This window comes from Prosopis cineraria, unplaced genomic scaffold (genome assembly GCF_029017545.1).
Source record: "Prosopis cineraria cultivar Desert tree isolate PC_DT_omini unplaced genomic scaffold, ASM2901754v1 PC11, whole genome shotgun sequence".
In the NCBI taxonomy this organism is placed as follows: domain Eukaryota; kingdom Viridiplantae; phylum Streptophyta; class Magnoliopsida; order Fabales; family Fabaceae; genus Prosopis; species Prosopis cineraria.
In genome coordinates this window covers 5,645,463-5,715,972 of record NW_026555342.1, presented here as the reverse complement: position 1 = coordinate 5,715,972, position 70,510 = coordinate 5,645,463, and the positions used below count along the sequence as shown (strand labels likewise).

The following is a 70,510-nucleotide window of genomic DNA, read 5'->3' as shown; positions in this document are numbered from 1 at the left end:
AAACCTTCGTAAAGGTGATTTTTCCCTGTTGAATTCATGAGAGTTATAATGCATAAGGTTTTAGTTGACCTGTTAATACCACCATTTTTATTTTGGTATGCTTTTTACAGGTTCACAAGTCAGGGTCCTTTGGAAGATCATTGGATATCACTAAATTCAGCAGCTACCATGAGCTGCGCCGTGAGCTTGCTCGTATGTTTGGCCTTGAAGGTGAATTGGAGGACCCTGTAAGATCAGGCTGGCAGCTTGTATTTGTTGACCGAGAGAATGATGTTCTTCTCCTTGGTGATGGCCCTTGGCCGTAAGTATCCATCTTCCCATGCCCTTTAAACAAAGTTCAGCATAATTCAAGCTATTGACTATTGTGCTACCCTCCTTATTGTGGAGAAAATTATTTATGCATACAAGCATCCTATTTTTATGAAATCCAACCATCAAATTTCCTCTTTTCTGTACTTTACTTCCCTCGTTTAGTGCTGCTTTATTCTTTACATCTTCTATTAAAACTTGTTCTCTAATTCTGTTAAATTACAGGGAATTTGTCAACAGCGTATGGTGTATCAAGATACTATCCCCGCAAGAAGTGCAACAAATGGGCAATCCTGGCCTCGAGCTTCTGAGTTCAGTTCCGATTCAAAGGCTTTTCAATGGAGCATGCGAAGACTATGTGAACCGACAGGACCCAAGAAGTTCAAGCTCTGGGATCACAACTGTGGGGTCTCTTGACTACTGAACTATGTGACAGTCTAGATTCTGCATTTTCATCTGTCTCCTGTAATATTATTCGCTAATGGCGAGAATTTGTGCTTAGTTGTAGTTTATAGTCTTGCTCATAAGCCTTTTGTTTTTTGTTTTTTGTTTCTCCCAGCTAGGTCTATTCATAAGGACATATACTGTAATTATGTTACATTTCACCCTGTGCTTACAGTATATGAAATATATAACTTGTTAGGAAATGGCTTGTGTGGATACCTAAAGTTTTATTGAACCTGAGTATTTTTGGCAAATCTTTGAATTCATGAAGTGTTCTACAGGACAGTGAATGTGAAGTTAGACAGACTTGGTGATCATTAACTTGATTCCTGACCGAACTTTCTGATAAGCAGGTGGAAGGTGAAGATTAACTGTTTATTTTACTATTTCTTGACACACAAACTGCACGTGATGCTATATTCTGCTGATCGTTATGGCCAATTCTGTTGGCAGGTAGGAAAATTGTTTCTTTTGGTTCTCTATTATGTTTTACTGAAGGGTCCCAAAGTAGGTTTTTAATTTGGAAATGTTTTGAAGAGGATATGATCCTTTGAATAAAAATAATCTTCAACAGGGGTTACCAGTGATACATCTAGTTGTTTTATTTTGGTTGGCTTTATCCTTGCGAGTTTGATTGTCAAACATTTTAGCTGATTGAATCTGCCAAACATCAGGCCGCTAAGATCATGTGCTCTGTCTCACTCAATATCGAAGGATGAAAGTGGCCTGGTCCCTGGCTTTCTTGTGAGAGGTTCATTCTTGCCATGTCATGTTAGCTAGTTCTCTTAGACAACACAATTAAATACTATAAAGCCTATTAATAACCCACCAATTGTCAATAAATTTTGTAGTATTTAATTATCTTGTGAGGGATCTAAACATGATTTCCTTAAAAAATGTGGTTCGTTGGGTCCAAAAAGTTATTCGAGGTCAAAGCAAGCCTAACTGATATATTTATAGATTACCCGATTTTCGTTGACAGATTTCCGAGCGTCCCTCTTGAGAGATGAGATTGGTTCATAGCAACTAGTGCAATCTATATTTGCATGACACATCTATTACTTTGAACATGAACATGAGGGTACAATGGGCATGTGATGTGCTTGTCTCTGAAACATCCAAGCATGGAGAAACAGTCATACGGTGGCTTCCATTAGTTTGATAGTGCCTTTGCTCTGTTTTCTCCTTGATTTTAGCCATGCATCCTTTCTTCAAGAGAAAAAGCTGTTCATTTAACAAATATATACTCCATGTATGTTAATAATGAGATGAGAGAGAAAAATGGAAGCAAATGAAAAATAGAGAAATTAAGTCTCAAACTAAATTTGCACTTTTTGTTAATACTTTGTGAGGATGTTCGTAATGGCTCTATTATGTTTAGAAAGAGGCTAAGGCATATGAAGACCTCTAATCTTTTCCCACATTTTACTCATGGAAGCTAACGACACTTCCAGCCCATAATGATTGTTAATAACATATATATATATATATATGTATATTTGTTTATTTATTTTGGTTATGAAATATCAAGTTAATAGCTAACATATGGAGATGTTGAAAAGTAGGAAAAGTAGAAAAGGGCATGTAATGCATATCCTTGTCATCCACCAAACATGTGCCTTTTGACTACTTGCCATGTGATAGAGGAGGATCTTTAGGTATTATTCAAGAGACACAATTCTTATATAAATTTTCAAAATGTTTCTCTTAAAAAATTAATTATGGTTTAATGTGTTTCCATATTCAATTTAATTTTTTTTATCTCCGTCCACTACATTTGAACTTTCAACCCCTTTTTAAAGTGAATTTAGTTCTTTTTATTCAACCTAACTATGTTGCTCATTAATAGAGTCCAAAACCAAAGTAGCATGATTACAACAACAATAATAACAATTCATGTTCCGCTAGAAGGGATTAGTTACATAAGTTGCATGTTGTAATTGTGCTCTACCAACAACCAACCGTGTTATGCAATTAAGAAGTCAAACAACCACACAAACACAATTAAATCATGAAATTTAAAGAAGTGCCTCTAAGTATAGCCCTTGCAAGTGCACGCAGTGAAAAGAATCCAAGTAAATTGAGGGAGGGTGATTGGAAAAAGTGCAACTTAGGAATAGCATATAGGACAAGATTGTCGGCATAATGGACAAGTTAGAAGGAGTCGAATGGCATTAAACGTTGGAGGAGAGGGCAGAGAATGGACACATGGTGTGGGGCTATCCTATTAGTTGGAGGCACTCTGTTTCTGCGGAATAATGACAAGCCAGGCCACTATCTCTCCCTCTCCTCCATTATTTCCTTGGTGCTCGCTTCCCTACTTTTCATTTCCTTTTCTCCCAACAGATATCTAACTTTTCAATATTACATCAAATAAATGACCTCGCAATTATTAGGTCAAATGAATGCGTTTGATGCTCCTGCTCTAAGATCATGGGTGTTAAAACTTTGTTAAGAAAGTTACCCTTATTTAGATTGGATCATGCTCATATTGATTAGTTGGTGGTTTGGCCCCTTTGGTTTTGTCATCTTCAATATTAGAAAATTTTTTTCTCACTTTCAAAAAATCAAGATATTGTTTGGATATTAAATTTTAGCTAAACCATCTTTTGAAAAAGCACATCTCAAATGCTATAAAAGTGAATTTTAACATATACACATGTTAAAAATTGAATCTTAAACGGATGACAAAACAGTGTGAGTGCCCAACACTCAAATCCATCAATTTTAACATATAAGATTCAATTTTATCGACCATAAGCTGTGAATTTTAACATAGAATTTTAACATATATGTATGGTAGAGGCAAGCTTTATTAAAAATAAATTTGTTTACATATATACTAAAATGGAGAAAAATTTGCATCTATGACCCACATGGCCACACATGACCGAAAAGTTTGAATGAAGGAAGTTGAACACTTGCAAGCACCAAGTTTCCACTGTAGAAATCGACGCTCCCTTTTTTTTTTTTATAATATGAACATACTATACTCATTCAATAGAATGTGAAAATGTTACAAGAGACTGAACAACAGTGAATAAAAGCAGACCAGCCATTTCTAATCAACTAATGGGTAAGGGATTAAAACCATTAAAGTTCTTAGATAAGTTATGGGTTAACTTAATATGATAGTTAGCCATCTTGTTATCGTCCTTATACAAAAAGTTAAAGTTTAAAGTTCAATTTCTATAAAGAATCAAATTTACTTGATGATGCTTTGAAAGGGTTGGTAACTATAGTTATCCCTTGTGATTGTTAAGATAACTTGTGCACAATCATAAAAAATTTCATAGTTTTGTACCTTTTTTGCCATCATAATTCAAGACCCTTGAAAATACCAAACAATTCAACAATGATGAGGGGACATGTCCTAATTTTTTATTAAAATCCTGAATCCAAGCATTGTTTCTATCCTTCAAAACTTCACCACACCAACCACCATCATTAGTAAGAGTAAACCTGTCAATTTCAAGTCAAATTCTGTCTATCAAATACTGATGTAGAGCGCCATGACAACCACTCACAGAGAGTGTGGGCAAGTTAGTTCTAAAATCTTGATTAGTGATGGCTCCAAAGAAAGATGTAAATGGTTTTTCCGATATCCAATCCTCTCGAGCTTGGAAAGCTACAACTTCAAATTGACACCTTTTTTACTCTCAAAAAGTATGCACCATATAAAAAAAATACACTAGACATTAGGATCAATTGTTTAGAGATTGATCCAATTTAATTAAAGATCTTGAGTTTGAGCTATAAATATGTAATAGCAATTAAATGTTTGGTAGGAGATATACCCTTCAAGGAGATGTCCGTAAGCTACTAACTAAATTAGTTTGGGTCAAAAACCTACAATACTAGAGGAAAATAAATAAATAAATAAATATATATATATACATACATATAAAGTAAGACATGCTTGCTTCCTTGACCATTCTACACCTCCATGTATCTAAACTATTAATTAATATTAATTAATTAAGGAACAGGAGTTCAAGTCATTTTTTAGTTCACACGCTTTCAAACATCATTGTTGAATATTTTTCTGTCATCAATTTGTTACACTATTGCCTTTTGCTAGAAATATTAATTAAAAACAATGATATTAATCCTCTAGTTTTATTTATAAGATAGAGAGAAGATTAATTTTGGTTTTATTATTTTTTATATTTATCTTTACTTTTTTACCCTTATTAAATGTTAGAAAAATTTATTAAAAATAATTTTTTTATCCTTATTAAAAAATAAAGGTAAAAAATTATTAAATTTTATAATAAAATTAATAAAATTTAAAATTTTTCTTGGTTCGGACTAAAGAAAGTGACTCAAATAAAAATCAAAGAAAGTAGAAAGTCCATCACAATGTATGATAATTCGATATGTTGAAAAATCTCATCTCTAACCGTGGCCCGTAGGAATGCTATTGAGTTACATTTGGCATTGTCTTTTTTTATTGGCAATTCCAAGCCCAATCCAATCCATTAATCGGCCCAACAGATCCTTCAAATGTCAAATGGCCTAAAGGAGTCAACTAAATTGGATTGGGCCAATAGAGTGTATTTAGGTATGGGCCGCAGGGTCATTTTGGGTATATGGGCTTCAGGGCTAAATTAGGGAATTCAGATATTAGATATTAGGGTTTATGAGTTGCCGCATTCGGCTTCTATTTTTCGAACCCTGTGGTGATTCGGTGTAGCTGAGTCCTGAGTCTCTGGGAGATCGTGGAAGCGGTCATCGAGGCTCATCACAATGGTACGCTATTGTTTTCCCTCTAGTCGATTCTTCTTCATTTATGTCTCGATTAAGGATCTCTTATCAACTTCCATCATCCTTTTTGTGATAGAGCATGAGTAAGAACAGTGAGAAGGGATTCAAATCTTCTTTTCGAGGGGATGTTTGTGTTCTTGGATAATCTATAGCATGTGTAATTTTATCTTTGGGGTTTTATTGCTGTGCCAAACATTTTTGGGTTGGAATTTTTCTACGGGAATATAGATGACTGGATCTCTTATTCTACATTGGTTTATTGCTAGAAAGAAAAAGTTTAGTGAAGCGATGTTTTATGAACAGGTTTGTGGAATTGCAGAGCATAAAAGAACCGATTTGCAAAACTGGATGAAAAGGAGAAAATTTTGAATCATAGTATAGTTGTATATGAGAAATAAGGATTCATGAGCGACCTGTCTTTGCTCAAATATCGGATTGGGGATTGTGGGTATTGGGCTATGCCTAGTATTAGAAAATTGAATATGGAAATGGTCAGTACCTGCATACAATCTTTGCTGGTTTATTCAAGCTACATAGACCTTACTGCCATGTTTTTCTTCTTTTACCTGCTCTTTCTCTCTGCTTGAAATTCATGACCATTTCGCTAATCGAATGAATAGCTTCAACTGAGACAATGATAACTTCCCTTATTTGAGGGTAAATTATTTATGATTCTGAGTTCTGACTTTGATGGATACATGTATCATATGACAATTTTTTTAAAAAAATAAATTCTTGGTTTCAAGTTCCACGATACCAATTGTCTAAATCCCATATTGTTTGCTTCCGTTGTATGTAGTATTACTTATTTTTCTCAATATGTTCTACACAGCCTAAACAAATCCACGAGATTAAGGATTTCCTTCTCACTGCAAGAAGGAAGGATGCAAGATCTGTGAAAATCATGAGGAGCAGGGATGTTGTGAAGTTCAAGGTCCGATGCTCCAAGTACTTGTACACACTTTGTGTGTCTGACCCAGAGAAGGCTGATAAGTTGAAGCAATCACTTCCTCCAGGTCAGTAAAAACAAACCAACCACCCTGCCCTTTGTTTGATGCATTTAAGTTGGATCCTGTGTATATATATAGCGATACTAAAGATTGTGACTATATATAGAGATTATACTCTCTGTGTGTGCACACCTATATTCTCTTTTCAAATTTTCATCTCTCTAGCTTGTGTGCGATGTACAAGACGTGACATGTTAAATATGAAGTAACGTGGCTCTAAGCATGCGTTGCTACGCTCGAATTTATTGCAGGGAGACTTCGGCTTTTATCATATATCAGTGCTGGCTTAAATGTTCATGCTTCTTAGGGTGCTATGTCATATTGGCCACTACTCTATAACTTATATTCCTCTCTTTGTTTGCAGGTTTGAGCGTTCAAGATCTGTAAAGGAACTGCGGAAGAACGAAGGGTCTCTTTTCGTGTATTTTATTGGTGCTGGTTTCGTAGTTATTCTGTAGTGCCTCATCAAGAGATGTGGTTTTTTGGCATGTTTGGATAATTTTATTGTTGTTTTTCATTTTAAGGAACATGATTTTTAGTCTATATATTTTGAAAATGAGTGAAATTTAGTTTACATGGATATATAGTCAATTGGATTCACTTAAATTGTCTTTCATGTTTCACGTATGCTTTCCTCCCGTAGTTAAAAATCGAACTCAGAAAATTTTTAAACATTGAAGAAATCGATAGGACGTTAGGAATCTATCCTAGTCATCGGTTTGCAGTTCAATGTTAATATCGGTCATTCTTTATTTTGTTAAACGTTCAGAAGGTTCTTTATATATGTAGCTGTTTTCTTTAATTTTACAGCCATTTTTAACTCTTGCATCACCGAATCATGTAGTTGTATAATTTCATTTAACAAGCTTAAATGTAGTTAAAATTTAATTGGGTTAAATGGTATCAAGGCAAAGGTTAGATGTTTAAAAATGTAAGGTATTTTTATTTTTTTAATGTATAATTAGTTTTTTTTTTTAGAAGTGTTTGTATTGATGAATGATTTTATATTTATTGTAAGGTATTTAATAAAGGGAAGTATGAAAAGATAGAGTTAGTTTGAAAGTAGAGAATTATTTTATTGGAATGTGAGATTGAGTTAAAAATGTTTTATATTTTTTAATAAAAAGAGTAATTTTTTTTAAATTATAAATGCAGTAACATTTAAAATTTGAATTTCATTTCTGGTGTAATGGTTTTTTTTTTTTTTTAACTTTTGAATTAATGTAACTTGACTTTCGTTTTTACTGTTGTCTAGAAAACAATAAAATTTAAGAATTACAATAAATGATTAAAAAATTACAAAAAATAAATAAATAATTATAGAAAAGGATGACGAAAATTATAGAGTTATTTTAACAAAATTTATACATTTTATATGAATATATATGCATCTGAATATATTGTATTGAATATTTTTCAAAAGTAAATATATCAACGTATCATAGTGTTGTTCATGTATTGTATCTATGCATCATAGTTTATTCATTGTGTCATTTAATTTTTATCTGTCACAAGTTGTTTCTTTTATTCTCATTAAATAATGGTGAGAAAAAAATACATAAATACATAAGTAAAATATGCATATTTAATAAAAATAGTCAAAACTTATTAATTTTTTAAATAGTTTATGAGTTTTAAATTTTTTCTTAATTTCAGTTAAACATTAAAATGATTATAAATAAGAATGAAGTGTATATATTTGATTTCAAGTCTGTAGTTTGAAAAAAAAAAAAGAAAAGCTCGGTTTTAGTATGAGCAAATGAATGCCTGTTCCTCTTAAAATCATGTTTTGTATTATTATTATTATTATTATTATTATGGTTTTCAATATGAAACCAATTGTGTACCTATAGGTCCTGTTTGGTACGCAAACTTCAATTTAAAAAGATTGGTATTGAAATTGGCATTAGAATTGATATTAGTATTAGTATTGAGAATGAGTCTTTAAAATCATGTTTGATATGAAGTAATACTTATAAAGAATAATTATTTTTATTTTATTTTACAATTAAATATAAAGTATGAAAAGACTATACTACCCTTGAAATTAAACAAAAAAATTGGAACACCTTCTCGAAAATTGTGGCAGCACAGGCTCATCTTCTCCATTTTGTGACTATGCATCTTTTGAGAGAGGGAGATCGAGTTTGGACTTGTGAGAGAAGGAGACAAAAGTAATTTCAAGATCTAAATGATGGTGGCTGCGAGATCGGCGACGGAGAAGGCAACGATGGTTGCAAGATCCAGAGGTCGTGGTTGTGAGATCCAAAGGTTGATAGTTGCGAGATCGGAGAAGGTCGCAACGACAGTTGTGAGATCTAAAGGCTGTGGTTGCGAGATCGGAGAAGGAGAAGGTGTTCACGTTGGTCGGTGGCTGTGAGATCAAAGAAGATGAAGGTGGAAGGCCAGATGTGTAAAAAATGAAGGGTATTTTGGTCTAAAAAAATTAAATCCCAAGTTTAAATTTTTAATATTACCTCTCTCATGAGTTTCATTAATCCCATCTACATGAGTTTCATTAAATCTAAGGATTAAAGAATCCATCATACCAAACATTATATCTATGAGTTTTTTCAATACCAGTCCCAATCCCAACCTCTCAATACCTCATACCAAACATAGCCATAGTGTATACTCTGGTGGACGCCATGGATTCATCGCATAATTTTCTGACTTGAATTGTTCTATTTTGATAGTCATTTGTCTCTCGAAATGCTGACCCGTATTCTTTGAAGAATTGGCTCTAGCAAGTGTTTCAGAGATAATGATATACTCCGTCTAATATTATTTATAAATTATTTTTAATATATTTTATTAGAATCAAAAAAATTTTTAAACTTTATTAACTTTATCTTAAAATTTAATAAATTTTCACCTTTACCTCTAATAAATATTATTAAATTTCATTATTGATATTTTTATTTTAAACATTTAATGAAGATAAAAATATAAATAGGAGCATTAAAAATTGATAAATGCTTATAAATAAAATTAAATTTTTTCTTCTCATCAGTCAACCAGAGGAATATGAGCAAGTAAGAAATTCCAGTGGATAGAATGTCAAACTGAACAAAAAGAAATGTTCACACCTTATGATTACAGGCTGATCTTTACAAATTTTTGTGAACCGTAAACATCATAGCTTTCTCTCTCTCTTTTCCCTCTATTAATCTCACTTCACGCACGAACTTCCACTCGGTTGTTTGGGAACTTACAAGATTTGAGTGACCTATAACACAAAATGCAATGTGTAAAAATAAAGACCGTCATCTACTGCATTCAAAGAGAAGCATCATCTTTTCTTCCAGTTGCAGTGCTTTAGTTACATCACAGCCAACCACAACAAGTGTAATTTGAAGATGGCATTCGACCGGTTTGACGTATATATTCTACTTGAGCCGCAGTTCTTTCCGCTTCTCGATTTTTTCGAGCCTCAGCAGCAATACGCTTTTCTTCAGATCTTTGCCGTGCCAAAGCAATCTTTTTCACTATCTTTGCATGAGCTTGGGCTCTCATTTGCTCAACTTTGGACTAAAATATGTATAAAGTTTCCATCAGTGACAGTGTAGAAGTCATTCAATCGTAACTCCTAAGGATTTACATCTTATCCGATCATACTGTAACTGTAATTAAAGAAAGGGCTAAATCTCAAGTTGATCACTCGTTAGTGTGTTCATTCTCATTTTAGCCTTTCACATTTTCAAAGTTCATCAAATACAGTCCCTCACAAAGTAAAACTGTCAACTTTGCAAACAGATCTAGCGATATGGCACATTTTGGTAGGCCTTTAAACATGCGCCATCACTGTCATGTCACAAAATCCATTAGAAGAGCTGCTAGTTGACTGTCAGAAGGACTAAATTAGAGGAGTGTTGAAATGCAAGGGACGAAGTTGAAGATTGGTTTAACTGTGAAGAACCAAAATAGGATTTGAATCTGTTATATATCCAAACAGATATATATTTAAGTAGGTTTCAGAATTAATCAGAACAAAGTTGATATATACCCCATTTTTATACAAAATTGAAAATACTTTTTGATCTTGTCAACCAGGATAATAACATAGACACAGCATCAGAAAGAACACTAAATTTCCAAGCTTTTTTTGTTTCCAATCTGCATGTAGAATGAAAAAGAGTGACTACCTCAATTCTCCTCATTTCTGCTTCTAATTTTGCCTTCTGTTGACTTTCCCATGCCTGAATTTTAATTTCTTCTCGCTTATATCTGCAATATTGACATCTATTATCAGATTATAATGGCCTGATGCACTAAAAATATGTTTATATTATTCAAAATTAGAGGACAAAAAACAGAGTTTATTCTAGTTCTTGGATAATGAGTCATGAATCAACAAACCTTGCAGTGTGTTTAGATTTTTCAGCTTCCATCCACAAAGCAGCACGTTTTTCAAATTCAATTCTCTCAAGTTCTTCTTCATTTATGTTATGAACTGAAGATTTGTTCTTGTCCTGCTCTTCTTTACTAGCCCATGCAGCGATATTCGTCTTACCAAGCTGCATTCCTAGAGCTGCAATCTCTCTTCTTGTCTTGAGCTTAATCTCTTCTTCTGACAACTGTTTCTTGTTGCTTCCAACTGGAAAGTGTGAATCCTCATCAGATTTGCTCTCAAAAGGTGTAGGAGCAGGGGCTTCCCTCCTAGGAGTAGAAGGTATTGAGGAAGATGGGCTACGCAGTGGACTTATGGACCCAACCGGTGTAGCAGTTCGTGAAGGTTCTTGACTGGTCACAGGGGTCATCTCTGTTCCCATGTCTCTCATAGCAACTGATCTGATCCCAGGAATAGCTGCATCAGATGAACAAGACAATGTTCTTACCTATATACTGAATATTTCATCCATGGAAGAGAAAATTCATTCATAACAGAAAGCATACATTCATTATGATATCCAAATGGCACCTGCTACTGTCACCAAGATGCTTCATCCACTAATTGCAGAACATGGTCTAATAAACATAGATTATGAAACAGCCAGCACATAACCATATTTACACTCAAAGGCAAATGGCCAATGCTGGTTGCATAAATTTCAGCACTGATAATCTGCTCAAATTTGGGATTCTCCAGCAATCCAAGGAACTAAGTTTATGGAGCATGATTTAGTTACAAAAGCAAATTAACTAATGGACTAAATCCTGTCCTCCTATCATTAATAACTCTTCCACATTTTATCACCTCTCTCATGTTACTCCCTCTTTCCTCTTTCATAAATCAACTTATTCTCTTCTTTCAGTTTATCACATGCTTTCTTTTCCCCTACTCATAGCATGCGTGAGGTTATAAAATTATATATTAATTGATGCTTTCTGTACCTTTTTGATCATCTGTACTTGAGCAGGATATAATTAATTCATTTACATCCTTCAAATCTTTGCTTTGGGGAAGGGAGTCCACTGTTGGAACCCTTCCATGAGCTTGACCTGAAACTGAACGAGCCTCAGATGGAACAAAAGAGAATTTCTCGAACCCAGCATGTGAAGTTGTTGGTTGACAGAAATCAACTCCCTTTGTTTCAGTTACTCTGCTAATTGCTAGCTTATGATGATCATAATTAGCGGACTCTGGAGCAACCCTCACCATGCTTGTTGCTGGCATGCGATTGGCTTGGCTTTGTACAACATTCTTTTTCAAGTAGTTAAATTGTATATTTTGCCTATTCATTATCCATTTCTCAGCATCATTCCACTTAGACGGGATAGGTCTCAACAGGGATCTTGTTGCAGGATTGCTCATTGATCTTTCTCCTTTATGAAACTCAAAACTTGATGAGCTAGCATTACTGTCATAATCAAGATTTTCATCTTCAGTTGTCCTCACCGGGTGAATTGCACTGGAATTGCCACTATCATGCTTCAAAACATGCTGCATCGTCACACGACTCGAGTCACCATTTTCCCTAGGCATTGTCTCCTTTGGCTCATAAGAATTATGAACACAGTGTCTTTGGTCCAGTAGTACATCACTGGATGGCTTTGATGACAGTATCTCTAAGCTGGGAGATATAGCTGAAAGGAAATATGTTTGAATTAGTTCTAAAATTCAATCTTTTCAATGAACATTGCGTTTTAATCCCCAACAACTGAAAAGGAAGAAGAAAACAGTGAGCTTAAACTCTTTTAAGAGGTTCAATGCATAATAGAAGACTAACTGTAAGAAATGAAGTAAAATACATATTGAGATTGCAGATCTCTATCATCAAGGTTGTTGATTTCTGAAACTAGACGAAATGTGTTTAAAACAGCAATGAAATGCCAAACCCTATTCTTTCAACAAGCTTGAAGTTTTGGTCCCCTAAACCACCAAAAAGGGAGGGGGAAGCAGTTAGGAGCTCCATTACATATCAGAGATACAATGAAAATAAAGTCATGCTAGAATTGAAGAACCCCATCAGAAAAGTTGTAACTTTTGGAGCCTGAAGACATGTTTTAATCATTGCCAAAATAAAATAAAAAGAAATCCTATTTCTTTTCAAAGAGCATGAAGTTTTGATGGTCTAAAGCTGAAAAAGGAAAAATAATAAGAAAAAAAAATGCACAGTGAAACAGCTAGCATAAACTGGTGCTAGTGCTCCGATGTACGTAAATGTAAAAATAATATAGAAATATATCAAGATTGTGGACCCTCATCATGAAGGTTGTGGCTTCTTAAAACTGGTGGAAATATGTTCAGTTAGTTCTGAAATACAAATCCAATTCTTAAAAATGAATATGAAGTTTTGATCCCCTAAAATCATGATAATATATATATATATAAGGACCAAAAAGTTCAAAGGAAGGAAGGAAGAAAAGGAGAGACGTCTAGCTTAAGCGGGTACAATATAAGTGTTGTGAATGCAAGTGTAAGCAAAGTTAAACACATTTGCCATTGCAGACCTTCATCGTTAAGGCTGTCAGTTTTTGAGGCAAGCAAGCTGTCCACAAATTCAGCATCCTCAAGCCTTGAAGGTGAAGTTCTAGATGAGTTACAGTTGGATCCATCCTTCTTCTTGTGATGGTGAGCCCCCATAAGCTTCATCCTGAGTTTACTAGGAGAAATTATTCCATTCTGCAGGTGTGGAAAGAACAAATGGGTCAAATCCATTCTCATCTAAACCCTGAAACACATACAAAAATTCAAAAAGTGCCCATCTTTCAACAAAGCTTGAACAAATAAACCCAAAAATTGACCAGTTTCTTCCATCCAAATATACCCCCAAGAAGAACACTAGGGGCAATTCAAACTTTGCTCTGTCTTTTTCATTCTTCTTTTTGGGTCTCAGCTTTCACCCAAACAAACAATCATGACAAATCCAACTGTTTTGGTCACCATAAAAGTAGAAGAAGGAAAAGGCACAGGTTTTAAAATTAGTCTAATCTAATAAAGTTCTTTTGGAGGGAAGTGATTAGATTCGGCCCATGAAAACCAAAGAGAATTGGCAGTTTCTGGAGTCCTTAAGAACATAAAACTTGACAGAAATTCTCAGACACAAGAAAACACCAACCATTTTCCACGAAACCCAGTTTTGAAAACAGTATAAAAGATTGAATTTTTCATGAACCCACAAGGCACAAGAGCAGACAGCCCTATTAACAAAGAAAAGCTCAAAAGAAACAGAGAATGAAAGACTGGGTTTCGTTTCTAGATGCTGCAAGAAAATGCCATACCTGAGCTTTGTCAATCCTTTCGTACTCCATTGGATCTCTCTCTCTATCTCTCGCAAATATAAGATAATAGCAGTGAAAGCAAGAGATTAATCACAGCTTGAGGATGATGAACATATCAGAGAGTGAGTAATGGAGGATGGTTTTATTGTATTTTATTTGGTAGATGCACTGATGCAGAGAAGTGTGTTGGGCGCTCTCTCTCTCTCTCTCTCTCTCTCTCTCGTAAGGTTCTTCTCTGCTGCAGTACGGGGATACTCTCCATAGTCTTTCCGACTTTTAACATCGCCACGCAATCAGAAGCGTGGGGACCACGGTGGGCCCCATGACGTGGAGAGGAGAGATCTAAATCCGGGAAGGCAGTGCTTTCTGAATTGAGTTTCCCTGCGTCCACCATTGACATGCCACAATCATCGTGTGCCGAGGAATTGCCCATTTTGGCTATTTTTTCTTCAGGAAAAAGAAAAGGATAAAGTTATAAAACAGGTAAGTTTTATTATCTCTGATATTTCTTTAGCAAATTGCTTCTAACATATATGAAGAGGGTAACTTTAGTTGAAACTTAAAAGAGATCTATTATGTGCATTATGAGAGTAATTAATATCTATCATAACTTTAGCAGAATGAAATCTGTTAGGTGCATTATAAGAGTAATTAATATCTATCATGTCATTAATAGAGAGTACTTATAATTTATCAACAAAAGAATTACTTCTCCTCATTCTAGGTATAAAAGATAGATAACAAATTCGCTTACATTTAAAAAAATTAGTTAAGTTAATTATTTATAAAACATATATTTGTTGATTTCCTCACAGTACCCTTCATTCTGATTAGTTACATTAGAAACTATCTTTATGAATTGTACATATTTATTTTATTATATACTCTAATTGAGCTAAATTTAAACATTCTTAGACTAGCAGTGTTTTCACAAAAAAAAAAATACATCTATATGACTCAAAACTTCATACTTAAATAATCATAAAATTCGTTTGAATTTCAATTGAATATAATTAATTATAAAAATAATTAATTAATATTATTGATTTTGATTATAATTAATTATGTTATAATACAGTCTATTTCGATATTGTTTTTTTGAAATTAATTTGAACTGTACAAATTATCATAAAGAACATTATTTTTCAAAATTAAATTATTCATAAAGTTATATCTAATATTATAAGATTTGCTAAACTTTATTTAAAAAGTAAAAAATATTATTTATCAGTAAAATTAAATCTATAAGCAATCTTTCAAAATTTATTTCGATACGTGATTTTGGTTTAATGATCAATTATCTAATTTTTTGAATGTTTGGATAACTTTTACTAAAATCAATTATTTTGCCCCAAAAATTGATTATATGATCTATCCAAACAGGCTGATAATACTTCTCACCAAGACTAATGACTGTTAGTTATGGATTGCACAAATTCACGTCTTCAATTAATAGGAATAGTTTGTGAAAAAAATAACAAATGTGATGGATAAAAGAGATCAGAGTTTTGCACTTAAGATCCAATCAAGGCCCCTCAACTAGCCACTACATGCATTTAGGACTAGAAAGAGTATCTATTATCTACTATATTTTGTTATAGAGATGTGATAATAAATTTATATTTGTTCGCCAATGATAATAAATTTATATATAATATAAAATTTTAAAAAATCTATACTGATTATAAATTATAGTCAGTACAATTTAGTGTAAACTTTGCATAAAATACAAGTGTCACGTTATAACTTATAGCGGGTCCAATGGTCCATTATTCATAAGTTAGAAATGTGCGCCTCGTGTTTTTTAGGATTTATTGTAATGTATGAGATCAGATGATATTTAATGTATTATACATACAATAGTAACAAATCACACTTTGTACTATCTATCCACCATGATTTAACTTTTTTGAGACATAACCCGCCAATTTAGTTTTGTTTTACTTGTGTTTTTTTTTTGGGCCAGCTTGTTTTACTTGTTATTGTTAGTTCTTAAATTTATGTTATCTGCTTATCCATGTCCTAGGAAAGTAAATTGCAGAGTAGTTTCACTCTCACCTACTCTCATAGACCATCGCCCAAGTCCGCCAAACAATTTTGAATAGATTTAGCATTTTTTTTCTTTTTTAATTATTAATTAAAAAGGTATCTATAGTTATTTACCAAAATATTCTCTCTGTTAAAGTATTTTTAGTAAAGTTATATTTTTGATAAATTAATTAATTATCTTTAAATTAAACTCATCTTTTTATTTTTGTACTTATTTAATAGGGTATTTTATTTAAATATAAAGGTTGAGTGATTTATTCTATTAGGGATATTTTTAAAAAATATCATTAATTGCATATTAAAACACTAAAACTGTTTTAAATTTTTGAAAATCTGACCTAAAAATTACGTTATATTTTTTAATAGAATCTGAAGTCAAAAGCCTATTTATCAAAAGTTTTGAATCCAAGATATGGGAATTTAGAAGTGTTAAATACTTGGGTGGAATAGTTTTTTTTTTTTTTTAAATCTTTTGTGATCTTACTCAATTGGATTTGAATTAATATGAACCTAGTTAGATTCTCTAGCTAAAAGCAAGATAGAGACCCGTAATATCAAGTCATCAAATAAAAAAAAATCAGCATCTAAATCATTATTTATGATATTTTTTACACAACTGATACCTTAAAACTACTTCATATTGAGTTGAAAAAATTTAACATAAAGGACTCAAAGTAATTCCAATTAAGCATGACAGACCCATTCAACTAAGTTTTAAAACATTATTGTATTTTCAAGACTTCAAGTAAAACCTATTTCATTTATTTTAAATTATAAAATGCTTTTAAGTAAAGTTCAGCATTTTAAAATATAAAATAATTTTAAAAAAAATAAAATTTCATCCACAATGTTTTTTCAATGTCAGCCTTTACAGTTGACATTATATTCTCTTACTTTAAATGAAATAATAAATAAAGAATATTTTTAAAATTTTATATTTTTATTTAAAAAAAAAAGACTTAGAATGTATTTAATAAATTTTATTTAAAAATATCTCACAGACTAGTCAGTGGAGAATAGTCATCTGGTTATTTGTATAGAGTACTCGTATGTGGTGGCGATAATCCCGGAATGGAGTGGCTTTCACACAGCTTTTGAATGCAATGAATATGATTGGACGGCGATGAGGACAAAATGGGGCTATTCACACTTGGACTTCCAGGAATTCTCCGTTTCATTTTCATTGGTCCAAATTTCTGCCTTCATATTTAAAATTAATTAACGAGAAAAGAAGAAAAAACAATGTGACCGGTCAAAGATACTCCTGACATGGTATGGGAGAAAGATACACACTTCAATTTAACTTTGGATTTTATTTATAACTACAATTATATTTTAATAAATTAAACTAAATAGAGTAAAATTAGAGGGCATGGGCAGAAAGCGAATGTTAAGGGAATACTATAGTGTCAGACGGTCCAGAATTCTATAATGTGACTGACTTTACCTTTCACTTCTTATTTCACGCTTTCCTTATAACCTACAGTAATACAATGCAACCTTACAAAGAATAAGACAAATTTGATTACGAATACTCCACCAGCGCTAAATTATAAAATAATTTTTTAAGCATTTCATTATAAATAATTTGGTAAAAATAAAATTTTATTAATAATATATTTATTTAAAAATTAATAACTTTTTAATATTAATCTTTAAATGAAGATAAAAATAAAATAATTATAATGTAATAATTAAATATATGATTTTAAAAGGTAGTATATTGAATGAATGATATTTTTAAAGGTTTATATTTTTATTTTTAAAAAGATAAATTTATAAAGTGTTATTAATAAATTTTATTGATATTATAATTTCGTATTAAATTCCCTTATACCTTGAAATGAGGGAACTGCTATATTCAACTTACAAGAAATGAATTATAATTATATTTATAAAAAAATTACTTCCTCCAATTTTTTATAGAAGAAGATACATTAAACAATTTCACATTTACTAAAAAATGATAAATATATTCTTGATTTTTAAAAAAATATATAATTTTCTAATGTTGCACTTTTTATAATTAATAACCTTAATAAATTATTATCTATAAATTCAAATGATAATAATCAAATAAGAGATAAAATTTAAAAATAATAATTAGTTTAACTTTGTTTTATATTAAAATAAAAAATTTTAAAGTTTGTCTTGTATTAAAAATTATAATGTAAGTTATTAGTTAAATTTAAACTATAACTTAATTAATCTAAATATGTTTAAAGATGGTGTTTTTATTAATAATCTTTCCTTTGAAATGAGAGTTGAACGTGCCCGTGAGACCATCAATTCATGCATTGCACGAATATTTTCTAGACACTAGCTTGTATAATACTCCCTTTATCATAAATTATAAAATATTTTTAAATAAGTTTTTTTATTTTAAAATACAAGATATTTTAAATAGATTAATGATTCATTAAATACATCAATCTTATTTTTATCCTGTTTCTTTATATAATTAATTCATGTCCTTTATTTTTTTAATATATTAAATAATGGGTGTTTTTAAAAATTTATATTTTTATTTTAAAAAGATAAAATTGTTAAATGTATTTAATGAAATTTATGAATATATAAAATTTTATTTAAAAATATTTTATAATTTGAGACAGAGTCAGTACTAAAAATGTGGGACATACAGACATGACAACTGATAATTATTAAAAAAATAAACATTTTTCAATTTATGCTAATAAAAAAGACAAAATATGCAATTCAAGATAAGCTATATCATCCATTGGATCTTGCCATTATTTACAATTTATTGGGTTCCTGAAAGATGAGGTAATAATTAATGATTGATTTTTATAGATTTCTCGTGCAGGCTGTGATAATTATTAAATGGTTTAAATTATAGTAAATTTTAACAACTTAATGATATATATTTTACTAAATTTTAGACTTATGATCTATGAACCTGTGACCTTGACACGTGTTAATTGATGTACAGATTAACTCAAAGATGCTATGCAATAATAACAAAACGTAAGTTATGATCACCCATCATATGATGCCAAAAAAAAAAAAAGGTAACACATCGTATACACTTAATGTCTAAATCTTGGATTAGCGGCGAAACGTAATACGTGCAATCATCAAATAATTTGCCTGGTCATTATCATCCCTTATTATTTAGGCTCTTAATGTTCGTCATTTAAAAAAATTACTTGATTCCATTAATATGATTCATTCCCATTATATTTAACAAATGGTATATTCAGGAAAATTGAAATGTCTTTTATATTAACTAGCATTTATTCCGTTAAAATTGAAATGTTTTAATTAAACACATTAACTAATTCCATTAATCTATGCCAATTAGTTAAAAATCCCTTGTGCAGCAATAAAGGATAAAATATTAGAATTTGACTTATGACCTTCGATTCTCTTGGATTTAAATCTTGTGGCTGATTTGATAATCTTAATTAATAAATAATTTGCAAATATATTTGAAAGCTCTTTTGGAGTCGAGAAATGTGTTACAATTAATTTTATTGAAGCTCAGAAACCAACTCACCTAATGAATTCTTATCCAAATAAGAGGAAATTAAAAAATAAAGAAAATATGAGTGATTCAGATTTCATTAAAGTCTAAGAAGGGTAGGTATTTGTTTTCAACGTACTAGTATTTTTTCCTTTTTCATTCTGATTTTGGAACACATTCTTATCATGGTGCATAATATAGAGTAAAAAATACGGTTAGCTCAATAAAGAAGAGCACATAGGTGGGAAAGAGCTGGCTGGGTAGAAATGATAGATTCCAAAGTTTGAATGGAAATGAAGACGTTAAATGTAGAGAATCAAGAATTGGTCACATTGTTCATGAAGCATGATGATATTGAAGTAGAAATATTAAAAGGCAAGACGGCAAGGCCACAGCTAGCAAAGAACCACTTAATATAGTATTGATTTGGTATATGGTCCCTCCCCCACCAGACCCTACAAAATATTTGGAGATGTTAGAATTATGGAATTTGATGGGCCCAAGAAACATTCTTTTTTAATTATTGATAATAATTGTTAAAGTTAGGGATAATTGGTAAGAAAATGAAGTGTTAAAGGCATAGTGATTAGGGAAGAGGAGGAGAGAGTATCACAATTCACATGGCATGTTTATTGTCACGGCCCACGGGCACTGTGTCTTGTAGTGCTTCGGCCGTGACGTGGCATTTGTTTCTTTACTTATTGTTCCTTTGACCACTTCCACTTCTCTCCTTTGAATCCACGCCCACATGTTTGACCGCCTTCCACGTGCTCAGACATTTCTTTTCTATTTTTTCAAATTACATTCAAATACTTTTAAAAAAAAGTTGCTCACAAATACCAATAATAAATTGCATTCTTAAAAAAAAAGTTTATCTTTTCATTCTAATTTGATTCTTATTTATAAATTTTTTATTAAATCCTTGAATGTGAGTCTTCCTCTTTTACGTGTCTTCTTAATTACTCTTCTATTCAAAAAATTAGTTAAATTTGTTTTTTTATTTTTCAAAAAAATTATCAACTTTTCAACAAGTATTGAACCCTTTAAACTCACCCAGGAAATCTAAAACGATTGTTGCTAGCGTATCTTTAAAGGTGTCAATCATAACATTTACAATTACAAGATTATCAATCGCTGCAATTCAAATTAGTTACAGTAGCCTTACACATGCAAAAATGGAAAAGATTATCATCAATGCTAATTTTGATCATTTACATTTTTAAACCCTTTATAAGAATTAGTTAAGGCAGAGTCTCTGACGAGTGATTATCACATTTTTAAAGTTTTGTTCTGATTGATATTTTATTATAATTAAGGAGAGTGTATTCAAACTCAAGTACTTGGTGTAGTCAAATAATGATGCTTAATGGGCCAGCATGGTTGGTTGCATTTATTTATATTTTTTCCCATCTTTGAAAACGTTGGCAGTTTAGTTGGAAAGTTTGCTTCTTTATTTATGATTTTGCTTATCTCATCTTGTCAATCACTGTGGATGTTTGCTAGGTTTGGATTGAGTCATTGACATTTTAATGACAACTTTTGAAACCAAGGTTTACTACTGGCGTGATAGTATATCTTGTAATAACTGAGTTTTACAGATAAATCCAGTATATTAGATTGAACATGGAATAAATTCTATGGAGCCATTTGTATTTTTTATGTTAAATTTTTTTGTTTGGATTGGTTGTATTTCTCAAAGGATGTGCACCATTCTTTAAATTTGATTTGAATATTTTAATTTATTTTTGTAGGTAGTAATGGTGCTTCTAGTGATCATATTGAGCATAAGGATATTCGTGGAACGAAACGAGACCTCGGTAGCTCTATATTCTACATCCCGACCCAAAAAATGAATGAAAATAAAACTTTATCTTATGTCTTATCATATATGAAGTTGGGATGAAATCAGAAAATCTTGGTAAAAGAGATAAAAAATGTAAGAGAGACTTGGAGAAGTAAAAATTAAGTGACTAAGATCAATATCTACATTTTCAAATTCTAAGTAATTAAGTAAACTTGTTGGCCGGAAAAAAAAAGCAATTAAGTAAACTTTTTTCATGCGAAACTAACATATAAACCCGCAAAGTACACATCTTAAATTTAATTACTGAATTACAATAATTGAAGGACACATGTTTTCTATAAAATATATATATATATATATATATATTGTGTTACCTATTTGGGATGTGGTAACACAGCATCTCGGAACTGAACTCACCTTGTCTCGTCCCATCCTAAGTATAATTTTGTCTTGTCTTATTATGTTCAATCTGGGTTTTTTTTTAAAAAAAAAAAGTTGGGATATATCCGACCCGACGTGATCGGGAATAGATATAAGGCAGTGAAAACAAGACTTATACGAACACCCCGATCTTGATAAAGTCGGGCCAGCTCACACAGGTATGAAGCTCCTCTAGCGACAATTTTTAATGTAATGTGATAGTAGTAGTGTTGTTTATTTATGTATTATACCAATAACAATAACAATTACAATTGAACGTTTATTTGTATTTTTATTCATCTAGAATAAAAATATTATGCTAGTTAAGTATAATATGCTTACAACTTGAGACCACTTTTTTGGTATAGTTTTTAATTTTTTTTATGTATCACTGTTTATTAAAAATTTAAGAATATAAATACAAGGAAATGTCATTGTACGCATACACTGCATATATACAAGCACAGTTTTTAACAAGGGCAGTTCCAATTAACATGTCTTAAGGAGTATATTTTATAATACAGATTTAATCAACTTTCCTGATGGGGGATTAGTTAATGTGGCTAGTCAGCAAAAGGAGAATTTTGGAATATAAATCAAAGCAAGGTGGCTCGTCTTTTAATGGAAATAATAACGAGGATACTTTTGAAAGGGTATAGAGACCACAAAGGCGCAGTGCTAGAAGTGCCCTCGAGGGTGCGGCACTTGATTCTATTATACATTATTAATGCTTCAAGAAACCAAGCAATTCCATGTGTTGAGATCATTGCCAATTTCATTGCCCACTTTGATTAATGGCGCTTCTGAGACTTAACTGCACAATCATAATTACACAACCACTTCCCAAGTGACTTCGTTAGTGTGGTTTGTTTGTACGATTTCATGGTCTATTGACTCGTATTCAAACATTGTTAAATTTGCGAAACTAATTCTGACATGACAAACGCCATTTTAATTAATGGGAGAAGTCAAATACTTTGTTTTTTTTATTATATAAGTGATTGATTAAGTCAAAGTCAAGTATTACCTGAGCCAATTGAGAGTAATTCTCTCAAAAATATTTTTAGTATTTATATGAAGTTAAAATCTTGTGTTTAAATGACTATAATCCTTTTCACAGCAATACTTGTTGGTCAAATACTCCATTTAGAAATAGAAATGATTTAGTTTTTTTCTTATTCCATTGCTTGATATTTTAGAAAATTTGAAATATTATTACCTCCTGCTTAAACTAATCCAAACCCATACTATGTGAGACCCAAAAATAGACATGATTTATTTTAGTATTTATCTTTATGTGAAAACACTTAATAGCAAAGGAAAAAACACTTATAACTATCAAAATAAAAAATATAGAATATTTAAACTTCATGTAAGCGATTTAAATATCAAGATTCCAAACATAAAAATATGGGTCATAAACTAGTTTTTTCTTTAAAAATATTTATATTAAATGTCGAACGAGTATTAAAGAAAACAAAATTGACAACGGCACCCCAATTATGCTAGAATTTTTTTGTTGGGTCAGGGAGGTGTATATATTATATGGCTGTTACTGTAAAAATTTCATTGATTTGTTTAGCTGGCGAGTGCATGTGCAAATATTGTGTGGTAACAAAATCAGGTAAAGTCAGAAGAAAAGGCAAATAATGTGTACTTACAAAAAGGCAAAGCTTCTGAAGCCGCGTGGATACCAACAGGCGGCCCGGCAGATTAAGTGCACTTCAGAATCAGTAGCCTAGTGGCCACAATATTGTCTTCCTCTTACCATCTCACCCTCAAGCCCATTCCCTCCAAAACGTTGCTTTCATTATGTTGCTTTCTACTATCATGCATTCATATTATGTTGAGAAATCGATCAACATCATCTAAAAAGAAGGTGAGGAAATATGAATAATTATACACCATGTCTTAATTCATAACTTTTAGGTTGTAAATTTATGTTTCTTTTAGCTCATATAATCTTTATTAAATTAAACTAGCATTTACTTTCCGTGTGATGTACTGGAAGCATTAAAAAAAGTAATTAATATTTGAATTTAACTAAATTCATTTCACAACATGGACAAACAATAACATTAATTGGTTAGCTTGACATGTCTTGTACATAAAATAGCAATGAAGTGAACAACTGTAACATGAATATACATAAACACTAACAATACAGAAGATGGAAATAAATGCTGTGCCAAACTGATCATTGCATGCTATCAAGCAACGCCTACTGATATATTTAAATCGTTGAATATCTCTTTGTACACAACATTCTTCCTTGACAAGTTATCTTTATCGTGTACAAGAATCTTCAATTTTTCAATGCTCTAATTTTAGAAAGAGCAACATATATTTAATCATATATGTGAAGACTGATTTAGGCAAGTATAATCTAACATGTTATAAAGACTGTCTTTGACTCTTGTTGATTATCATTACAGATGAAAGAATAATGGAAAATTGTTTTCTTTACATTCGAAGTGGCTATATTCTTTATGAAGGATTCATATATTTTAAATTATAAATATTATTGTTTTTTAAACATCAGGCGGTGTTGTATTTGATATCATACAAGTATTTGTATAGGCACTGCGTAGCTTCCTATGACGGGTTAAATAATTTTCCTATTGTCTTCATTTTTTTGAATTGTAATTTCTTCAAACTTCAATGACCCCTATTTTTTTTTTTTAAATTTTTGGCCAGAACAAATGCCCCATTGTCCACTAATAACATCCTTTCCTATGTTCCCCCTTAGAAAAATTGCGCTTTTATTTGTACCTTTAATTAAATGTTTTGTTAAATACCCTGTATTACTAATATTGCCAATAATTTTTATTTAATTATGCACCTTAGTACATTTTATTTCTATTTTTTCCCCTTAACTTTTCAAAATCCGCTACACTTATACCAGTGAATACTTCAGAGGGATCCAGAGTGAGCCTAATTTAAAAGGATCCGTTATCCACAGCTCATATTTCTGGGCTCCTCTTGTTGGGCTCCCTAATAAGAGTTTGCAACTTTGCATCCAATAGTTTTCCCACAGAGAGATTGAGAGAGAGGTATGCTAACAGGATTAAATTTAACGAAATAGGCTAATCCCTTATAATTTAATAAATTAATATTTGAATCTTGCTCAGAGAGATGTGCATATTTAATGTCTAGTTATATCTTGAATAGTATTGCCTTCAATAAAAAAAAATGTTGTACCCAATCAAAAAAAAAATAGAGAAATAGATTTTACACCACTGTATCTGCTTAACCTTGTCAGTTTCACTAATTTGTTTCCTTCCCTCTTACATGTATCTTCGTCCATATTTAAAGGTTGATTTTAGTAAAAAGAATTAATTTCTTATAACATTATGAATCAATACTTGAATTTCCATTACAACAGATATCCCACATTTAATATTCAACTGTCGGACATTATTACATTCAAAGAGGGGAGGTTATTTGTACACAATAAACTAAAAATGAATAAGATGAATCTTCCAATACCAAAAAACGTTTTTTTTTTTTTTTGAGTGGGCAAGTAAAACTACTTGCTAATGAGATCCAACTCGAGAATTGCATCACAAAGAGTGAGCATAGCATCATTGAATCACAAGGAATTCGGCAAAATAAGCCTTATTATTCATAGCTTATTTTAATTTACCGTAAATTTTAAATCGCCAATTTAATTTAATTTACCTAGTAGTAATATGTAACAAAAATGCCGTGGTTGTACTCGCACCTCTTCTCTGCAGAACAGTTCACTCAATCCAAAGGCCCAGTGGCTAGTCCAAGAACAAAATCCAAGCGCCCGGCATCTCTCTGCATTTCCGAACCGAATTCTCCAGAGTCCAACCACTCCAATTTCACTCACCCACGATACTCAGCCCGCCTCGCGATGGCGATGGAGACGAAGAAGAAGAGGGAGAGGGCAGTTTGCGATAAGAATGACTCGGAGGAAACGGAACGCGCTTCAGAGACGTTGAGTGTTCTTTCTGATTAGCCCGTTTATCTGTGTTGATTTCTGTTAGCATTATTCCTGCAGCAATGGTACTGGGGATGAATTGTCAACTGATAAAGGTATCTGCTTATAGATGCTTCAGTCATTTTTGCGGAAAGCCTGTATGTTTTATTAGACTCTGTGTATTCTCAACTACTAATTTTGGTCCTCCAAGCGAGGGGGAATGTAAAGCCAACAATATCAATAATGGGTATGATGGTTCAGGGAGGATGGGTTCCGTGGATCCTGGGGAATTACGTTTTACAGGAAGTGCTAGCGATGACACTTGTATTCCCTTCAATTTGGGGTGTCTTAACAAGGTTGAGTCACGTGAGCTCTACCAAGATGAAGAAGTACTTGAAGAAGATGACGATAAAGATGAAGTTGAAGGAGAGCATGGTAGTGATGATGATAGTCTTGAGGTTCTTAGCACCTTTCAAGGCAGTCGCAAACAGATAGTAGACGTTAGGAAATTTGAAATTAGCGAGACTGAATTTAGACACCCTTTAGTTAGAGAGGTTTGTAGGTTAATTACACTGAGGTCCACTTGGGACCCAAAACTGGAAGGAGAATTGAGGCATTTATTAAGAAGCCTCAAGCCCCCTCAAGTTTGTGCTGTTTTACGCTCCCAAGATGATGAACGTGTTGCTTTGAATTTTTTCTATTGGGCTGATCGGCAATGGCGTTATCGGCATAACATTATTGTCTACTATACTATGCTGGAAGTTCTTAGCAAGACTAAATTGTGTCAAGGTGCTAGGCGAGTTCTTCGTTTAATGACTCGCAGGGGAATTGAATGCGCGCCTGAAGCTTTTGGTTATGTGATGGTATCATATAGTCGAGCAGGCAAGTTAAGAAATGCCCTTCGAATTTTGACCTTGATGCAGAAATCTGGTGTTGACCCTAATTTATCGATATGTAACACTGCCATCTATGTCTTGGTGAAGGGGAACAAACTGAAAAAGGCACTGAGGTTCTCGGAAAGAATGCAACTAATAGGAATCAAACCCAACGTCGTTACTTATAACTGCTTGATTAAGGGGTTCTGTGATTTAAATAAAATTGAGGATGCGTTGGAGCTTATTGCTGAAATGCCATCTAAGGGATGTATGCCTGATAAAGTTAGTTACTATACTGTGATGGCTTTCCTCTGTAAGGAGAAAAGAATTGAAGAACTGAAGCAGTTACTGGAGAATATGGTTAGGGACAGTAAATTGATACCTGATCAGGTCACATATAATACTCTTATCCATGTACTTTCAAAGCATGGACATGCGGATGATGCTCTTGCTTTTTTAAAGGAAGCAGAAGAGAAAGGTTTTCGCATTGATAAGGTTGAGTATAGTGCAATAGTTGACTCTTTTTGCAAGAAGGGCAGGATGGGTGAGGCAAAGAATTTAGTGAACAATATGTATGTACAGGGTTGTATACCTGATGTAGTGACATATACTGCTATTATTGATGGATTTTGTCGCATGGAAAATGTAGATGAAGCTAAAAGGATGCTGCAACAGATGTACAAACATGGGTGTAAGCCTAATGCTGTGTCTTATACAGCTCTGTTGAATGGCCTCTGTCACAGTGGAAAGTCAGTTGAGGCAAGAGATATGATAAATGCAAGTGAGGAACATTGGTGGAGCCCAAATGCTGTCACGTATAGTGTTGTCATGCATGGGCTGCGTAGGGAGGGGAAATTATCTGAGGCCTGTGATCTGGTCAGGGAAATGGTTAAAAGGGGTTTTTTCCCGACACCAGTTGAAATTAACTTGCTTCTTCAGTCTCTATGTCAAGATGGCAAAATAACTGAGGCTAAAAAATTTATGGAAGAATGCCTGAATAAGGGCTGTGCCATTAATGTTGTCAACTTTACCACTGTGATTAATGGTTTTTGTCAGATGGGCGACTTGGATGCTGCTTTGTCTGTGCTTGATGACATGTATTTAAGCAACAAACATCCTGATGCAGTCACATATACGACACTATTTGATGCATTTGGGAAGAAAGGTAGATTGGAAGAGGCATCTGAACTAATGATGAAAATGCTTAACAAAGGTTTGGTTCCTACTCCTGTAACATATAGGACGGTCATTCACCGGTGCTGTCAATGGGGTAGAGTGGAGGATTTGTTGAAATTATTGGATAAAATGCTTGCCAGGCAAACGTTCAGAACGGCATACAATCAGGTTATTGAGAAGCTCTGTGATTTCGGGAACCTTGAGGAAGCTGATAAACTTTTAGGGAAGGTTTTGAGAACAGCTTCAAAACTTGACGCTAATACATGCCATGTTCTGATGGAAAGCTATCTGACTAAGGGGATGGCTCTGTCAGCATACAAGGTGGCTAGTAGAATGTTTAGCCGCAATTTGATTCCTGACCTTAAGTTGTGTGAGAAAGTGAGCAAGAAATTGACAGCGGATCGTATGTTGGTGGAGGCTGATAACCTCATGTTAAGATTTGTTGAGCGTGGGTGTATGATGCCACAGAATGGGACACATTCGTCTAGTTAATTGTTGGTTGAAGCTCAAATGGTAACATATATGGTATTTTTCCTTTATCATTTTACATTGTTGATATACCATATTCTTTAGTAGGCCTTCACATATACCATTCATACACATTTGGATTTGGTCATTCATCTAATCTCCTTAATACTGATAGAATATGTTTTGATTCTTTGTAGTTGGTTCTCATGTGCTGTTACTGCTAGTTCTTATGGGTCAATGTTGAAAGGTTTTTCTCTGTGATGCAGTTTCCTGTATTGAAGATGAATCAGTTGGCAGGGGATGCCCTTTATTGAACTATTGAAGGATCTCTCATAGTTGCTCTGTGGCAAACATTAAGTAATAAGTATGATGGCGCCCATCATAACAATAATGATGCTTTATTTAGATTCATATATTTCCCACTGCAAGGAATGTAGACAACGAATTTGGGCCTGTACATGCTTGACCTGGGTGAAGTTGTCAGGTCAAGTGTATCAGGCTATGCTCAAATGGAGATGTGCCCTGAAGGCTGCCTTGAGAATGGAATGCAGGTATGATGTTGCCATTCTAATGCTAATCTTTTTCAAATTAGCTTCATGAGCAAATCACTGATCCTTGAATCATTTATTGTTGATGCCTCTTCTTTCTTTTTTCTCCACTGAGAAAATGCAGCACTGATCCTTGTTCTGTCAAGTCTTGCGAACATCTCAGTATAAAATACTAAAATGTAGCAAGCTATTGTCACAGATCAAGAACAATGCTGATATTTCTCATCTTCACTGGTATCTAATTGCTTACCTGACTTCTCATCCTCATAGTTTTCTGAACGTTTTACTCAGGAAGCAGTGGCTAACAATCAACTGAAACATGACCACTCACTCAAACTCAAATCAGTTGCCAATATGAATGAAAATACATCTATGGTTTTGTTCATTTAAAATTCTATTTATTAAACCTCGCTTCATGTCAAAGATGGAGCTTCCTTAAATATGCAATTTATGTTTTTCTTGTTGCACTTACCGTTTTTATGTTCACCTTGTATCTGCAGAGAGAACACTCCTGTAAAGAATGATTGCTGGTTGGCCATGGCAAGAGCAAATGATGGTTCTGGAGCTCTTGATTTTTCGAACAAGTTAACAAATTTTCGGGAACTTTTATACTTGGATGTTGGAAGAGGCGCACTTGGAAGAATGAAATAATCGAGTGGATAATCATGAAGATCCCATTGTGGTGGAAGATGAGGAAAAATGAAGATGCTTGTTCCTTGTGGTATGACAATAATGGGTCCAGAATGTTCTAGTTTCTGGTGGTAGGATCATGGCATTGAAGCTTTTGACCCGACCTTGTGTCAAATGGCTTTTGTGCTCCTCACCTCTGTTACTTTCATCTCCTGTTTCAGAGTTATAAACAGAAACCTTAGTCCTTAGATGATGTCAGAAAATAATAATTGTTTTGGCCAGTGTAAAAATATGACTGATGTAAATACTCTCTCTCTCTCTCTCTCTCACACACACACACACACACGATGACTTGCGTAAATTTGGTTGATCTGAACAGTTAAAAAAAAAAAGATAGATCTAAGGAATAAAGAAGTGGATTTGAAGCTTGTGAAAGAAAAATAAATTTTATATTGATGATATTAATGTCAACCAAATTTTATGTTGGTTGTTGATAAAGTATAATAATATCATGTAATTCATATATTCAATTTTACCAAATAAAATAAGGTTTATTGTTGTTGATATCAATTTGTTCGTACAATGCCTCTTTATTTAGTAATTGGTATTTGTGTTGGTTCGTTTGTTGTGGTTGGAGGTAGCAGAATTTTTTGGTCCAATTGGATCTCTATGGTAATGGCTACTTTGTTGCTCTAATCAAGTTTAGACGTTCTGGAGCTTTTTTTTTTGGGAGGGGGGGAAATACATTGTGATGGAAAAAACATAAAAAGAATTAACAAAATCAAATCATGTATGAGCTCGAAAGGTTTCTATACTTCAAAAGTGGTCTGTGAAAAATCATTATATCAAGTTTCTTGTTTGAAATTTGATGAGTTAACCAATACATATTTTTGTTTGCTACTTCAAAAATGTGATCTAAAGTGATTGTTCAATCTCATATAATGAAATGTTAATCTTTGTGATGATAACTGCAGTTAAGATAAGGATAGATTAGCTCATTGGCATAAAAAAATCTTGTATCAAAAAAATATGAATCAAATTTTTAAAAATTTAAGAATATAACCAATTCATATTAATATATAAGAAATTTATTATTAAAAATTTACAATGAATTTATTATTAATATACAAGAGTGAATCATTAATAAATATAATAAATTATTTATAATATAAAATATAATAAATATTAAATTGTTTATTTATTTTGATCCTGTAATATAAGTTACATGTGCAAAAGTCTCTTAAAGATAATTATATGGACATTTAGAAAGAGATGGGTCATCAATAATCAGGGGAATACGAAAAAGCAGAAAAAGAAAAAAGGTAGAAGAGAAAATGGCGTGCGAGTCGTGGGGCTTCCCTCTGCCTTTGCCTTTTACTGTTTCCAATGGAAAATAAAGATCATTTTTCGTCAACTTTTCTCTCCCTCTCCCTCTGTCTTTTTATAAATCATTAACTTTTTTTTTTATTTTAACGTCACTCAGGTTCTATATCTTCTTATAATATTATGATATAAATAAAATATTGTGTGATATATAATATTTAATTTAAATCTCACAGATTAGTGAGTATCAATTTTAATCTCAATACAAAATATAAAATTTAGGATTAAATATTAATTTAAATTTTAAATTATAAGTTTAAGTGTGATTTAAATTTTAAAATTATATTTGATATGTTTTAAATTTTAAATAATTAAATTTTGAGCAATTTTCTCGTACCATTAACATGAGACAAACTTCCGTTACTTTTTATCCAGTGAAGCCCATCATCACTTGATTATCCTCTCTCCCTCCTTCTCTCCTTCTCCACTCTCGCTCTCAGAGCCCCCAATTAGAGTAAATAAAAAAAAAAAAAGTTGAAATGAGTTAAACTAACCTAATTCACAAAACTAATAAACTAAAACGAGCTAGCCTGCAGTCTAGCACATTTTTTTAAAAATAATTTTTTATTTTTAATTATATTATATTTTTTTTTATAAATTTACAATAATGATAGTATTTCTCAAATATATAATTTATGACTCTCAAATATATTCTTTACATTTAAAATATAATATAAATTTTTTTACAATTTACAAATAAATTTTTTATTATAGTTTGTAAATCGATAATTTATTAATTTTTATAAAAATATTTTAAATATATATATATTATTAATTTTATGAGATCTATTAATTGAAATCATAAATATGAATATATTAGAAAAAATAATATGGGTTTATATTCAAATTTTTTTCTCAATAAGAAAAATAATACACCTAAATAAGAAGATGATTAATAATAAAAATCTAACAAAATGAATTTGATTGGTTAAATTTTTTATTTATTTTATTCATTTAAAAGTTTTTTAATTGCTAATTTTCCTTAAAATGTAAAATAAATAAATAAATATATTTATATTATATAAATTTTAAATTATAAAAAAAATTAATAAATTTTTGCTAATAAATAAATTAGATTGGATTGGATTAAGTTTTTTAATTTATTTGAGTTAATCCAACCTAACTCAACTCGTAAAAAATGTCAACCTGCACTCTGGCTTATAATTCGTTTTTCCAGTGCAGCCCCCAACATGTCCACCGCCTCCACGTATTTCTCCATCCTTGGCTCCATCAAATTGCATCAATATTCAAATACTCTATCCCATCGTCATACGTGTAATTGTAAGCACGTGGGCATGCCGCCTTAAAGAATTTTGAGTACAGCCTAAAGTTGGGGTTAAAGAATTGAAATTATATTTTATAAAATTAAAAGAATTAAAATAAAATTTTATATAAAATTAAAGAATAAAAAATTTATTTTAATCCATATTTAATGGACAAAAGTTTAGTAAGAATAATGAATTTCTCAATAACACGAGATCACCTAAAGTCTTAATTAAATGTTATCAAAATATGATTAAAAACTAATAGGTTAAAATGAAATGGAAATCAAGCAAAGAACTTTTTTTTTTTGGGTACATAATCAAGTAAAGAACTTTACTGGTATATTTTGTTGCATTTCTCCATTTCTGTTGGAATTAGCATCAAAGTTTCAACATGTTTATCTGAATTAAAGCGATGCCTTTAAATGATAACCCAACGACATCAATTTTTACAAATTAAAAATCAGTTTCCACGCCACACTTTTTGATGCTCTCATTGTTCAATTTTATGGGTAGTTGGTTTTTATACTTCAGAAGGAGGGGGTGGGGGAGAACCCCTCATTTATTTCTTATAAAGAGCCTGCCATGATGCACTGAGACTATATAATTCATATGAGAGTGGTGATACAATATCTTTCACTCATATACCCACAGGTGGCCAAGAAAAGAAAACAGAGCGTGACAATTAAACACATCATAAGAAGGTTAATATTAAATTAATTTTTTAAAAATATTTTTAGTATTGAATTGTAAGAAATTAGTTCTTTTAATAGAAGGTCATGGAAAGATTATATACAAGAAAACAATAAATTATGTCATTTTAGAGCTAAGCAAGGTTCTATGCTATTAAAGGTGAATCATTGAAACTAATGCTGTCAAAAGAGTTGCATGATGCTTGATGAATGAGCCAATCAACAAATTTATTAATCTCTCTAAAAGCATGATCAAAAGTGACACTCTTGCTTTATATGGAGAGGTTTCTAATTTTTTAATTACAAGGTAGAGTGGGTGATTTAAGGAGAGAACGAAGGCAAGAGTTTCCAAGGTACATATTTGATATCCCAATAGAGGGCAAGGCCATTCAATATTTATAGGAGTTATAATATTGTGTTAGGATAGTAACTTATGTATTTAGAGAAGCTGTTTAGCTAGATCTCTTTATTATTATAAATGATACCACTGCAAGCTACAACATTATTAAAACTAGTGGAGCCATTAATATCAAGTCTAAATCATTTAGCTTCAAAAGTGGATTCCATCAAGCTTGAGATTTTTGTTGTCCCAAAATGAACGAATTCATTCTGAGTGGAGATGGAGATAGTTCATCATGTTTTGGGGGCTTGTGTCAAATTATAATGAAATCCTTATTTGATATTAACATTTTTTTTTAATGAAGTTGTTTGTTGTTATTCTCCCAAGAGCAAATATACTCAGACAAACTTCTTGTCCTTGTAGTGAAGAGCGATAGAATCTTCGAGTCCTCTGAACTGTGCCTATTTTATCTGATCTGTTTATCTGTAACCATGAAGTTACAAGTCCATGTGATTCTTCTAAGTTCTATACATTGTCCTCATCGATATCTGGGAATATTTAAGGAATCACTCCCATTTACAATCATAATCATGTCTGAAATCTTGCAAAAAAGTTTTTAAGGATACAACATTGTACTCACCTGTGCCAGTCACCGACTTCCTATTCTTTTCCAAGATTGTACAAGCACATCTCTTTTGTATTTCATTTTGGTCGGTCATCTCTTGTTTACAGAGATTTAAATGGGCGTCTATTCCTGGCTCTATATTTTATCTTGACCACTTAATTGAAATTCATGCAATCAAGATCTTACAATTTAATTCTTACTTTAGTTTTTATAATGTGTTGTGAAATTTAATTTCAGCAGTTCAAGTCACATACCTTTTCATTTTGCAATGTCTTTCACTCTGGGAGTTTTTTTTTAAAATAATTTCTGCACATACAAAAAAATAGATAACCTAATAACGTTTTTATCCAAAGTTCCAAACACCCTCATGGGGGGCACTATATCCTCGGATCCAATCAATAATGTAAGACAGTCCTAACATGTAAGTAAATTTAATATATTTTTCTAATTCTCATAAAAAATTGATTCATTTTTCCAGTTTTATCCTTTTCTACAATTAAGACCTATAACTTTCCATGCATATTTACTCAGTATACATTAATCAATCTGAGAATAAAAATGGAAAGATATTTCTTAAAATCAAGAAACATTTTTTTACAGAATGGGAAAATTGTAAATATATTTAGCTTTATATATTTAAAATACTTATTTTTATTTAAATTAAAACATGTGAATCTTTTATATAATATTTACTTCTTCCAATCTTTAATATAAGGAAAACTTCCTAAAAAAAATTTTGATTATGAATATAAATCAAAGTTAGAATAATTAATTTTTTTTCTAATTTTACCCCTTATTTTTTATTATGGTTTGAATTCCTAGACAAAAAATTAATATAGTTATTAATTGAAATGAAGGGAAAACTTAGAACATTACATTTTTTTAAACAATTTTAAGAACATAACTACTAATTATTGATAAGCTTTTATTATTAATATTATTAATACATCTTGCCGCTGGTAGTAACATTCTCGCGGAGGTTTGAATTAGTCTGTATAAGATGATATAATATCTTTAAGTTTTTTAAAATACTGATCAATGGAATAAAATATATTATTAATACATTAAAATTTATATAATTTGGAGAGTATTAAGTTAAATTAACAAATTGACGGGGAGAAAGAGAGATTTGTTTTAGCGTGCCGGCGGCGTGTGAGTAACGTGCAATTCAAGAATGAGACGCTAGTGAACAGAACATCAACATTGAGTGGCCCCCCAGAGCGGCATTAATGTTAAGGTCCTCAATCCTCATGGTGATTATCTCAAGACACAGATCACATCCGCTTGCCATGCAGCAATTTTAGATCCAAGCAAGTTTGGGACTATAGATTTTTACATATACCAAATACACCACATTATTTATAATCAATTAAATAAAATTACATATATTTAATTAAATAAAATATTATATGTCATTATTTTTAATAATTTTATTTTTATAACAGGATGTTTATTTAATTTCTTATCTTTTCTCTATATTATTATTAATATCAAAATTAATTTATATTTAATATCTTCTGAATGCACGTTTTTATTACATGGATCATAAACAATGTGGTGGACTGGACTAACTTAAGAATTTTTCAATTTGGGACCTAAACTTTAAAACTTTCTTTGAGAAAAAATTAGGAGACGAACCATTGGAATTTTCATTCAAAGTACCAAATTTACTGGTCAAAATCTTTGCCTTGTCATTAGCAAAATTTAAAGGTCCCTAATTGTATTTAAAATTGCTCCATGATCTGCAACTGTATTATTATCTCTATCTGAGAATGATGGAGTCTATACCAAGACACATTCAATAGTTGACAATTTGGGTAATTCCATCATGATTTTGGACTACCCCATCATACAAGCCCCAAAATCATTAGGACTAGTTTGTTAAGTTTCATTAATTATCTTCTTGATGTTGAAAATAATGTAGCTAGAATATGAACTCACTTTTCAAGATATAAGATATTCTTTACATGTTAGTATTGGTCTAAAATGTATGAAAATTTTTTGGAAGGATATGATGTACCATGTCATCCGTGGTTCACTCAACAATAAAATTAAAAGTTAAGAGAGTTAATTTTAAACGTTTAAAGATAGGAGTCATATACAACTGTTTCAAAGTTCAGGAAAGTTTTATGCATTTTAGTCTTCATTAAATGGGATTATTTTAATATTACATTTTCTTTCTTTATTTAATTTCTTTCATTCTCTGTTTTTAATATATTAAATGAAAGACATTTTTAATTTTTTTTGAAAAAATAAGGTTATTAAATATATTTAATAAAATTTATTGATATGTGAAATTTGTACAATAATGTCTTATAATTTAGGATAAAAGAAATATGTCTTTACTAACTGTATTGTAGATAATATTATATAAGAAAAAAATCAAAGGTAATTAAGATATACTTTCTCTATCTCTATATATAGGTGTTTTCTAAAAGCTTATTTTATTTTTAAATATAAGGAGTGTCATAATACTTTCAAGTAATCAAATAGTTTTGCTCTTAGCTTGTCTAGAAAAAAGAAAAGAGATATTAATTGGGTGCTTTACCCACGACTTTTATGATATTAATTGACATTATGGGAGGCAAAATTAAAAAATTATTATGATTTAATGTTATTTCTATTAAATAACAAACTTTTATTAATTTACAAGATTCAATTAGAAATATTTTATATATATGGATGGAAAGAGTACTTTCTCCATTCCACATCATAAGGCAACTTTATAAGTATTTTATCGTCTCAAAATATTAGACAATTTGATAAATAGGGTTTTATTAATGAGAGAATTAAAATAATTGTAGTGTAATAATTAAGTGTATAAATTTAAAGTTATATTAAATGAAGTGACATTTTTAAAAGTTTATATTTTTATCTTACAAAATAAATTGGTAAATTATCATTATTTAATTTTATTAGTATGAGTAATCTTATATTAAATTATCTTATAATTTGAGAATTGGGATGGAGAGAGTATTAATTTTAATTTGGAGAACATTTTAGTGATACACATTATTTTGAACTACTTTTCTTACTCCCTCTAAAGTAGTTAAACGTATCCTATATACTGGAGGGCATTGAGTATAAATTAATCACTTTGATTATTTTTTACTTCATTTCCGTGGACCAGTTTTCAATATTCATCAATTCGATTTGATCGAGTAAGACATCGTGAGAGGAATAATTCAATTTTAAGGTTCAAGTATTAATAATTACTCAATATCGGGCGTAATATAATATTGTTATTGTGGCATCCACTTGCTCTTTCCCACTAATTATAACCCTTTTTTTGGGGATTACGTCAATTTCTAAATGTTTTTCACTTCATGATTTTGATTAGATTACCTAACTTATGGAAAAATGTAATAACGTTTTACTAAAATACCCTTAATTTATCTGTTGCTGGAGAGAAACATACAATAAGCGGAAGAGTTAGATGAGTGGCTAAAGAACCAAAAAAACAAAAAAAAAAAAAAGGAAGATGATCCATGATTTGTTTAAACTTTATATGATTGGAAACAAATAAATTCATTTTAAATATTTTGGCCAAAAAAAATCATTTTAAATATATACAAATAAGACATGTAAATATGTTATTTAGCAAGTTATGATGACTACTACTAATCTTGATAATGTAAAAAAATATTTCAAATTTTAAGCACCAAGTTGAGTTTTTTTTTTTTTTAACTAAGTAGTAGTCCTGAACATGAGAAGGACTTAAACTAAATTTTGCAGGCCAATAAATTGGATGCTGATTTCTTTTTTAAGATTTGAAAAGATGTTTTTTTCTATATTGCTAAATTAAAAAAAAACAGATAAGTGTTAATACATCTTGAGCAATAATGGAATTTCTGGTTCTGTGCGCCACAAGTTTATGTTTCTAGTTGTGCAAATTATTGAGATGAACAGCCTAACAGGACACTCACAAACACAAAAAGAGGAAGAAAAATAAAGATAAAGCAAAGAGCATATGCCTCTCTGGTTAATGATGATACTTTCAACTGAACTAAGCATTGATTATGCTCTCTAACCAAAATAGTTAGAGAGAGAGAGGGGCATGAGAGTAGGATAGAATTGTGATTCCATATCAATTGAATGCATGCAATGTCCCCTTTTTGGGTATCCATCATCCTTTCCCTCACCCTCACCCTCACCCTCTCCTTCCCCTCACCTCAACTTTTTTAATTTTTCCCCTCACTTTCTTTCCCCTCATCTTGAATTCTCTTACTTCCATACATTTTTCCTATTTAGAAGCAATCATTGGAGACTTCCATTGTGTCAGGAGACTCCCATCCTATAGTCCATTTCAAGTTATGATAGATTTATAATGTAAACTAGGCTTAACCTTTTTATTAAAAATGATTTAGTAAAATTACATTACTCAAAAAATTCTTGATCATCTTTTTTTAATCCTTGTGCTGAAAGCTAAAACCTTAAAAAACAATTGAGACAACTAATTTGGAGTACATTGAACAACAACTAATTTGGATTCCAGTTGAATTGAACTTTAAAAAAAAGTACTTCTTTGCATTCATATGAATTTAAACATAAAATTTTGTGATTAACCTGTGATAGTTTCTTTAATTGAGATCATTGACTTTTGGTAAATAAAGATAGTATATTGATTGGAGAAATCCTTGGATCATGTAATTTATAAGTAATTTTTTTTTTCATTGTGTACATGTATTCTTTTATTAAAAATAATTTTATTTGAGCATATTCAAAAATTAAATATGAGCATATTTTATAGCAAGATATTAAAATGTTGATTTATCATTTTATGAAAAATTATCTCTTTTAGATCCGATCTCAATATTAACTACTAGTAATTCTTACTGTTAAGAAATGAATGAAATTTTGCCTCATTCACTAGTCCCAAGATGAAGATGAAGAGGGTTCACAGCAGAATACAGAATCATGAATTTATCAGAAGAAGAGCATGAAGACAACCAAAAGAGAAGACACAGAACAGGAACACTTGCCCCCACCCCCAAAAAGAAAATCAAAAGCTGGCAAAAGAAAACATACCTTTCATCATTGTGTTCCTCCCCACTTTCTCCCTATCGTTTACCTTCTTTACAGGTAAGCATAACTCATTGCAATTATCCCACATCCCATTTTCCTTTCTCATTAATTAACCCCAAGATCAATTAATAATCCTAAAATCTCACCACATGTTTCAATCTACTTACATTCAATTTGATGTATTTTCTCAATTGTATAGAATTGGATGAATAAACTATAATGTTTGTGATGTATGATAATGTTACTTTGATATCTTAATCTTTGAAAATTTTCAAAACAAAATGAAGTTGTTAGTTAAAGTTTATGTGCTTAGATGGTGGATGAGGAGAGGAGTAAAAGTCAATCAATTGCTTTTTCACGAATCTCTTGGTCTAAATATTTTTTATTATTTATTTTGCCCTTGATTTATGATTTTCAACTGTGTCTATATATGAAGTAAGCCCAAGCTTGTACTCTGTGTTGCTCACTTAATTTTCCGGTCAGTCACCGGAGCTTGGACGGAGGAGTCTTGACGCAAATGGACGAATCATGGCGGATGCGCATGGGATTAATGCAGGGTCTCCCTCGACGGCGGTCCATGGAGGATAGGTCGTCTTCCCGTTCTAGGCGATCCATCTTCGCCGGAGGTCGTAGCGGATGCGAATCGGAAAACTTAGACCCGGAAGACTTCGCCGACGTCTTCGGAGGTCCGCCGAGAAGCCTCCTGGCACACAAATTCTCGAGGTCCAGTTCATTCTACGAGGAGATTTTCCGGCCACCGGAGTTTGTGTCTCCGGCAACGAAAGGTGGAAGAAACCTGCCGGTCTTCAGGATCCCGACGAAGAACGAGGGATTCTACAGCGACATCTTCGGGTCGGACGATGACCGGAAATCGCGAGAAAGATCAGGATCGCACTCGAAGGCAAAGTCGAACTCGTCCTCGGTACTGAGTTCGGAGGAGCTAAGCCCAGCCCGCCCGGCGATCGGCGATGACGTGGCATTGTCTGTCTTCGCTTCGAAGCTCAGGTATTGTTACTGGGACTGGTCTTGTACAGCAGTAAACCACTGATCATTCTGTTACACGTTAATTGACATTTATGCCCCTAGTGAATAGGTTTATCCGCAGAAATATTATCCGTGTGCATTTTAACTATCTAGCTGGGAAGGATTTCACTTCTAAGCAATCTTGAAACTGAAATTTCCATTTGAACCTTGAAGTTCAGGCATTCTTAGCGCTAGCTGTGAATTTGGAGATTTTATATGGAAAAATAATTCTAAGCAATCTCTTTGATTTAACAATGATGCAATGTGGAATAAACTAGTAAATAGGCAATTTAACCTAAGGGACAAAAGGAGTTGTTGGAAAAGCAGCTTTTGCTAAGAAGTCACCTGATGAGGTAGCCTCTAGCTTCCCTCTTCCACTTTTGGCGTTGGAGAAAACTTGCATGCGGTTTGTGGGGAACTTGTTTGAAAAGACTAAATAATGTAGTACTGAGTTCAAAATTTTCAAAAAACCAAAGAAGCTGCATGGTATTTAGGTTTTGTGCATTAGCAAATCATTTGAGGCAAATATTTAACTGCTTGATGCTAGTCAGTAATTTGAGTCCTGAGGCTGCTTCTTACTGATTATTACAGGCCTATTAATGTCCCATGTAGATGGAACTCATTCACCACGATGCCTGAGGAACACTTGAATAAAGAAGGGAGGCCAATTTTTCCCAGTAATGGTCAACTATTCGAAATTCAGTATCAGGATAATGAGTATAAGGAGAACTTCAGAAGTTCTCATTTAGGATTCTTAAGAGGAGTGTCATCCCCAGAAACCATTAGTCTTGAAACCAATTCATATCAGAGTATCAAAGTATCCGTTGATGACTGGGAGCCCAATTCACCATTTTCAGCTGTCTCTTCACTTTGTCAAGAACCTGAGGTGGCGAAATCCGCATTTCAGCATTACGTGCATCCAGAACAAATTATAGAACAGGATGATGATGATGATGATGATATTGACGACGATGAAGTTTTGAGCTCTTATGTCATAGAGGTCAACCCCAACCCAAAGGAGGAAGATAGTGGATCTGCTGCCATTGATGAAGCAATTGCATGGGCCAAAGAGAAGTTTCAAACACGAAGTTCTGATGAAGATTCAAGCATGAGAAATAATGGCGATGTGCAGGGTGCTGGAAGAAAAGATGATCAACCTGATGCAAGTGATTACCATGATGAAGGAACCGGAGCAGTTCAATCTCCAAAGGTAATTCAGTGTATTAGCGAAGTGAGCGAGCGTCATATTGCTGATACAAAACTTGCTAAGATTTAATGATCTACAAGGCTTGAAATAGGATCTTCACTTGTAAACTGTAACCGAGTATTGTACATTAACAAATACTTAACTTCAATTTATTTTATTTTCCCCGCTTGCCATCTTGTCTTTTGGATTGTTCTATACTATAAGGCGTTCTATATAGTAACTTTAAGTGTAATTAGATGATAATTTTTGGAAAAATAAAATACTAAGTGCGGAATTAGAAATGAGTAAAATATTGAAGAGGGTGAATGTGCTTTATAACCATAAATAAAATATTCCATGTCATGAAGTTGAAGAAACTTCCATCCTTGGTAGTGTCAATACTTCATTTCTGGATGTTCCTCCTATTTCCATTTTTTGAGTATAAAGATTTTGGATTGATTGTTCTGCTATTATGACAGAAACTACAGATGGAAACAGAGAAGTTAGATAGAGATATAAGATTGTGGTCATCAGGCAAGGAAACTGACATCCGGCTACTGCTTTCAACATTACATTACGTAGGACTTCTTTTACGCTAACTTCTTATTATATTTCACATTCAATTAATTAAATGTTATGTTAAGGGAGAAAAAGAGTCCCACTTTTCAGGAATTTGCTACTAAGTTCTTGAATAAAAGGATGACATTTTGACATTTTTAGTAAATCATTGATTCAGTCAAAGTTTCTCTACACGTCAAAATCCTGGGGAAGAGCTTAACAACAAACTCAAAAAGAACTGCTTATAAAATTTTGTCCATAAATTTTTCTTGCATTTAGGACCTCAAGGCTTGCAGATCACAGAATATTGACGTGGTTGTGTGTTTTCATTTCTAGATTCTGTGGCCCGAGAGTGGCTGGTACGCTATTCCTCTCATGAACCTGATAGAAAGCTCACAGGTGAAGAAGTCTTATCAAAAAGCAAGATTATGTCTCCACCCGGACAAACTTCAGCAGCGAGGAGCAACCCAGACCCAAAAATACATAGCAGAGAAGGCTTTCTCCATTCTTCAGGTATCTAACTTTGTTATACAAAAGCTTGGTTGATCATCTAAAGGTGATATCATTATTCAGGATCTTTTTGCTACTCGAGAGTGTAATTTTGTTCCAACTACATAGCATATCTGATTTTGGAAAGTATGTTTAGCATCTTTTCACCTTCAGAAGAGTAAAATTGGAATGAAACTATACTCTCATGTACTAAAATAAGACAGTATCGAATTAATTGTTACATTTATTCTTAGAGGATCCAATGGAGTCTTCTCATCTTCTGTTAACTTTTTCCTATAAATCACAAAGTTGTCCCATCAAGTTTCTGATTCAATTGAAAGATGAATTCTAGTAGTTAGTTTGGGTCTTGTTTGTTCATTGCAGGATGCATGGGCTGCATTCGTTTCTGAAGACGTTTCTTTTTGACCAGCGGATGACCCTGATTCCTGAGGATATCAAGACGGGAACAAACACCCAAGGTATATATACGACATAGAAGCTTTAAATGACGGAAGTGTTTGTTAACTCGCAGAAAATAATACACAAAAAATGAAGATAGAAGCTACTTTGTACAAATAGTTGACAGCTTGGTCTACTGTTTTGTTTGGCTATGTTTGTATCATAAGTTGTTTGAGGCTCTTGTAAGTAATATTTTGAAAGTAGTTAAGAAGGTATTTGATTGCCTTTTCACTTTTAATGCTTGACCTGTATGCTGTGACATGGAAACAAGAAATTAGTTTATTTATTTGTATCCTTAAATATTGTTTCTTAATTTGGACTCTTTAAACATGTTTCATTTATATTTGAATTTTCTGAAAGCACGTTCTATTTTTTGTGCCCTTTTTGACAGCGGTAGCTCCGCTTAGTAAGCATGATTCTGCACGCTAACGGATAAATTTGTTTTTCAATAAAAATCACTTTATTTTACTGTGATAAATGTCTGGACATGTTTGTGAATAATGTAACATGGTATGAGTTTTATATTTTATATTAACATTGATGATTGTCTTGTGTCGTATTGCTATGGCACTTGGTTTCGTCACAGCAAACGCTCCCATAGTCCCACTTACACCTTGGGTTTTATTTATAAGATATAGGGAATTTTTTTTTCGATCTTACTAACAAGTTGCATTTTTAAATTTTATCACAAATTTTTTCTTCTCCTTATATTAAATATTGGAAAGAGAAAATGTTGTTGAAATATGCATATTTAATATGAGTAAATTCAATTAATTTTAAAATATTTCTTGATTTTGATAAAAATATTAAAAATAATTTATAAATAGGATGAGAGGAGCACTCTCTAAAAACTTATTGATGAATGAAGGAGAAGCTAATAGACACAAACCAGTAACGTGATTACCAAACTACAACATGACAGGATAGAATTTTCTTTGTAGAAGGTCTAAAAATTTTCACAATTTTCTGCTAACTGCTAATGGATCCTTGACGGTGAATTGAGTAAAATACTTTGATTTTTCTATCTATTTTATCTTAATTATACATACTTTCGTTTTACTTTTTAAACCTATATAAACCTTTTTTAGTATAAATAGTGACAAAACATAAATATTCCTTTTATTTTTAATATTTTACTCCTATCGACCCAACTGTGGGTTTATACATGTTTGATCAAAATACTCTTCTTTAAATATCTGTTGTCTAAAAATCATTCAAATTATGTAAATGTATTTATTTAGTAATTTTTTTAAAAAATTAAATACAAAGATGGGCTAAAATAATATTCAAACATGCAATTCAAAAAATTTTAAAAATATTTTTGTCAAAAAACCTATGAAATAAGAATTTAATATAATAAATTACTCAATAATTTATGTTTATTTTTAATTTCATTAATTTTTACACAAAAATTTTAAATTATTTATTTAAATATTGACAATCTTAATTATTTAATTTTTTTTAAGTTGGAAGAGAGGGTAGACAATTAGATCATAAGGATAAATTAATAATTTTAAAATCTTTATCCTAATTACAAAAAAAAAATAAATATTTTAAAACTTTTAACAGAATATTCTTAATAGTGTTAAGAATTAGACTAAAGTATATGTTTTAAAAATAAAGAGAATGTCTCCGTAATTTTAATAAAAAGGAAGAGAGGTCATTATATTTTATTGGGAAAATTAATCTTTTAATCCTCCAACTTTTAAGTCACTTGTAACTCAGTCCCTCAACTATGACTCGCTATGACTCAATCCCTCAACTGTAACTTACCTATGACTCAATCCCTCAACTTTTGAATCACTTACAAATTAGTTCCTTAACTTTTGTTAATTTTTTTTTATGTTAACTTCTATCTCACATTAATGAATAAGAAGAGGGTATTTTAAAATAATATATGAGCATTTTTTTACCCCTCTTATTTGAAAAAAAAATTTAAAAAAAATTTAAAAATAAGGACCGAGTTATAGGTAAATCAAAAGTTGAGGGACTGAGTTACGGCGAGTTATAGTTGAAGGACTGAGTCGCAGCGAGTCATAATTGAGGGATTGAGTTACAAGTGAGTTAAAAGTTGAAGGACTAAAAGATTAATTTTTCCTATTTTATTTTAATGAATTTACAAGCTTGATTAAAAACTATGAACTTAAAAGTACCTTTTGCTTTGCATTAATCTTCCCTTGCTTTTTCTTAATATCAAAATGAACAACCACAGAACAAGGAGTTTCTATTCTCCACTGTATGTATATAAATAGAAAATGACAATTAAATCCTAAAAGTTCAATTTAATTACAGCTAGTTCTCAAAAAAAAAAAATGTTGCTAAAAAAATGAGTAACGAATATGAAGTCTTATTTTCAAATTACTAGGAGTTACTCATGAATATTTCATTTGCAACATGTTTTTTTGGACAAACATTTGCAACATGTTAAAATTAATATTTGCAACTCATTTTTTAGTGAAATTTTTCAACAGCTAACTATCATTAAATTAAACTTTTGGGATCAAGTCTCATTATATAAATCATTGTATGCAGTCTTGTAAGAAAGAGAAAATAGTGTGTGTAAAGAGGGGAAGTAACACCTGTACATATCATATACACATACTGTATATATCATATTCTCTCTTACTATATAACAACACTGATGAGGTTGATAATCCAAGGGTTCAAAATAACAAAGGGCAGCCAAAGATTTAAAATAGAAAATTGACTAAAATTCAGGGACTCTGCTTCAAGATTCACAACATCATTCGGACAGCACTCATTCATATACACTTGCAGTTATAGAGCATGCCATATAAAGCAAAAATTTCTGAGATTTATCAAAGACAAGTGAGCAAACCAAGGAGAAAGAAATATATAGATATATCAAGTTATTAACACAACTTTTAGTGACATCACCTCACCTCTCATATACACATACACTTACCAAGTTACCATCCTTTAATGATTAAAGACTTTGTTCAGTGATAATACATCAGCTCTGATCTCACCACAATCATTCAGTTTTCTGCTTCATGAGCTCCCTAAACTCATCGTCAGTGCTCTTAAGCATCAAAGACAAAGGCATATTGATCCCACTTTGCACAACCTCCATATGCCTAGGCTTTATCCTGTTTTCCAAGCTAAAAGCAAAATACTGAGGAAACTCTTTCAGCTCCTCCAGCTTTCTTCCCATTTCCCCAGAAAAATACTCAAACTTGGGCTGAAAGTTATTGTCAATGCTGAAGGTCAACAATGCAGGACACCTCAGGACCATATCTTTAGTTTCTTCCTTTGAAAAACCCAGATTCTCCAAGAACTTCAGTTTAGGAATTAGAGTCCTTTCCACATTAGAAACCAGCAAGACAGAATCTTGATAAGCCAGGGCTAACAAATCCTTGAACCCTAGCCTCTGAAGGTAGAACAAAGCTGGCTTGAGCTGGTCTTTGACACTTGAAGTGAGCAATCTTGGGCATTTGTTAATGACCTTTCTGAAGCTGCGATCTGGGACTTGAAGTTCGTGGGAGAGAAAATCAAAAACTGGGCTAAGCTCAGATTTGATGCTGGAGGTGAGAATCTTAGGGCACATGCCCAGAATTCTGGGCAAGTCATTCTGTTGGATGCCTTTGGAGTGAAGGAAGGAGATGATGGAATGGATGGATTCCATAGTGGCAGTTCTGAGATCAGGGTTTACTGAAAGGGCCTTGCCTGAATCAACACCCATAATTTCAAGGCAGAGAATTTTCTCTTTGAATTCAAGGGAGAGTCTGGTGTGGGTTGGAGTATAGAGTGGGTGCTTTTGGAGGAGGCTTTTGGGTTTGGGACCCAATTGGGTGTTTGGCTGCTGGGAATTTGGAGGCGACGGTTTGTGAGAAGAGAAGCTGCAGAGGGAAGAGTGAAGGGAAGTGGCTCCGGCGGGAGCCATGGCGGAGACTGAGACCGGAGAGATAGTGTGTGACTGTGTGAGTGAGCGTTGTGTACATCTTCTGGTCATGTAAGTTATCGTCGAGATGTTGCAATGTTGTGGGATGACACGTGGGGATTTGTCTGAATTTGATTGGCTGAAAATGGATTCCACAGATTGAACACGGTTCTCCGCTACTCCTTTAGTTATCTTCTTAGTCCCTCTAAAAATATAAAATATTTTTAATTAAAATTTATTTTTTAATAAAATAGTTATTAATTTTTAAATTAATTTTATTTTTTATATTTATCTCTATCAAACACTTTATAATAAATATAAAATCATTATCAATAGGGCACTTTTAAAAAAAGGCAATGATTACACCTCGAAAAATTAAAAATATTTTACATTTTTTAACATCTAATCTCTAAAAAAATATCTTATATTTTTTAACTTAAGAAGTATTTCCTTGTCTTGTAGTTAATGTAATTAAGTAATTTATCCCATGAGCTTATTTATTATATAAATTATTTTTTAATTTTTAAAAATAATACAATTTAATTATTCATATTGATAAATATTAAAAAAATAAAAAAATTATAGAAAAAGAGGAAAAACTTTTTGATCATTTCCTATAATTTTTTGAATTCTTGAATTTCAGGTTTTATTGTAATTTTTTTATCCTTTTTAAAAATTTTAAATTTCTTTTATCAAAAGTTGAGAGAATAATTTTTATAATAAATAAGTTCAAAATTTATAGTATTATTTGACCTAAAATTTAGGATAATTTGCTCATTTAAGTTTTTAGTTTTACCTGCCCCTTTAGTTTATTTCGTCATCATACTTTTATATGGAAAAATGGTTATTTCATTGTTATATTTTTCCATATAAAAAATATTAAAGACTCAGATTTAATAAAAATAAAATTTTAATGGTATCTAAAAATTAAAAATATTATTCAAGTTTAAGGATACAAACAAAAATTTCTGAATTCAATGAAATTTTGCTAAAATTTAGTAATAAATTCTTAAAATTTGATAGTAGATTTTAGTATTGAGGACTCGTTGTAAGTTTCAATTATTTAGTATATTCCTCAATTTTAATCTTTAGGTATAAATTTCTCAAAATCGTTTAAATTGATTGACTCAAAGATAAGCTAATCTTTACCATATTTTCATTTGATTGTGAATTTTTAACTTCTCAATTTAAAACATCACTTATTATAAAACTCCTCTCTATTTTAATTTAATTACAAAAATCAATCTTAATAGTTTTAAAAACTTAAATAAATCTCATTTGAAATAAAAAAAATTACATACTCCTTCTGTTAAAAAATGTAAAACATTTTTTGAGGAGTTAAATGTACAAAAATGTAAGACATTTTTAACCTTTTGAAATGTAATCTTTACTTTTTTTAAAAAAATATCCCTATTAGTAATGACTTTACATTTATTATAGGATATTTAGTAAAGATAAATATGAAAAAATAATATTAGTTTGAAATTAAATAACTACTTTATTAAGAGAGTAAAATTCAATTAAAAATACCTTACATTTTTTAACAGAATGAGTAACTCTCAAGAATTGCATAATTCTCTTTTGATTCTTCCCTCAACGCATGTTTTTTTCTAAGTTTTATCATACAAAATATTTACCCCTTCCATTTAAAAATGTAATGCACTTTTTAAAAAATTAGATGTTAAAAAATATAAAACATTTTTAATTTTTTAAAGTGTAATTATTATCTTTTTTTAAAAAGTGCCTCTATTGATGAATCACTTTATATTTATTATAGAATATTTAATAGGGATAAATAAAGAAAGATAGGGTTAGTTTGAAAGTAAATAATTACTTTATTGAGGGATAAAATTTAATTAAAAATATTTTAATTTTTTAAAGGAGAGAGTAACACTTTATTAGACTTTTATACACGCTACACTAGAATGGACCAGGGGCAACTACCGGGGAAAGAATCTTTTCCCCAAACTCTATTTTTTAACATCTATCAGACAGGTCAAGTGCTCTAGAGAAATTCCCATGCCTTACCAAATGGCTCAACAACTCACCATGATACAATTCATATATACTACAAGAGTCAAAACCAAAAGCTATATGAGATTTATGAAACAATAATTTATTGAACATTTCCCACATGAAAATCTCAGACTTTGAATTATGAAAATCTCTCATAATTTACAGTTCATTACTCTCACGTCTTGACTAATAATACAGGACTTTGAAGCATATAGATATTGCTTAATAAAAACTATTCAGCCTTGTCCATCATTGGCCCTACAGATATAAACACAAGAATTTATCCAAGTCGCTGAACCATATAACTCATGACATCTGCATGCATATTGGGAATAAAAAGGAGAATATTAGCAAGAAGTCAGCACAACTTCATCAAACAGCAGCTTAGTGAAACTTTAATGTGTATATAGTAACATCCTACTGAAAATTAGGACACCAATAGTTGGTAGACATAATAAAGTGCAATACAAGTTTGCAGCCAAAAACGCACAAAACTTGCATAAAGGTGCTCAGATTATTTTTTGGGCCAGAGAAGTTTCTTACGCGTAAAAAGCATCCACTTTTTAAAGGAGAACTTAATGACAAACACTTTAAAACTGCCCCTAAGATTTGTCAGGCAAAGATTACTATAGGCAAATGACTTGCATATGACTAATTAGATATAACATAATCAAACTTACAAGCAAATGGAAACACTAAACACTTTGACTGAAATCTCAGAGTTGCCCATGACTCCTGCTCATAGAAGGGCGTCGAAGGAGCTTTTGACCAGGAACTTGCTGATCATCCTACATGATCAGCAATCGAAATTTATCATTAAGCATGATAAAACCATTACAGGGACCCAAGTTATGATAGGAAAATTTATAAATAAAACATTAAAACCATTAAACACGATATAAAAGATTGACTAAACACTCCTGGTCAATAGTTCTTGTGTTCCTAAAATGAAGATGAATTAGTGCATCATTTTTCTTTTAAGAATATATCATGGGGTTACTCTATTTTCAATTATAATAAATGAAAGAAGAGGGAGCTGCCACAATTGATGAGAGCTCTACATGTGTACATGCCTTCCATTCACCATCATTTTATCTTAAACTTTTCAGTCACATCCATACCATAAAGGTTTGAACTTTCAAGCAATCAACCCTTCCCAGGTAAAGGAAACAAAAATGAAATGCATGTATTGGTTGATGCGTTTTTTCTCCTTAGAAATTAAAAGCCACAATGATAACCCAAGTAGCCTACACGTTTTCTGTTACAAATTAAAGGCAACATGTTTAAAAAACTATGTTACTATATATCTAATACCATATCTATAAATAAAAAAGCATTTTACCTAACAATGAATAAAACAGATCATAGAGAAAAAAGAATTATATTTTGATTATATAATCCAAAGTTGGGCATTTACTTGAACAAAAATTACACGCAGGAAGGGTGATAAACGGAAAGCAATTGATGAAAGTAGATAAACACACCTTGTACAAAGATGCAGCAGACTCAGATGGTACTGTCTGAATTGCATTAAGCCCCAGGGATCGGAAAGCATCCAAAGCATCTAATGTCAGCTGCCAACCACAGAGTGCAATGGCATCAGCGCTGGTGCTTGGATTAGAGCTAGCACACCCAGCAGCAGCAACATTTCCGTTAACCCAAGGGCAATATTGGTTGTGATAGACAATAGGATCAAATTCTGGAGCTTCCTCATAATTACTTTCACCTTTTGGAGGGCCTAAATAATTGAACAATGTAAGTTGCTGTGGTCCCAACACACTCAGGAATTAATGAATGAAGTGTAGAAGGACCTTGGCACTACTCATTTATATCCTGATAATAAGGGTGCAAATCTGCAATTTTCTAGATGCCTGACAGATAACTAAAAGGTGATTTGATATATTTCCCAGTAAAGATGCCCCTTCAATGTATTTGATGTAGAGAGAGCGCATGCACTTGTATCAATGGACGCTTGTGTCACTTATATTTACAGTAGAGAGAAGTTTGTGGATCTTGAGAAACAACCAATTTGTAACTTATATGGTCTAAGTAAACAATGAAGAAAGACAAATTAATTCCATATTCTAATACTACTAAAATAATTACAATAGGAAGATGGCAAAAGGCTTAAACAATTAGTTGATACTAACATTACCCTAAAGTTATTCCCTAAATCATTATCAATTTGGACTTGTTTAGAAAAGTTTCGTTAATACTTACTGATACCAAATATCCACATCCTGCTTTTTTCTCCCAATAGAAGTTGGAGGATGGAATACAGCTAAAGAAGGATATGAAAGAGGCAGAAAGATGAACTTAAAGACACCCATTTCAAGCATCAAGGGATCCATGCATTTGAAACATCGAGGTGAAAAGGGGCAGATGTAATACATTTTCAAGATCGTTGAGAAAGAACTTACCAATCCCACTGGCATTAGCAAAATCTGACTCAAGACGAGAACAATTGTTGGTAAAAGATGATTTACCATCCTTCACGATCTCTTCCTTAGCATGTCCACAACCAGAATTCACAATAACATTGCAAGAACGGGATGGATGCCTACTGTTTGCAGGGGGGATATTGCAATCTTGACTAATTTTTTCACCACTTTCAACAGATTCAGCCTTTGTAGTACAACCAATTTTTGATCCACTATCTGTCCTGGCTGCAGAGTGAGACAACATCTCTTGATTATCACCATTGGGATCTTCCCTGTTCATATCAGGGACAATCTCATCCATTAGACCAGGATCCAGACTAGATTCACCAGTTTGACCCTGGTTTTCAACATCTTCTGCTCTAGGTTCCACATCACCAACAACACTAGCTGTTCTATGTACAGATATATCTGCCCCATGAATTTCAGCTTCATGACTTGCACAGATCCCAACACTCCCCCCACTAACACCAAAACTAATTCCATCCCGGGCCTGAGCAGTTTCTGCATTGAAGATTTCTTCCCCATTATTTGTACTACTTACACCCATTTCACCAGGGGCAACTTCAGTAGCTGTTTGCAAACAAATGCTCTGCTGAACTTGATTGCTGTTATTCAGTTCTGAAGTCTCATTCACATCAACATTGCTAGAGGAGGGAAAATGAACATCATCAAGGTCTCCTGGGTAGTTTTCAACACTTTCCATAGAGTCATCATTTATGTCATGACATACTATATCCATTGCAATGACAGATGACGCACAGGTTGAATCCCTAGCTGACTGGATTCCCATAAATGAAGAAACCCGATTGCCCTCAGCATAAGCCTCAAAACCCATTGAATGGCTAGGACCAGCCCCCGATGAATCTCTTTGATGAGTTGAGCAATCAAAAACATCAGTATCACGAGCACGTTTTGAAGGACCAGCTGAATATTGTCTACAATCTGTAACTTCATCGCCATCACAATCAATGACTGTCCCTTCAATGCTATCAGCCTGCTGTTGCAACCCAAGGATTGGTCTGTCATCTGAGCTTCCACCCTTTTCAAGATTCCTCTTACGAGAGCTCGGTCCTCGTGATTCATATGAAGCTGCACGATCACCAATCTCACTCCCTGAAGGTTGACCAATCATTAAATCCCTTCCCATGTCTACATCATGACTTTTTTCAGATGTTGCTATCCTTCCTGGTGAAGCACATGGCAACCCTCCTGCCATAGAAAGAGTCAAGTCTACATCTGTGCTAGCCAAAAATTTCCCTGCATTTGTTGTTGTCACTTCATCGCGATCATCAGTTTGATCTTTCTCTGTATCACCATTTATTCCACTTGCCGCACTCACTCCACGGGTTAATCCCATCTTCTTGCTAGTCTCAGGAATATCTATGTTGTTAGGAGCAAAACGAGAAGGGCGAGGGACAGTCAAAAAATCCATAACTCTAATTGTAGCTCCACATAAGCTACAATCGAGCAAAGGTGACCTAGATTCTAGTCTAGACTCCTTATAGGACACCTTGGTCTTTCTGGAGTCCAGTTTAGCAGAAGCAGAAACTGCTTTTGGTCCAGAATCCTGAGGAAGATGAAGCTGAGTCTGACCTGGGCCAAATGAATGTTCATTTCTTGCAGACTGAGCTGAGTGTTCTTCACAATCCTGAACGTTTAAAAGCCATCTTGGTTCCCACCCACAAAGGCTTATAAGCTTCTGTGCCTGCCAAAAGATACAGAAGTAGAAAATAATACATTTAGTAAAGTTAACTACCAACCTACAAGGACAGAACTGATAGAAATTCTTACACGAGAAAATAGGCAGTATGCCTCATCTCGAGAGCTTTCAAGTTCTGATATAATCTCTGGTTTAATGTCTACTTCTCCTGGCATAAAATTCTGTGACTGTGACAGAAAGCGATCAATCTGTGGGCTTCGAGAAACATGCATAAACTCAATTGCAGAGATTGCCACAACAGGTAGATGCTGAAACTGCACAAGCCCATCGCATCTATCCTTGTACCCGCCAATTAATGCAGACTGAGGAGTTGGAGGGAACTGCACCAAGCTTTCTGGACAGCTATTACCCCTCCAAGAGCAATTAACTTTGTGGCCTGAATCCAGCTGCCCAGCAAAGGACTCACAGGCATTTTGAGCTTCAACCATTAAATAAGGTTTAAAAAAAAATGAAGAATACAATCAGCAACAACACATAGGACTTTTTTTCTGATAGTTATCAGATAAAATTTGCTTGGAAAACTAGAAGCATTGTTCACTTTATATACAAAATGAGTCATAAAAGCTACTGTATTTCATGACCAACTTAAAACTATGAAATCTGATATTTGATAGGACAAATAGTATGCTGCATTAACCTCCAATAGAAATCATATCAAAATATATCAATCTATCAATGGGCAAACTAGTATTGGATGTATCAAACAATGGATTACAATTCATAGGATAAAAATCATGCAGCTTTGAGTTATATTGGACCTTTGACAAAAGGAGGCCCATAAAGGCAGTAATGCTGCATCTACTATTAAGCATGCACATTACACAAACCTGACTACGAGTATATTTGTAGTTGTTCATTCACCGGTTAACAAAAGAAAGAAATTACATGAAAGAAAGCCCTCATTTTAAGTTTTAACTATGAAGAAGTTCATCCTATAACTTCTTAAAAAACTCTCTGCGTCATTACTGACTTCAGATATTCCTCATATAAAATAATGGGCGCCTGAATTAAGTTGAGCCTCTATTAACATCCATCTTTCGCTTAAAAAATGAATATTTTTTACAGTTGCCACCCTAGTTATTTTCACAACCTCACCTGAGAAACAATCAACTTCAAAAGCAAAGGGAAGTAACTTGACATATTTAAATTGCAATTACTGACCTTCCTCTAATGTCCAAGATGATGATGATGTAAAACTCAGGCATGCACCACATGACTCACATTCAATTTTGTCAACACCAATATTCATCCAACCTTTTTGAGCACAAGACAGTGAGCTGATGATCTGGAAGAAATTAAGGTGTTTGGCCAAGCAAAAAATGAAAAGGTAAGTTCAAAACACAGTAATGAATATAACCAAAAAGATTTGGCTGGGGCCGATGGGCTATGGATGGGAAAGAAATGTTAAACAATACTAGAATGAACGGCAAAGTATAGCAGTAGTATGAAGAGAGTTCTGTGAGCCGAAAATTTGACTGGATCAAACATTCAAAAATAACTTATTTTTAAGAGAAGAATTCATTCAAAGAAATCACAGGAAAAAAAAAAGTGCAGGAAATCCTCCTAGAAAAAGAAAATGAAGTAACAGAATATCAGCGTGAATGAGTTTTCCAGTTCCTAGACAAATTCACAAGACAAAGCCCTCTAAATAAATAATGTATTAGCACCTTCATGGATACCAAGTACACGAAAGTGGCCCACAAACTATGAGAAAGAAAGAACTATCATTTTATGCTATGGAACTACTACAAGGCACACATCATAAACATAGAAAGCAGCAGTGCATCATAAAGAACAATGAAAGAATTAATCAGTGCATTGCAAAATAGCAAACATTCTAGCTACAATTTCTGTAAAAAGAAAAAACTCTACTTCACTATTTTAAGATGACTGCATAACTTTTTTCCAATAAAAAATAAAAGATAAAAAGTACAAGAAAATGGGAAATCTTCAAGCAGCTTTGGAGTAGTGAATCAATTTTTCTTTCTATTCTCACTTCCACTCTGAAAGCCAAGACATTAAACAAGTCATTTCAAGGGCTAGTAATCACTTGCCAAAAGAAATTAAGAGGCAAAAGCGACACAGGATCAGATAAAAGGATGGAAAGAAAAACCAAGATTACAATTCTTGGTGGGGGAAAAACTTGAAAAATGGCAAGAGATAACAGTGATTTGGATTATCTAACTGTAGGTTTAATTTATTAACATAACAAGCAGAATGCATTTTGCATGTCAACTTTCACTTCAGGGATTAGACAAATAATTGAATGTTCTTCAGGAAACACTATGAATTGAAGACACAAAAAGCATCGGTTATTACAGACATACCAACCACAAGGGGAAAATGAGGAATACCTAAATATCTATAATTGTGACTATAATATACTTATTCTTGGAAAGCCATGTCAAGTTCAAACCTTAGGTTTCCCAAGCCAATTTGAAGGATTAAATGTTGCCAGACGCCTTAATAAATCCCCCCTTTCCCAGGGCCTACATGAAGGTCTTGATGAACCAAAAGCAGAGCCGCCAGCACTTGTGCTCAAGGAGGTCCATGGTGGTTGGGAACCAACACAAGAAAGAGAAGCTGCTTTAGAGCCTTGTCCATGACTTGATCCATCTAAACTGCCAACATTCATTGGAACAGCTGGTGAGGATGCTGCAGCTGAACTGATAAAATATATATATACATATATTAGTCCTTTCAGGAATTATATTCAATAAAGTAAACAATACCTAGACATGATAAGTAAATTCTCCCAAGAGATACTGACATTTACAACCACCAGCCACACATATTCATATACAAAAGTCATCCTAACTTGAATGCGTGCTTTGGTAGGAGTTCAAATCCGCAAAAATTTAAGAAATTTAATTATCACTTAAATAAGATTACAGCTCACATCAACTTATTTTGCTTTTTCATTGCATAAAGTCCAATGCAGCTTCACATTTGATTTCTACATAACCTATCATTCTATATGAAAATGGATTCACAAAAATGCATATCATTCAATATTTAATGGCTTAAGAAAATCATGGTTGACTTGTTGAAACATTATAATATAGGAGACTACAAAAAAAGATTAAAAATGAATCTACAGTATGTAGGTATGCAAATGTGGGGGGAAAAGGCCCTACAAACCGTCCAATAATAAATAATAATTTCCCAACCATCAATCTTCCTAATAACATGAACCACATCAAACAAGAGGAATTTCATATGGTGCCTTCATTTTACACTCTAGATGCTGGATGTTAAGACACTCAATCCAGAATCATCCATCCATTAGGAGTTTGAACGAGCCAGGGAAATGTCAAGTTATCAACAATGTTTTAAGTTTCCTTTTTTGCTTCAAGCAATTGAAATTAGAAAAGATAATTCAGTCAGTGGCTAAGATCGAACATTATATCAAGTGCAAGCACCAAAATTTCATGAGAAACAAATAAGATAAAAACTGAGACCCAATGCAGCAGGGTAACTTAGAAACTGCCACGCTTTGACTATGGTCTAACAGTAGGCATTATGTTTACATTCAAGTTGTCTTTAAAAATTTCATTTAAACAGCTAAACAACTTCTCTAACCAAGTCCAAACCTCCAGACAAGTGGCTAATTGCCACTAACACAAACAGCAAGCGACACTTTTCCATTAGATCCAATTTTCGAGCTGCAGCAGCAGCCGCAGTGCCACTGGACCAACAAAGGAGACTCAGACGACATACATCAACCATCGTATTAGCTCTTTTACAATCCAATTCAAGTTTAAATATTTAAAATTTTGCCAAACCAAGCAAATTGGAAACCCCAATGATAAAACAGAAAAATCCCAAAAACTGAATGTACGTTGAAACCCTAATTAAAGAACATTACAATGTTTTGCTTGTATAAGTATGTGAGCCTAAGGAATAGAGAGAGAGAAAGAACAGGTAGTAGGTACCTAGCTGTGGGATCAACGGTGCCTCCGGAGCTGATTACTTCTTCCCTCATCTCTTTCGCTTTCTCTAATTTCGAAGCAATGGAATTCAGCGAAAGCGGGATGCGAGCTTTGTTATATAGGCGAGTGCCAGCGCGTGTCTCTGAGCGAGTGCGAGCGTAAACACGAGTTTTGCTGATGACTTGGAAGCTTGGGTCCACAGTGATTTGTTGATTGGGATTAGGAAACTCAGATCCTTCTGATATGGTTAACGTTGGGGGGAAAAATAATGTTCTACAAAATCTTGAATTTGAGAATGCGTAAATGTATTGATCGAGCATTGCTGTAATTCATTTCAAGATATAGGCAAGAATTAAAAGCAAGTATCTCTTTCAATAAAAGTTTAAATCTTAATTCATCATTATGAAATATTAGTCCACTGCGTTAGATTCAAACTCGTTAATAAAAAGTGAGTTATTTATAATTAAAATTAACAATACTTAAATTTAATTCAATTAAATAACCATATAAAAATATGATTTATTAATTTACACTCCCTCACCTTAAACCGTTTCATCGACAACCAATGAAATATAATTAAATTATTATATTATTATTTAAAAAATAATTTATTTTTATTAAATACATATTTTTAAAGTGTATTCTCTCCCAACTATTAAAAAAACTAGATTTATACCCTGTGTTTTTAAAATAAAAATATTAAAATAATATTTTAATATTTTAAAGTAAATATATTATTTTTATTTTATTTTATCTTAATTATAAATAATTTTTTATTTTAAAAATCTATATGAATCCCTTTTAAAATCAATAATTAGAATTACAAAATATAAATATGCTTTCTACTTTTAAATTTTTATTTTTACGCATGTAATCATTAGTTGATAGTTACTATTCTTGATATATTATTTTAAATTTTTATTTATATCTTAAATTTATTAGTCATACAAATTAATTTGTTTAATATTTTTTAAAGATACTTCATTTTTTTTAAAAGTATAAAGCATTTTTAATCGAATCTCACACTCAATAAAATAGTTACATGTCTTCAAAATAACACCATCTTTTCATATTTACTATTTAATTGGGTGTTTAACTCTAAAATAAATATAAAATAATTTATTCATTATGGACATTTTTGAAAAAAATTAATGATTATACCTTCAAACACTAAAAATATCTTATATTTTTTAACATCCAACCCTTAAAAAATAACTCCTAAAAAATGCCCATATAATTTATATTTTTTAACTAAGGAAGTAATTTTACTAAAATAATATTTCAAACACGTATTTGTAAAAAAAAAATTAATGGAATAAGAGATAAATTAATTTATATAATTTATATTTATGTTTATTAAAATTTTATAATTTTAATTAATGACACTAAAGTGTAAGTTTTAAAATAAAGAATGTCTTTGTAATTCTAACAAATAAAAGGAATGCTAGCTTATTTTACTGTATAATTATTAATTTGTGCAAATTAAAATCTAAAGAATGTTTTATTTTAAAATTATTATATTCATACATATTAAAAATATAAATAATAACTTATTTTATTTTAGAATGTATTATCTCGTATAAGTTAAAATTTAAGGAATTCTTCTTCTTATTTTTTAATATCCCCATAGTCAGCAAGTATAAAACTAAATTTTAATGAAATGATATTCATAAGGAATAGCTTCTATTTTGTAATGTGCTACTCTTATACATATTAAAAATTAGCATTATTTTTAAAATTCCTTACATTAAGAAACTAAAATTCCTGCAATTTGTAATATAATCTAGTTTGTTCTTTTTCAAAATGTATTGCTCTATGTATCACATTAAGAAAAATAAAATATATATTATAATGAGTCCTGCTACAATTTATGCGATAATATTATTTATAAATCTCAATTACAATGGTTCTAAATAAAGCAAATAATATGATCCGTGTTTTATTACCATTTATCAGTCTTACGCACAAGTATTACAAGTAATACAATGATTATTAAGAAAAGATTAGGCATGAAGTGGAAGATAATTTCATTAATATTATATAATTAATTTGTAGCCTGTAATTTCTATTGCTCAGACTTAAGGCACATAGCTACATTAATATTTTGCATAGGTGTTTAAATCATAATCAACTTTTACATATAAATAATAAAATAATAGATTTTTATTCCTCATGGATGTGAATAATATAAACAAAACTTATTCTATATATGCTCACGCAAACTATTTTGATTTGTTATCTTGTGTTAATAATAAATATATAAAAAAATTCTTTGCATATCTAACACATATTATTTTACTAAAAATCTTATATTCACCATTAATTTTTACTATAAAATTTTACATGATTTCTCGAAATATAAAAATCTTATCATTTTTGACACCTTGTTTAAATTTTTAAAAATTATAAATATACACCTCACTCATATTTTTTAATGGTAATCCCACATGTCACTTTTTTAAATCACACTACTCTAATTTTTAAAAATCAAGTTTATTAAAATCTTACATTTCCTCTATTATTCTTAGAGCCTCAATTTATAAAAAGTTTAAAATATTTGAATATATAAAAAAATTATAGTCTAGCCTCACTCTTAACACCTTAAGCTTTCAGATTTATTTAGGTTAGTTTAATTATTTCAAATTATTAAAAATATTTTTTCTTTATTGAGTCTATAAACTATGTATTTGAATTTTTTTGGCCAATTTATATATTAAGTTTTTTAAAGTTACAAAATTAATATATTTAAATAATAAAAAAAATAATTTTTTTCATAATTTAAATGATTTTTAGACAATATTTATATTTAAATAGGGGTATTTTAGTCTAACACATGTGACTTAATAGTCAACGAATGGTTAGGTAGATGAAAATAATATCTTAAAAATAAAAGGAAGGCTTGTATTTTACAACTATTCATATTAAAAATATTCATATAGGTTTCAAAAAATAAAAGAGAGGTATCATTAATTAAGATAAAATATTTTACTCATTTTTAATTATAAGTTTCATATATATATAAAATTTATTTTTGTAGGTCCCACATGTATCTCTTTTACTACAGGGCTCACATTATTTTTTTTTTTATTTACTATATCATATTTAAAAAATTAAAAAATAAAAATTAAAGGAAAAAGAAAATGTCAGATGTACAGTACCCATTTGACAAAAAAAGAAAACCTATTAATATATATATTATAGATTACAAATGTATACTCTAACACATTTAATATTTCATCCTACTTTATCTTACTACTAATGGCTTTGTAATTTAGTAATGTGAAGCTCTCCGATAAATAAGAGGTCATAGGTTCAATCTCACTAATAACTTCAAGTTATTAGTGTTGGCTCTTCTAATTAAAAAATATTTTATTCTAGTCATCACAAAATGGTAAATTAAAATAAAATAATTAAATCATCTTTTTATATAAAATGATTTATAAAATGAATTATTAATAATCACTTTCTAGAATGAGAATGTTCATACTTATCAAATAAGCTAGTTTTATCAACGGAGTTGAGTCAAACAAAAAAAGGTCAATCCCTCACAATGTCTTAAATCTATGCTCAAATTCTCATGAGATGTATCCACATTTAATATTTGATCGTGTCTTGAATAATAAAACAAATTATTATTCGTAAAGATTGTCTATAAAGGTTCTTACATATTACTTACTAACAAAGTTATTACATCCATAGCGATAATTCTTTATAATTTAATAAGTATGTAATAAAAAATTTTAAAATAAATTATATGAAAATAAAACAAATTGTTGACACAAAAAATAAGTTATTTATATTTTTAATATATATGAGGTGACAAATTTCAAAATAAAATAAGTTGCTAATACATGAAGATAACAAATTCTAAAACAATACTCTCATTGTTTAAAAATATAAGAATTTTTTTAACCTAAAAGTTCAAACATATAAAACATTTTTAATTTTGTAATATAATTGATGAGTTTATTTTTTTAAAAAATAACCTTAATAAATAAATCACTAAATCCTTCATCTTTAAGTGAGACTTTCTATTAAATAAAGACAAGAATAGAAAGTTTTTTATTACTTTAAAAACAATTAACTTCTTAGATATGTGATTAGATTAAAAATACATTACTATATTTCAAATGGAGGGAGTGCAAGTGTTTTAATTTTTTAATTTCCATAGGTATGACTATTTATGGAATAAAATTAATTATTTACTTCTAACTTTTAAACGGTAAAACATCCATACATCCAAGGATTTTTTTTAAACAATTTTATAAAATAATTTTTATCAAAAGTAATAATTTTTACTCTTTTTTTTATAGTTTTTGTTTATAATTACTTGTACAATTTTATTTTCACCTTCTCAACACTGAAGCCTTTACATCAAACCTATCTGAGTCATAGCACGTGAAAAGTTAATTGAACAATGGCCACCACAGCCAAAGCTCCTTGCGCAGAATTAAATAAAATAGTGATAGGGTGATCTTATTATTTACTAGTGACATATTTAAAATAAATTTTCAAGTTTATCTATATTTTTTTAAAAAACAAACTATAACATGAATCATATTCGATAAATCAATAAATGAATATTAAAAAATTTCAACTTCATCATTTGTTTCAAAGTTGTATATAGAATGTGTGACACATGCGTGCAGGACCCCTTTCTTATAAGGAAGGGTGTAGGATAGGGGGTTTGTGGGGGGGGGGGGAAGACTTGAGAGTTATTGAAAAAAAAGTAAGGCCTGAGTTTGTTTTTCGTTAAAAAAAAAAAAGGACACAAGATTTTAGAATAATTTTATAATTTCATGATTTTTTTTGTAATTTAGATTGCTTGTATGGGAATTGACATAGATTTTCTCCGAGCATACATATGAGCGTCCACAGAGAGCCAACACACAGGAGTTATTAAAGCGCCATTTATTAGTTTATAGGGTTTGACATGCATAATCTTATCTCATTCCGAATGTCACAGAAAGAGAGCCCCGAATGAAAGAAAAGATCCAAGGAAGCCAAGACCGTGAAGGTGCACAAGCAGTCATGAAGATGTGAAAACAAAGCTATCTCGACGCAGCAGCACCTGTATAAAAGGGAGAAATATTATTTAATAATTCCAAATAAGTTTACCAGATAGTCCCTAAAAAGGGAGAAGAAAAGCAACCCTCACTATATTTAACTTTCTTTTTTTACTTTTTTTCTAGCCTTTTGCCCAGAATTCCTTTTACGTATTACTGTCAAGGCTATCTTTGGAGCTTTATCCAAAGCAAAGTCACCTCAAATCCCAAGCAAGAGGATAGAGAAGTAACAGAGGAATAGGAGAAGAAACAGGAGGATATGGGACCAATAAAGGTGGGAGGAAAAATCTAGAGAATATAACAGTATATCCCCATTCCCCACTAAGCATTAGAATTTGGTATGAAACTGCAGCTGGTTCTCAAATAAGATGGTTGCTAATTAAAACTAACCATTTGTTTCTTCATCTATAGGTTCTGCTTTCCAAACGACATCCTTCAGCCCGGTAGATAGGTTCTTGTAGAACTGTAAAGAAAGACAACTTAGTCCAAAATTCAGTCCAATAGACTAGAAAATATTTGTATAAAACTTGTAGAGGGCAAAAGGGATTTTTGTTAACGGCCTGTAGATGCTTCTGAACATAGTTTGAATCTTTCTATGCAGATATTTACAGCATGCAACATTCAATAACGCGGACTAGGGCATTTATTCTATTATTAAAAAGCAAAATGAACCAACAAACATAATTTAATGGACTTGATTAACTCACAACACAAGCATGAGCAGAAAGCAACATGATAAACAATGACTGGTAAATGACAGAAAGCAAAAAAAAAAAAAAAAAAAAAAATCTGCTCTGAAAGGTGAAAGTACCAAAACCATTACTAATGGAAGGAAGTTACTTGGAAAATTTATGTATTTATTTGTGCATTCTAGAATGTAACCTTATGAAATTCCAGAGTATCTCCTCCAGACTTGCGAAGCTCAACCATGCAAATTGAAGGGGCCACCTCAAATATCTGTAAAAACGATAAAATCAATCACTAGAAATGCATCCGACTCCTGATTACAAGGACATAAAAAAGAAGAAATAGAGAGCACCTTTTGAAAGGAAATACTTTGAGAAACACTTACCTCAGTCGAGACAGATAGATGTCCTTTGCGTCCGCTCTTTTCCCCTTGAAGCTTTAACTGAGATGGAGTAACAGACAATAAGAAGTGTTATCAAAAGGAAAACATTCATAACAATAAGTTATTACTGTTAAGACGTTATCTCAGGACTGAGTTACAAATTATCCCAGGTAAGTATAACTGTGAAGGAGTTCTTAAGTTACTGCAATGTTTGTCTGCACGTGTCTGCCTGTGAAGCGCAGGATGACTACCCAATATTGGTGTGAGTAAGCATAGGGTATGGCAAAATACATTTATAGGATAGCACTCAATGGATTTTTCCTATTCTCTATCTAAGCTTTGCAGGTTGCAAAATTGTATAAATAAATAGTGTTGGTTTAACGTACTTGTTGTGGGTCTTCTTGAACTCAACATCAAACTGCGTGGGTTCCAGGTAACTTAACAAGTTGATTGACAATATATCAACCATATATTATTTTCAATACAGATACAAATTATAAATATTATATATGCTTTTGTGTAAAATTACATCTTATGATAGCAGTACCCAATATTTTTTGAAAATTACCATACCCCATACCAATATTTGCATCAACACCAAAGTAACATAGGCAAATACAAAGACAGAGTAACAAAAGGGCAAAAAAGCCATCAAAGTGCATAGCTACATTTGAGTTAAAAGAGAGTAAGCTAAGAGAATAGTAATCTTACCTTGTAGTTATTCTTCCTAACATCAAAACCCAGAGGCGTTGCAGTTTGCTCAATTTTTGAAATTATTTCATTCGCTGGACATTTGGATGTGAATCTTGTTTCCCTTTTAACAAGGCCCTAGTTGCCAGAAAGGCAAACTGATCATAATCTATATTCAATATCAATTTTATTAGGATCAAGACGGAAAGATTAGGCACTCCTATTCCAAACAAGTTCAAACCAATGACATAATAGGACAAAAGAGATCAGGAATATGTCAATAAGCAATTGTGATCCGATCTCCTGTGATTAGAAGAATCTTGACCAAGAACATGTCATTACTTAAATTCAGTTTTTCTTTCCAACCCATTCCAAACTTATTCTTGGGAGCCAAGGTTTAATAAAAGTCAAGCTACCATTCTTTTTGCTATGAAAATACCATTTGTTTCTCGAAAAGGCTACCAAGGTTAAGGCCTTTAGATGTAGAGATAAGTTCAAAAGCATTCATAGCCATAGGTGCCACAGCCACTGGTGCCTCTTCTCGCCTCTCATCAACAAAATTTTGAGAATCCTGTGCACCACGCAAGGAATGTTAAAATCATAAATAGAACTCATATGCTCTAATAAATCATAATAAAGACAGATGTAAAACAAAAAGCGCACCGCTGATTCACTGAATATAGCATCTACATCATCAAGACTAACATCAGCTTGCTTGAACCTAGGAGGCACATATCCCTTCTTAAACCAATCATTCTCAATGACCTCAGCAATTGTTATTCGCTGTTGAGACATCATCAAAAAGAAAAACAGTTTGTTTGACATCTCTGGAAAACAGACTATTAGGCATCAGCCAAAACAAAGATTTGTGGAGACAGAAAGTAACTTCAGCTAAATTAACATAGCAAAAGGGCATACTGTAGCAGGATTGGGATCAAGAATTCTCTTGATTATTTTCTTTGCACTTGATGAGAACCATGGAGGACATGTGAAATCAGCCTTGAAGATCTGTGAGTTATGATATGTCAAGAACAATTTGAAGCAGCACATTAACAGAAAACAGCAATAAAGAAACCCAAGTAGGAGAAGATGCAGAAAAAGCTCTATATTCTATTGCTTAGTGGTTCAAAATTCAACTTAGTTAGCACAGCCACCGGTACCTCTTGTTCCTATTAAAGGGAAGCCCCCTATTTCAAATCTCTGATTGAGTTCAAGAAACTGTTTCATCATGTAAGTTTGTCTCTCTGAGAACTTGCCACTACTTTCCTACCCTTTCCTCAATTTCTCAGCATCCAGCTTGCAAGTAAAATTTAGTAACTTAAAAGCAGAATTTGGGTAATTGGAGTTTAACCAACTTTTTGAGTTGCAACAGATAACCAACATCAGTGTACTTCATAGTAGTATCAGTATATTAGAGGTATTAGCATCACAGAGGTAGTAAATTTCTAGTGGCACAAGTAGATAGAGTAAATGGAGGAAATATATGGAAGTCAAAGTTGTAGCAAGAACAAAAAATGAAAATGACCAGAATTGAGGAGCGATCGTGCATGCTTTTTAGAAAATGCATTCCATCATCAAGCAATGCACAATTGTTTAAAGGTGACATATTTATGGAATATCATATAATTGGCAGACAGCAGACCTGCCATCCTTATTAAGAGCAGGGTTGTACATTGAACCACCAGTGACTTAGCCAGCCCAATCGAAACATGCAAAAAAAGGGTCAATCTTGAGGTGAGGTACCAGGGCTGGACATATGAGTTGGGCTGGGCTATGAGCAAAGATGTCCAACCAATTTAGATCAATCCAACTCAGTAGTCGCATTATTATGGGTTAAGATATAATTTTACCCCTAAATTAATTAAATTAGAGCAATATTGGCCCTACCATTTAAAACACAACAACGTCCACTATCTGAAGCAAGTGGATCCCATTTATTTGGCATATGTGGCAGTGAGTTATTCCCTCAGCTTATGACGTGGTGCAAGTTGGTAGTCTAATGAAAGAGAAAACACTCTCCCTCCCTCCCTCTCTGTTTGCTCAGGCTTGTGCGTCTTCCTCTTTCCTCTTTCCAATTTAATTAGTTTAGAAAAAACAATGCTAAGATGAATAGTTCAGAGGCAACGTTGCTCCTTCGCGAATAATTTAAGGGCAAAATTGCACCTTAACCTTATTGTTATCATATATTTCTAAAGTTTTATACCTAAAACAACATCATCCCATCCCATCCCATCTCTTCCCCTCCAAATTGAAATCCTTCAGCCTCACCTCACTTTGCCAATTCACTCCTCTACTAGGGTTATTTTTAGTTTTTTCAAACATTTTTATCATTCCATTCTTCTCTATAACCATCAGCCAACTGTTTAACAAGCACAAAGCTTTCTTTTTCTCCATCTTCTGTTTCCATTTGACCATAAAAGTAGACAGGGCAGATTTTCAAGATCCTTTTGGGCCATCTACAACACATAGTATATATTTTCTTCTCCAATTTGTTAATCTCTACACAATCTCTCTCTCTCCCCCCCCCTCTCTCTCTCTGGCGTGCATGCATAAGACTCTTTAATCACAGCAATACAGCATCAGTCTTGCCGTTTGTTTGCATAACATTCTAAATTATGAATATGAATTTGGAGGAATAAGTGAACTCATGGAAAGAGATGTTTCATTCTGATTCTAGATTTCTTGGAGGCATATAGAGGGTATTTGCTCTTTGGGAATAATGGCGAAGCAATGCCATAATTATAGTTGATCAATGGAAAACATAGAGAATGATCTAGGAGTTAAGGATTTTTTTCCCATGCTTTTACTGGATATCATGAAGAGATTTTGTTTTATAAAATAGGGACTGCATGGATTGCGCATTGAACCAAAAACAATTGGCCCGAGTGCTTTATCAAGCCAAACACCAAAACAATATTTAGCTCATGAACATCACTAGTTAAAGTCACGTTTTGAACAATTGCCTAGTATAGCAAAAAAAAAAACAAAAACAAAATAATAATAACAAGAATTACCTTTTTGTATAAAGACATAATATTAGTATCTTCAAAGGGCAAGTAGCCAGCCATCAAAACAAAAAGAATAACACCACATGACCATAGATCTGCCTTCGTACCATCATAGCCTTTGTTGTGGATCACCTAAAAAAATAGAAGCAGAAATTACAAAAGCAAAAGTTCACGAGAAAAAGATATGTTAAATTGCAGAAACAGCCATAATACCTCTGGGGCAACATAATTTGGTGTACCACATGTTGTGTGAAGCAACCCATCTTCCTGAGTCAGATCAAAGGACAATTAATTAAGAAATTGAATATCATTTACTCAAAAAAATGAGTATCGTTGTATTTTTTATATTATAAGAAATTAATCAATATACTAACTCGAAGCTGTTGAGGCAGTGCACTCAATCCAAAATCTGAAACTTTAAGAACTCCATTAGCATCCAGCAACAAATTTTCAGGCTGTAAAAGACAAATACAGTTAAACAAGTTATTTTTTCTTTTTCCATCTCACTCTCCCTGGCACTCTAGTCTCAGTACATTCCATCCTAGACTTAATAATTTCATTCAGAATACATCACTGAAGACAAGAGACCTTCAACTCCCACCCCCACCCAAAAAAAAAAAAAGCCTTTTCTTCCCTCCCTCCCAATCAAAAAAGCCAGGCAAAACAGGAAAAATAGTGAAAGATACAAAGTTACAAACAGCAATAGTGACTCACCTTTAGATCCCTGTGGCAAACACCTCTACTGTGACAGTAATCCACAGCACATATAAGCTGCTGGAAATATTTTCTTGCTTCATCTTCTTTTAACCTGCCCTTGCTTGCCTGCACAATAATATAGCAATAACATTAGCATTGGACTCAGATTACAATAGTTTACCATCAGAAGGAAAGAGAAAGGCAAACAGCCTTACAATTTTATCAAACAATTCCCCACCAGTCACAAATTCGAGTACAATATATATCTTTGTCTTGCTAGCCATAACCTACAATATAAATGCTGCAGAAGTTGCTTATTATGCCTAATGCAAAGGGCAAAATAAATTTAAGGGAGAGTATGGATGAACAACAAATCTCCCGCAGAAAATTGAGCATGCAAAATAAAGATGCATGGAATTAATCATTTACTTCCTTCTAACCTCATACATGCGTATGACATTTGGGTGCCTAATCAATTTCATTGTCGAAATCTCTTGCTTTATCTGCATACCGACACACACAAAATATAAATGAGACTAGAATGTTCAAGCTTTGAAGAATAGAGTCCTAGTTATTTAGCAGAAGATTGCCACACTCGCACAAGTTATGCATGCCACCGCACCAAAGCATGGTACTTCCCTGGCAATGTTAGCTGATCGGTTGCAATGTTGAGCAACACAAATAATATGAAACCGATAGCACTAGCTAATTTATTGCCTCTCAATAACAACTAAAACATGTGTTACCGTGTAAAATTTTGAGTTTTGATAACTCAAATCAAAAGGGGGGGTGGTTACATCCAGAGTGGCAAAATTAAATCACCAAGGAAATGATATAGCAGGTTCAGAAAGTGAATGAATCCAAAAAAAATAGAAGTAGATCCATTGAGACAAACCAAGTAATCTTAGTCAACTTTGATTATTTTCCAGAAAAGTGAAGAAAAATACATGATTCCTAATTATACAAGATTTTCTCTCGTCATTTTTCAGCTTTAGCTGAGTTTACAGGGAACACATCAAATCACCGTTGACCATTTTCCTTAATCTACAATTACAGAGGTGTGCAAGATTACATCCTTTCTCATTTACCATAGCGAAGAAATACTCTCAGTTGATGATGAAACAGAATAACTACTCCCAGCAATCAAATAATGGAAAAATAGACACTAAAGACGGCTCAGATAGTGACAGAGTCGATTCATCAAATAAACCGGCAAATCTGTCTTCTATAATTTTTTTTCCCTTAAAAGAAAGCCAAATCAACCATAAATTCCAGAACAACATATCAATTATCAAATCAACGATTTAAATTTAAAAAATTATTAAAAGATGGGAGAAAAATAAATATACATATACAATCCACGATCATTTCTAAAGATGAAAATACACATAAATTACTGAAAATCACATACCTGGCGAATCATTTTGTGTTTGAGAATCTTGTCCTTGTCAAGAATTTTAATGGCCACATTCTCTCCGGTCTCGACATTCCAGGCAAGCTTTACCTTGGCGAAATTGCCCTCACCCAGTGTCCGACCCAGCTCGAACTTTCCCGCGCGGGTCTTGCCGCCAGAACTTCCGGTACGAGACGACATCGTTTTTCTCCTTCCCTATTCCTGAAAGTGCCCTTTGGTTCTCTATCTGCAAAATTCCTTCACTGCCTCTCTACAGCTTCCCCACAAATTATCAAGACCTCTTCTTCTTGCATGGCTGCCACACCTGAGACTTCGTCACCTTCATTTTCTCTTGCTTCCCATAAAGAACCCAAATATGAAACAAAATCAGCCCCTGATCCTGCAGGGACCTTGAAATGGAAGAAACCAATCCAAAAAATCTTAACCTTCGTAATTGAAGTAGAAATGGGTCGGGAAATCGCCCACGGTTCGATCAAAGATAGAACCCATGAATTCGGATGGATCAACGGAGGGGAAAATCGGAGGAGATTAGAGAGAGGGAGAGAGAGAGATTCAAGAGAATTTTGAATTTAAAAAGAAAATCGTATAAATTATTTCCCCTTCCATTTCCATATAAGAAATAAATTGAATTTTGGGCCGGCGGAGATCTGAAGGCATTTGGTACGGAGAATGAAAAGTGAAATAAAATGGGATGGGTGATCGAGAGCAGAACGAAGAGAATCTCGAGATTAAAAAAAGCGCGAAATGATTAGGCATTTAATACAGCCTGTATGTTTTCAATTTTCTGTGAATGAGGAGGAGGAGAAGGCGTATCGGGACAAAAAGGGGCTTCTCGTGAACAAACCGAAAGCCCTCAAAACATTTTCAAATCAAATTTAAAATATATTTTTACCAAACCCAGTAAACAATTAAAGGGTTAAACAGTAAATCCATCCTTAATTTTTTTTAAAGGGCAGTTGATAACCTTAACTTTTAAAAAGTGTAATGTTCAACCTAACCTTTTAAAGATAGTACAATGTTATTTAATTTTAACAAATTAAAACGTTTAACCAATACCCAACTACACTGAGTTTAGGTGGTTTGTCCATGCGCTTTATTTTTTTTTTTCCTCTCGTGTATGGCTAGCAACCTTATGCATGATTTAAAAATTAAAAAAAAAATGAGGAAGTCTCTATTCTCTCCCTTCTCGTATCTTCTTCCTTCTTCATCGCAATCCAATCCTTGCCAGGTGAATCAAAGGAGGCATTACTTTGGTGTCTCTGATTAATTGATGAATCGGTGAAGGCAACGTCAGTAGGACAACGGCAGAGGTGCGTAACAAATGCGTTTGAAGGAGTGGTGTTCTCTTTGATCTTCTGGATGCCATCTCGGAAGACACTGAAGCCAAAGAGGAAGCCGACAAGCAAGATGAGCATGAAGACGCAGAGCAAGAAAGTGCAGCAACTTTTGCCCAAGCACATGTCTCGACTAATCTCCGATCATGTCTCTTGAGAGCTGTGTTTTATTTCAAAGAAGCCCTCCAATCTCTTCTCTCTAGGTCAAACCATACTTCTCGCGTTTCATTGCTTCTGGGTTTTCTTGATTTGAGTTCAGCACGAGGTTGAAGACCAATCGTGACTGGAGGAGCAGCCATAGGCAGAGAGTGTGAGTGAAAGGCAAGAGTTGGACGCAGATTCTATATTGGTTGAGACCGATGTCGAGGGATGTAAATTTGTTAGTGCTCTAACTGAACAGGCTTGGAATTTGATAATACTGTGTTCAAAATCAGATCCTGCTTCATGACATTTGATTCCCGAACAAAGAATGACAAAAGATGTCATTCTGGGCAAGAGTATAGAGTTTTTCTATAAAATCAGGCACCGAATCATAGCGCAAAGTCGTCTTCGACTTCTAGGCTACTTCTTTAACTTCTTCCAC

The 70,510-nt window shown here is 32.2% G+C and overlaps 8 protein-coding genes across 19 annotated transcripts in view; 4 read left to right on the top strand and 4 right to left on the bottom strand.

Moving 5' to 3' along the window:
* The window catches only part of LOC129285780 (auxin response factor 6), a 6,553-nt gene extending 5,597 nt beyond the window's left edge, over nucleotides 1-956 (top strand). For both annotated transcript variants that reach the window (XM_054921653.1, XM_054921654.1), the window contains exons 12-14: nucleotides 1-14; nucleotides 111-301; nucleotides 535-956. The exon at nucleotides 1-14 is cut by the window's left edge and continues 1,116 nt beyond it. In XM_054921653.1, coding sequence (XP_054777628.1) covers nucleotides 1-14; nucleotides 111-301; nucleotides 535-733 — 404 coding nt within the window. In that variant the 3' untranslated portion in view covers nucleotides 734-956. The remainder of the gene's footprint in view (nucleotides 15-110; nucleotides 302-534) is intronic.
* A 4,434-nt stretch (nucleotides 957-5,390) lies between these two features.
* On the top strand, nucleotides 5,391-7,112 carry LOC129286798 (60S ribosomal protein L38-like). The gene is made up of 3 exons (XM_054922851.1): nucleotides 5,391-5,505; nucleotides 6,353-6,536; nucleotides 6,895-7,112. The coding sequence occupies exons 1-3, from the start codon at nucleotides 5,503-5,505 to the stop codon at nucleotides 6,915-6,917; spliced, it is 210 nt and encodes a 69-aa protein (XP_054778826.1). The 5' UTR covers nucleotides 5,391-5,502; the 3' UTR covers nucleotides 6,918-7,112.
* A 2,446-nt stretch (nucleotides 7,113-9,558) lies between these two features.
* LOC129285166 (uncharacterized) lies at nucleotides 9,559-14,432 on the bottom strand. Of its 2 annotated transcripts, none has more exons than XM_054920743.1 (6): nucleotides 14,196-14,432; nucleotides 13,425-13,645; nucleotides 11,865-12,557; nucleotides 10,890-11,337; nucleotides 10,676-10,757; nucleotides 9,559-10,061 (listed from the first exon to the last, which is right to left on the bottom strand). In XM_054920743.1, the coding sequence occupies exons 2-6, from the start codon at nucleotides 13,636-13,638 to the stop codon at nucleotides 9,858-9,860; spliced, it is 1,641 nt and encodes a 546-aa protein (XP_054776718.1). In that variant the 5' UTR covers nucleotides 13,639-13,645; nucleotides 14,196-14,432; the 3' UTR covers nucleotides 9,559-9,857. The 2 variants fall into 2 exon arrangements, with proteins under 2 accessions (XP_054776718.1, XP_054776719.1); XM_054920744.1 differs by having other exon boundaries at nucleotides 13,425-13,596.
* Nucleotides 14,433-25,699: 11,267 nt separating this feature from the next.
* Nucleotides 25,700-30,026, top strand: LOC129286906 (pentatricopeptide repeat-containing protein At1g62914, mitochondrial). 7 transcript variants are annotated; one of them, XM_054923004.1, is made up of 4 exons: nucleotides 25,700-28,477; nucleotides 28,687-28,971; nucleotides 29,093-29,202; nucleotides 29,469-30,026. In XM_054923004.1, exon 1 carries the CDS (start codon nucleotides 25,985-25,987, stop codon nucleotides 28,442-28,444), a length of 2,460 nt encoding a protein of 819 aa, XP_054778979.1. In that variant the 5' UTR covers nucleotides 25,700-25,984; the 3' UTR covers nucleotides 28,445-28,477; nucleotides 28,687-28,971; nucleotides 29,093-29,202; nucleotides 29,469-30,026. The 7 variants fall into 7 exon arrangements, with proteins under 7 accessions (XP_054778979.1, XP_054778976.1, XP_054778978.1 ...); XM_054923008.1 differs by lacking the exon at nucleotides 29,093-29,202 and having other exon boundaries at nucleotides 25,701-26,017; nucleotides 26,163-28,477; XM_054923001.1 differs by lacking the exon at nucleotides 29,093-29,202 and having other exon boundaries at nucleotides 25,700-28,465.
* A 9,026-nt stretch (nucleotides 30,027-39,052) lies between these two features.
* On the top strand, nucleotides 39,053-42,940 carry LOC129285178 (uncharacterized). 3 transcript variants are annotated; one of them, XM_054920753.1, is made up of 5 exons: nucleotides 39,053-39,930; nucleotides 40,540-41,158; nucleotides 41,623-41,712; nucleotides 42,029-42,205; nucleotides 42,566-42,940. In XM_054920753.1, exons 1-5 carry the CDS (start codon nucleotides 39,443-39,445, stop codon nucleotides 42,605-42,607), a joined length of 1,416 nt encoding a protein of 471 aa, XP_054776728.1. In that variant the 5' UTR covers nucleotides 39,053-39,442; the 3' UTR covers nucleotides 42,608-42,940. The 3 variants fall into 3 exon arrangements, with proteins under 3 accessions (XP_054776728.1, XP_054776729.1, XP_054776727.1); XM_054920754.1 differs by having other exon boundaries at nucleotides 39,058-39,930; nucleotides 40,561-41,158; nucleotides 41,614-41,712; XM_054920752.1 differs by having other exon boundaries at nucleotides 39,062-39,930; nucleotides 41,614-41,712.
* A 2,530-nt stretch (nucleotides 42,941-45,470) lies between these two features.
* On the bottom strand, nucleotides 45,471-46,611 carry LOC129286827 (transcription termination factor MTEF1, chloroplastic). Its single transcript, XM_054922892.1, has one exon. It carries the CDS (start codon nucleotides 46,542-46,544, stop codon nucleotides 45,636-45,638), a length of 909 nt encoding a protein of 302 aa, XP_054778867.1. The 5' UTR covers nucleotides 46,545-46,611; the 3' UTR covers nucleotides 45,471-45,635.
* A 2,010-nt stretch (nucleotides 46,612-48,621) lies between these two features.
* On the bottom strand, nucleotides 48,622-56,970 carry LOC129286041 (uncharacterized). The gene is made up of 8 exons (XM_054922083.1): nucleotides 56,654-56,970; nucleotides 55,135-55,384; nucleotides 53,880-54,003; nucleotides 52,790-53,136; nucleotides 50,978-52,703; nucleotides 50,042-50,295; nucleotides 49,238-49,345; nucleotides 48,622-48,872 (listed from the first exon to the last, which is right to left on the bottom strand). The coding sequence occupies exons 1-7, from the start codon at nucleotides 56,968-56,970 to the stop codon at nucleotides 49,274-49,276; spliced, it is 3,090 nt and encodes a 1,029-aa protein (XP_054778058.1). The 3' UTR covers nucleotides 48,622-48,872; nucleotides 49,238-49,273.
* Nucleotides 56,971-61,546: 4,576 nt separating this feature from the next.
* Nucleotides 61,547-69,405, bottom strand: LOC129285719 (CBL-interacting serine/threonine-protein kinase 23). 2 transcript variants are annotated; one of them, XM_054921556.1, is made up of 15 exons: nucleotides 68,591-69,405; nucleotides 67,620-67,682; nucleotides 67,395-67,466; nucleotides 67,198-67,305; nucleotides 66,858-66,938; nucleotides 66,697-66,750; nucleotides 66,490-66,615; nucleotides 64,394-64,483; nucleotides 64,139-64,258; nucleotides 63,915-64,046; nucleotides 63,497-63,613; nucleotides 62,789-62,845; nucleotides 62,599-62,673; nucleotides 62,107-62,179; nucleotides 61,547-61,721 (listed from the first exon to the last, which is right to left on the bottom strand). In XM_054921556.1, exons 1-15 carry the CDS (start codon nucleotides 68,771-68,773, stop codon nucleotides 61,702-61,704), a joined length of 1,371 nt encoding a protein of 456 aa, XP_054777531.1. In that variant the 5' UTR covers nucleotides 68,774-69,405; the 3' UTR covers nucleotides 61,547-61,701. The 2 variants fall into 2 exon arrangements, with proteins under 2 accessions (XP_054777531.1, XP_054777532.1); XM_054921557.1 differs by lacking the exons at nucleotides 67,395-67,466; nucleotides 67,620-67,682 and having other exon boundaries at nucleotides 68,591-69,404.
* Nucleotides 69,406-70,510: the final 1,105 nt, after the last annotated feature.

Bases quoted from the DNA above. Each gene is read 5' to 3' on its own strand.
- LOC129286798 (XM_054922851.1), top strand. The intron at 6,537-6,894 runs GTCAGTAAAAAC...CTTTGTTTGCAG, and splicing joins GAAGCAATCACTTCCTCCAG to GTTTGAGCGTTCAAGATCTG.
- LOC129286906 (XM_054923001.1), top strand. From the start codon at position 25,985: ATGGTACTGGGGATGAATTGTCAACTGATAAAGGTATCTGCTTATAGA.
- LOC129285178 (XM_054920752.1), top strand. From the start codon at position 39,443: ATGGACGAATCATGGCGGATGCGCATGGGATTAATGCAGGGTCTCCCT. The intron at 41,159-41,613 runs GTAATTCAGTGT...CTATTATGACAG, and splicing joins GAGCAGTTCAATCTCCAAAG to AAACTACAGATGGAAACAGA. The intron at 41,713-42,028 runs GTAGGACTTCTT...TTTCATTTCTAG, and splicing joins TGCTTTCAACATTACATTAC to ATTCTGTGGCCCGAGAGTGG.
- LOC129286827 (XM_054922892.1), bottom strand. From the start codon at position 46,544: ATGGCTCCCGCCGGAGCCACTTCCCTTCACTCTTCCCTCTGCAGCTTC.
- LOC129285719 (XM_054921556.1), bottom strand. From the start codon at position 68,773: ATGTCGTCTCGTACCGGAAGTTCTGGCGGCAAGACCCGCGCGGGAAAG. The intron at 64,484-66,489 runs GTAATTCTTGTT...CATAACTCACAG, and splicing joins TTATGTCTTTATACAAAAAG to ATCTTCAAGGCTGATTTCAC. The intron at 62,674-62,788 runs GTAAGTGTTTCT...TCGTTTTTACAG, and splicing joins ATCTATCTGTCTCGACTGAG to ATATTTGAGGTGGCCCCTTC.
- LOC129285166 (XM_054920743.1), bottom strand. From the start codon at position 13,638: ATGAGAATGGATTTGACCCATTTGTTCTTTCCACACCTGCAGAATGGA. The intron at 11,338-11,864 runs GTACAGAAAGCA...CATCTGATGCAG, and splicing joins AAGTACAGATGATCAAAAAG to CTATTCCTGGGATCAGATCA. The intron at 10,758-10,889 runs GTTTGTTGATTC...TCAATATTGCAG, and splicing joins AAATCTAAACACACTGCAAG to ATATAAGCGAGAAGAAATTA.
- LOC129286041 (XM_054922083.1), bottom strand. From the start codon at position 56,970: ATGCTCGATCAATACATTTACGCATTCTCAAATTCAAGATTTTGTAGA. The intron at 52,704-52,789 runs GTAAGAATTTCT...ATCTTTTGGCAG, and splicing joins CATACTGCCTATTTTCTCGT to GCACAGAAGCTTATAAGCCT. The intron at 50,296-50,977 runs GTAAGTTCTTTC...TCAATTATTTAG, and splicing joins TGCTAATGCCAGTGGGATTG to GCCCTCCAAAAGGTGAAAGT.